This window comes from Lampris incognitus, chromosome 2 (assembly GCF_029633865.1).
Source record: "Lampris incognitus isolate fLamInc1 chromosome 2, fLamInc1.hap2, whole genome shotgun sequence".
Lineage (NCBI taxonomy): Eukaryota > Metazoa > Chordata > Actinopteri > Lampriformes > Lampridae > Lampris > Lampris incognitus.
This window is the reverse complement of record NC_079212.1, coordinates 49,429,345-49,490,756: the sequence shown is the minus strand read 5'-3', so window position 1 is coordinate 49,490,756 and position 61,412 is coordinate 49,429,345. Positions and strand designations below refer to the sequence as shown.

Here is a 61,412-nt window from a genome sequence, read left to right as displayed (position 1 = left end):
GTAGGAGCAAGACGGAATACCTATGCGTGAATGAGAGGGAGGACAGTGGAATGGTGAGGATACAAGGAGTAGAGGTGATGAAGGTGGATGAGTTTAAATACTTGGGGTCAACTGTTCAAAGTAACGAGAGGTGAAGAAGAGAAAACGTTTTCTAAACAGAGTGGGCAGAATTTGTTTGAAGGTTTGATTCATACGGAATATCTATTGCGATTCGATATTTTACAATGATTAGTTTCTGTGCTGTTTTTGGTTGTTCCAACCGTGCTGACCGAGAGCGGAACAAGTCCTACTTCCGCTTTCCAAAGATAATCAGCCATCAAGGAGAAGAAACTACAGTCACCTGAAGGAAACAGGGTTCAGGAACACCGGAAGTATTGCCCATAATCGTTTCCCCAGGGTTGATGCTAGAGCCAACGGGGTGTAGGCATGGAAGTAGGCATGATTGTTTGTTGCGTCGGCCAATAGACAGCGCGGAACCTCGAAGCGCACTGACTGCCAGACCGACAGACAGAGCAATAGTTGGGGCGAATTAAGTTAACGTTTGTTAGCTAGCGATAGCAATGGCGTTAGGGTTACAGTACGATTTGGCAATGTTAAGGTCAGTTGTAAGCTAGCTAGCTAAATGGTTCAGTGCGCATCATTTGTTTCAAGTCCGCGCGCTTCGAGGTTCCGCGCTGTCTATTGGCCGACGCAACAGCCAATCACGGCTACTTCCGTGCCTACACCCCGTTGGATCTAGCATCACCCCCCCCCCAAGGAAACTCGTGGGTAGAGAAAATTTAGTTGTTTTTTCCCCCCTGTCAATATACTGTTCCACACTTGAGTCCGATAGGTGGCGGTAATGCACCTGTAAGCTGGTTACCAACCGCCAATGAAAGTTAAAAAAAAAGGGTTAGGGTTACAGTACAATTTGGCAATGTTAAGGTCAGTTGTAAGCTAGCTAGCTAGCTAAATGGTTCAGTGCGCATCATTTGTTTCAAGTCCGTGCGCTTCGAGGTTCCGCGCTGTCTATTGGCCGACGCAACAGCCAATCACGGCTACTTCCGTGCCTACACCCCGTCGGATCTAGCATCAACCCCCCCAAGGAAACTCGTGGGTAGAGAAAATTTAGTTGTTTTTTTCCCCCCTGTCAATATACTGTTCCACACTTGAGTCCGATAGGTGGCGGTAATGCACCTGTAAGCTGGTTACCAACCGCCAACGAAGAAGAAGTAAAAAAAAAAAGAAGCAGCAGACGCTTGTCGTGAGTCAGCCTGGCGGTACGTACAGGTCACATGGTAGACGCTGATCCCACCCCCACCCCCACCCCCCCGGACTGAGACAGCTGAGAACATCCGCTGAAATAGCAGGCTGCGGGAGCGCCTTACGAGGGTGGAAGGAATATCGGCCGCGAAGAAAATGGGAGTGGAAATCGAGACGATAACGCCCGGCGACGGTAAAGTGGTTACAGGTTTTCTCTTTGCTAAAGGATTTTTCAACAGTTTCGTGTTCGGTCTTATTTCATTCACCCGCCGCCTTGTATCGTGCTTGTATACCAATCGCCTTTTTTCTCCTCCCCCCCCCCCCCCGTGCAGGGAGGACTTTCCCCAAGAAGGGGCAGACGTGCGTGGTGCATTATGTCGGTGAGTTCTGAACACAACATCGTTACAATCCCCCGTTTCCTGCCTTGGTTCTGACCCACATCAAAGGGCCGCGCGCCGATCAAGCGATTTGCAGCGATTCGGCCGCGCATAAACGGTGCTTCCCCTGCCGCCGCGCTGGCAGTGACAAATGGTGTTTCGTTTGAGCCCAAATTCTGATCGATCGGCATTCCAGGCGGATGTGAATCGATCCGCTCCCGGTCGTCCCGACGGCCGAGGCTCCGGCGACGCGGTGGGGGATTACTGAAACACTACCCGCCTCGTCTCGGCGCTGTCAGCGGGGGGGGGGGGGGATGAATGAAATTCGGGGTTGTCTCGTCTGGCGGAGGAGCGGACGAGTTCGCCGCAGGGTTCATTCACAGGCCCGGGCAGACCGACAGAGAGGGCAGGCAGACCGACAGAGAGGCCCGGGCAGACCGACAGAGAGGGCAGGCAGACCGACAGAGAGGGCAGGCAGACCGACAGAGAGGGCAGGCAGACAGACTGACAGAGAGGGCAGGCAGACAGACCGACAGAGAGGGCAGGCAGGCAGACCGACAGAGAGGGCAGGCAGACCGACAGAGAGGCCCGGGCAGACCGACAGAGAGGGCAGGCAGGGCAGACCGACAGAGAGGGCAGGCAGGGCAGACCGACAGAGAGGCCCGGGCAGACCGACAGAGAGGGCAGGCAGACCGACAGACAGACAGGCAGACTGACAGAGAGGGCAGACCGACAGAGAGGGCAGGCAGACCGACAGAGAGGCCCGGGCAGACCGACAGACAGACAGGCAGACCGACAGAGAGGGCAGGCAGGGCAGACCGACAGAGAGGGTTTAAATCCTGTCTCGGTTCCACCGCTTTTTCCTCTTTGTTGAACTTCAGGGGGATCGGTGGCGTTTGCTACGGCGGATTACGGCCATCCGAGTTGACCGGTTTCATAGGATTTCCAATTTAGACGCGTCCACCGCCCAGTAAATAGACGTAGGCGAAAACAATACGAAGTTTTTCACACCCCCCGGTGTGGGATTCGATACGACTTCCATGCTCTCGGATTGGGGGAAACGCGGGCCTGCGCGACCCAGTCCGCAACAGAAGCCTCACTGGGTTCTAAGATTATGTAACTTGAAATAATATCCGGATTCATGCCTCGGCACAGTGTGGCGTTTGTAGGCGTGAGGAGGATGACTGTTTCTGACCGCAGCCTTCACAGGATTTCCTCTCCGCTCTCCCCCTTCCTGTCGGTCTACCAAACAGCTCTGCAGACCCAAACAAGCCAAACACGAATTGATCTCGTTTTTTGGTAAATTTCAGTCCGCAGGACAATTTTGCTCAGATGCGGTTACACCGTTTCTGCTGTAAAATGGAAAAAAAAATGTAGGTAACACTTTAGTATGGGGAACATATTCTAAGTAACAAAAACTTAATTTACAGTAATTTAACACTGTGAACACTTGTAGTTTTGTGTGTTGTTATGTAAGAACAGACCATATTCATTAAGTGTTAGTAAGGGAGAATAACTCTTCTTGTGGTACTACCACCTTATAAAGTCCATACTAAGCAAAGCATATTGAGATGGTACTACTAATAAGCAATAATTCTGAGGTTATAGAGGGACAACTCATAGTTAATGGCTTACTGGTTGTATAATAAGGCCATGCAGAATAAGGCATTAATGAGTACGTAATAATGACCAATTAAGAGCCAATATGTTGCTAATTTGCATGCTAATAAGCACCTAATTAATGGTGACTACATTCCCCATACTAAAGTGTTACCAAAATGTATTTTTTTCTGCTCAATCTGCAGTTGGCTCTGACAGCTTTTAATGCCATAAAGACTGCCATCTATACACATCTAAGAAGGAACAGAACAATGTCATTCAGTTGGGCCACCCTTCCTTCTTGTCTGCATTACAAGCCCATTTCTTGACAGTTGCCCTGTGATGGCCATGTGCCCAATACCAAAGGACTGGCCAAATATTTGCTTCTGCCACATAACGTCCATCAAACCAGGTTTCACATATGCAGATACACAGGCACATCACCATACCACATAATGCATCACACTAAACCACGCCACCACAGTAGTCATACACTGACACATACACCCATGTCAGATTGATGCTAATGGCTATACTTTTGTTGTGCTTAATAGCTTTAGAGTGGCTGTCATTCTGTTGAATTTATGCTGGTCCAGAAATGGCCCCAATTCCCTGACTTTCGGTTTGCCACCCATCCCGGAGACAGCTGCAGCAGCTATTTCTGAGATCCTTGGAATCCCTTCATTTGCACTCTTAATATACAGAGCCGGGAAGACCGTTGTCACACAAGCTTCAATGGATATTTTTGTATTCCCTGAGAATTAAAAAAATATGTATTAATACTGTTCTACTGCAGCACATATGAAGCATGAGGAGACAGTGACATTTTCCAACCCTTCGAGCTGAACTCTACGTATATTTACAGTGGGGCTTTAAAGTTTGTGAACCCTTTAGAATTTTCCGCATAGATTTGATCTACATTGTGACCAGATCTTAAACCAAGTCCTAAAACTAGATAAACAGAACCCGGTTAAAGAAATAACACATTTTCACTTTTTCATTTATTTGTTAAGCAAATTTATCCAACATTAAATATCTTAGTTGGAGAAAGTATGTGAACCTTTGCCTTCAGTAACTGGTGTGACCCCCCCCCCCCCCTTGAGCAACTTCAACCGAACGTTTCCAGTAACTGTTGACCAGTCCTGCATATTTGCTCGGAGGAATTTTGCCCCATTCCTCCCTACAAACTCCTCAAGTCAGTGATGTTGGTGGGCTTCCTTGCGGTAACTGTTCTCTTCCACAACATTTCTATTGGATTTAGGTCCGGACTTTTGACTCTGCCATTCTTTTTGGATTTTCCCCCCCCTTTTTCTCCCCAATTGCACTTAGCCAATTACCCCACTCTCTGAGCCATCCCGGTCGATGCTCCACCCCCTCTGCCGATCCGGGTAGGGCTGCAGACTACCACACGCCTCTTCTGATATATGTGGAGTCGCCAGCTACTTCTTTTCACCTGACAGTGAGGTGTCTCGCCAGGGAGACATAGTGCGTGGAAGGATCACGCTATTCCCCCCAGTTCCCCCTCCCCCCTGAACAGGTGCCCTGACCGATCGACCAGTGGAGGCACTAGTGCAGCAACCAGGACACATAACCAACATCCGGCTTCCCACCTGCAGACACGGCCAATCGTGTTTGTAGGGACGCCCGACCAAGCCAGAGGTTACACGGGGATTCGAACCGGCGATCCCTGTGTTGGTAGGCAGCATAATAGACCGCTATACTACCTGGACGCCCCTGCTTTCTTTTAATTCATTGGTAGACTGACTTATGTGTTTAGAGTTGTTGTCTTGTTGCATGACCTAATTTCTATTGAGCTTCAATTCACAGATACTTTGAAACATCTTGTAGAATTTGCTAGTACAATCCAGAATTCATAGTTTCATCAATGCTAGCAAGCCATCCTGGTCCAGAAGTAGCAAAGCATCCCAAAACCATGATACTGCCACCACTGTGCTTTGTGGGTGGGATGAGGATTCTGTGTTTGAATGCAGTGTGTGGTTTTCACCAATCACTCCTTTAAACCAACTAGCCGTCTACAGAACATGGATCCTCCAATAGCCTTCTGGCTCATCCATGTGGTCTTTCGCAAACTCTAGATGGGCAGCAATGTTCTTGTAGAGCAGTGGCTTCCTCCTTGCTATCTTGCCATGCACACCATTCTTGCTCAGTGTTTGGGTGTTGGTGGACTCATAAACACTAACCTTATCCAATGCAAGAGAGGCCTCTAGATCCTTACATGTTACCCTTAGGTTCTTTGTGAATGGACAGCCATTCCTGGGGAGAGCAACAATGGTGTTGAATTTCTTCCATTTGTACACCATCTGTCTGACAGTGGATTGGTGGAGATCAAACGCTTTAGAAATAGTTTCCTTAACCTTTTCCAGCCGGGCAAGCATCAACAACTTTTTTTCTGAGGTCCTCAAAAATCTCCTTTGATCAAGGCATGGCAAACGTCTACAAAACTGTGTGGTGAAGACCAGATTTTGGTAGTGCAGACCCAAGTTTATGCTGTTTCAATAGGGCAGGGCCTGCTGAACTCACACCTGATTGTCATCCCATTTATTGAACACCTGACTCCAATTACCTCTTTAAATGAACTGATAATCCTAGGAGATCATAGTTTCTCCAACCGACATTTACTCTTGGATCATTTTGCTCAATACATAGATGAAAAAGTACAATGTTTTTTGTGGTGTTTGTTTAATTAGGTTCTTCAATTTAGTTTTAGGACTTAAATGAATATCTTAAGACATCCATCCATCCGTCCATCCATTATCCAAGCCGCTTATCCCAATCGGGGTCACGGGATGCTGGAGCCTATCCCAGCAGTCATTGGGCGGCAGGCGGGGAGACACCCTGGACAGACCGCCAGTCCATCATAGGACATCTTAAGACATTGTAGATCACATTTATGCAGAAGTACAGAAATTTCTAAGGGGTTTACAAACCTTCTAGCGCTACTGTAAATATATATAACATGAATTCTGCTCTACCTGAACTATCCGATTCAGTCACTGACAATCCCTGTAGTCTGTAATATGGCACAGATGTTAAGAAGTAGTGATCAACTTTGGCAAAAATTCAGGTGGTATTCCTCCACGTTGTTTTTTTTTTTTCACCACAAAATAAGGATAGACATTGCCTACTGTGCCACCCTTTGTTTTGGCTGTAAAGTTCCTGTCTCCTTTTTCAGGTTCCCTGACAGATGGACGCAAGTTTGATTCCTCCCGTGACAGAGACAAGCCCTTCAGGTTCAAGATTGGCAAGCAGGAGGTGATCCGAGGTTGGGAGGAGGGTGTTGTGCAGGTCGGTGTCTGACTCTCGCCTTTCACACTGGCCAAAAAATCCACAAACGTCCGCCTTTGGTGGTCAGTGTAAACGGGTACAGTCGGCAGGTCAAATGACTACAGTAGTCAAGGGTATTTATCACGCCGGCAACTGAGGAAAAACATTTATTGTTTTTGGGTACAGCGTCTTTGTTCAAGCAGCGCTCGGACATCGTTCAGGCTGCGTTGAGTTTGTTCGGTCTGAAAGAGAGACTGAAGTACAAGATATAAAAAAGTAACGTTAACCACCGTCTCTCTGGCTTCCATGCTGCTTTCTGTTTACTTCCCTGTTTTCCGGTGCATTCATGACATCACGAACATCATGACGTCAAAGATGATGCTGCAGAAGGAAAAAAAAAGAAAGAAAGGCAAACTCGTCTGCTGGCAGTCAGATCCGGGTCTGCTGGCCCTGTGAAAGGAGTCAATTGCATATTTTTAGTGGGTTTTCCACGCATTTAAAAAACCTGCTTATGCTCCCTAATTTTGGTGTAAAAAGGGTTTAAGTTAGGCCTGAAGACGGGAAGGAATACTTGCTTTACCACTGTATTCAAATGGTCTGTGTTTTATAGGTAATACAACTGGGAACTGAAATGTTAGTTTTGTGCATTGATTAGCAAATTATGTTTTGTAGGAGCGACTTGCGTTTATTTCATATGTCCATTTATCAAACAAAATAAGCTGTCTAGAAAAGTGCTATAAAAATAAAAGTTATTATTTTGGCAGTGTTGCGGCTGTAGGACCGTTTCAGTTTGCGACAGTACATTATATTCAGAGAAACTTTTAAACAGCAGTTCAAAACTTTAATGACACACATTGCATAGACGTCCTTTGCTGCTGCACTTACGCCAGTGGAAGTGTAGCCAAGTAGAAGAGAACGCATCTTCATTATACTGCAGGCCGCGGTAACAAAGGACAAAGCCCCCCTTTAGTGGCAAGCGGTAGTAATTCCAGTTATTTAGAGTACCAAAAGGTGATGTCAGCAGTGTAAAATTGGTATCACTGTGAGAACTCTGCCTATTTATTTTTTTTTGTTGAAAATTGCATTGTCATCTGGCACATAGATGCCAGTTATTGCAGAGAACCTGAATCGGATATCATGGCTGTTGAGTATTTCGCAGCCACCAAGTTGTGCATGTATTTATTATAGTTAATACTTGCAGCATTCAGAGGAAATATCACAGTATTACTTTTTGCAAGATATTGCGCAGTCCTAGGGAAAAGACATTTAGGAGAAAGCCGTTTTTACAGGCAAATTACACACCTGTGATGCCTGGCGGCCTGTCCAAGGTGTCTCCCCACCTGCCGCCCAGTGACTGCTGGGATAGGCTCCAGCATTCCCGTGACCCAGTGTAGGATAAGCAGTTTGGATAATGGATAGATTATATCATTATTATTAAAGCTGTGCTCTTGCAGAACTTTTGTATGACTTAACAGTCCCTTATGCCACCCTTGAGAGCAAGGTGCACAAAACCCCAGTTCAGACAAGTAGTATCGCTACCAATGTAACAAATAGGCTGACTGGACTGTATTTAAAAATGCCATATTGTCAGACAAAAGGTAGACATTGTTATCACTTATAAAAGCAAAGGGTGACAATATGTAAAAAAGGGGGCAATGGTGTAAATTGTGATGATGCAGAGGGAAATAAAATGAAATATAAGAAGAAATTTGTTCATTGCCTTCGTACATTCATTTCTGGACCTGACTAATTATCTTTTTTAACCAAAGTTTTCATTATTTCTGCAAGTGGCATATAGCACTGGCGTAGCTCTCAAATGAAGCATGTATGCCTTCCAGCTGAGAGACAAAAACTACGCAGTACCACATTAGGCTGTGTTTTAAATTAACATTATTTTTCTCATTAGTATTTCATTCATGTCTCCTGTCCTCTTCTCTTTCAGATGAGCGTTGGCCAGAGGGCCAAGCTGACCTGTTCACCCGACTTTGCCTATGGCAACAAGGGCCACCCAGGCATCATCCCTCCCAACGCCACCCTCATCTTCGATGTTGAGCTGCTGAGCTTGGAATGAAAAAATAAATCAATGCCTGTGGTTTGTTTTATGTAAGTTCTTTAACATTGTTGATGTTATAGTGTGCTACTGAGTCATTGACACCACAATGACCAAGATGGTCATTATGACCCTTTTTGGATTTTCAAAGTTTAATAACTTTATGGGGAAAAAAAGATAGACCTGCTGCTACCTGGATTCTCCTGGAGTTGCATATATTTGCATTAAAATGAATTTTAGATCAATCGCGCAAAAAAAAGTTACGATAAGATCTACCTAAAACAACCATGGACGGTCAACATGACCATCTCATAATTTGTGCGTCATGTCAGTATTTATGACGTGTTGGTCACGTCATTTCCTTCGTGAAGTTTGTTGCTCTGTCCTAGAAACACACTAGCGCCCTCCAATGCAGAGAAATAGTCTAAACTTGATTTGTGATTATTTCCAACATGTCTGGTTACAGACGCACCATGACTACCACCGAGGCGCTGCAGCATTTACAGGCGTTGGACAGCAGCCATTTTGAATTGTTTGAAAAATAGCATTAAAGTTATTAAAATGTTAATTTTTTGTGTCAGTCAGTTTCTTAACAGACATACTAACATATGTAATGCATTAATATCTCAATTGGTTATTTATCTTAACAGAATATAGAGTTTAAAAACCGGTGGTCATTTAGACCACCCGTGGACATTGTAGGTAGGAGTGAAATCCCGGTCATTCTAGTGTTCATTTTTTTGTTGTTGTAATTTTCATAGTTTTTGCCATCATACATATCCCGTGTCCAACACAATGAAGCTGGTGAGTAAAATGACGTCATAACTGATATGCATGACGGCAAAACTAAGAAAATAAGACCCATGTTGTAAAAAAAAAACCCCCAAAAAAACAAATTGAGGTGGATTTGAGTTTGAGGAAGCGTGCCAGACGTGTTTAACAGCAGTCTGTATACCAGTCTTACCTCCTTGTGAGTGCGACGTGCATGGATGACTAGACTCGCTAGCCCTTGGCTAACAGGTCGGACCCTTTAGTCAACTGGTTAACGTAGTCGCCTGTGGTGCAGGAGACCCAGGTTCGCGTCCCGGCTGCGGCGGTTCCGGCACTGCCCCCCGAATTCGCTACATGAGCACACTGATCCGTCCGTCATCTCATTCCTGTCTCACCCCCTGCCTGACTGTACACTGTGTATTTAAAGATAAACTTTGTTTATACTGTGTATTTACAGGTAAACTTTGTGTACACTGCAAAAAATGAAATCTTAACAAGTGAAAATATCTTGTGTTTGGTACAATAAGTCCAATACTGAGTAGAATTATCTTGAATTATCTTATTCCACTGGCAGATAATTTTGCTTATTTTAAGTTTTTTTTTTTTCCTGATTTTGGTCAATTTAATCTATTTAAAACAAGATTATTTAAAACAAGATTCAATTGATCAAAATCAGGGGGGAAAAACTTGAAATAAGCAAAATTATCTGCCAGTGGAATAAGATAATTCTACTCAATATTGGACTCATTGTGCCAAATACAAGATATTTTCTCTTGATATGATTTCCTTTTTTTGCAGCGGTAAATTTACAGGTAAACTTTGTGTATGCTGTGTATTTACAGGTAAACTTTGTGTATGCTGTGTATTTACAGGTAAACTTTGTGTATGCTGTATATTTACAGGTAAACTTTGTGTATGCTGTGTATTTACAGGTAAACTTCCAACCTGGTCGACCTGGAGACAAGCTCGGCGTGTCTGCACTTGATTCTATAAGAGGCTTGAGTCGATTGTTCCACTACTTTTCTTGTCACTGTTATTATTACTGTTATCCCACTATGAAGATTTGTGTTATTTTGTCTCGGTAACTCAGTTATTGCCTCCCCCCATTATATTCTTCTTCTTTAGCAACTATGGGCCACAACCTTACAAACCTCCATGTTCTTAATTTTCAAGTTTTTGAATTGTGCTTTACTTGCTTCTTTTGGTTTTCATTGTGTGAAGTTGGTTGTGCATGGTTATGATGAGTAATACAAACTACCGAGGAACTACTAGCGGCAACACTCATCTCATAAGAGTCAACATAGTACTTTTACAGGGCTTGTTAGAGTAATTATGAAACGGAGGGAAAAAAAATGTAAACGAAAAGCACACATTTGTACCCAACCCCCCGACTCCTGACTAAAAGAAGACGAGTTTAAACGACTTTATATTCGACAAGTAGGGCTTTGTGTTTCATCCAGCGGCGTACTTGTAGTGAAAAGTGAAGCCTTAACGGCGTAACACGGGAACATTAAGCGCCCCTTTCTAGGTAGTGATAGTGTTTATTTACCTTTGGATTTCAAAATACATTTGTTATGAGCTAGAGATGAGCAGAAACAGAGAACTAGTCACAAGTGTAGATAGTTGTGTCCCGTGTGTGTGCCTGAATATTCCTACCGGACACGTGACCTACCTGCCCCGTCTGCATGATGTAAAGGCCCGGCGGAGCCCGTGGTCTGTACGTGTTGGAAGCTTTGCTTTTGAATTGCTTTATGATTGCCTTTTCTCCAGTCAGCTATTTAAACCCCATTTAAAGCCATACAGCTGCTGTACCGTGCAGAGCATAGGAACCGCCGTTCACACGCACCAATTGGAATTTGTCATGTTTTTATTTTTTTGTTTATTTTTTTAGGAAAAGGGAAATGCTTGAAATTGACAAAAGAGGGGTGGAGGGTTCAGTTAAAACGTGACCTCCTCCCGACTGTATTTTGTCTAATAACTTGCAATCATCTATTTTTCAGATGCCAATTTTCTATTTCTGAGAACTGACAAAGCTACTGTGTAACCTGTGATAACTTGTCATTTCTTTTTTTCTTTCTTTTTATTTTATTTTTTTTTGTCAGTGTCATTGGTAGAATACCACACTGCCTAAACGAACTCTTGTTGTAGGAAGAACGCCGACACAGTCAGGCATGTGGTTTTTATCACACGTGAATAGTTTTAAATGGAGTTTAAATGAAAACCATGAATACACTGGCCAGGCCGTCAGATACCGACCATAGCTGCTGGTCTTACGTGTTGCCGAAGCAGCAGATAGTATGACAGTGGTCCACTTCTGTACTGCCTCGTAATGTGCTGCGAGTTAGACGTTGTATGAAGGCTAAACCAATGATGACATATTTAAAACGTGCCGCTGCAATAAAGTGCTCTCCACCTGCTTTTGGAAAACGTCTTCATGTTCTTTTAACATTGCACAAGTTCCACACCTGACAAATCTGCCTACCTGGTGAAATGTGCTTTGCATTTGTAGAAAGTCCTACTCGGATCTGATTGTTCAATTGTCGAACTTACCCAGCCCACATGGACTCAACCCCCCTCCCCCCCCCACACACACACACTTTTGTCACATACAAAATACCACTACCACTACTTTCAGCTGCTCCCGTTAGGGGGCGCCACAGCGGATCATCTGTTTCCATCTCTTCCTGTCCTCTGCATCTTCCTCTGTCACACCAGCCACCTGCATGTCCTCCCTCACCACATCCATAAACCTCTTTGGCCTTCTTCTTCTCCTCTTCCCTGGCAGCTCCATATTCAGCATCCTTCTCCCAATATACCCAGCATCTCTCCTCCACACATGTCCAAACCATCTCAATCTTGCCTCTCTTGCTTTGTCTCCAAACCGTCCAACCTGAGCTGTCCCTCTAATATACTCGTTCCTAGTCCTGTCCTTCATCACTCCCAATGAAAATCTTGTCCTCTTCACCTCTGCCACCTCCAGCGCCATCTCCTGTCTTTTCATCAGTGCTACCCTCTCCAAACCACATGACGATGAAGACAACCATCTTGTAAACCTTCCCTTTAGCTCTTGCTGGTACCCCTCTGTTGCAAATCACTCCTGACACTTCTCCACCCTGCCTGCACTCTCTTCTTCCCCTGTCTTCTGCACTCCCCATTACTTTGAACAGTTGACCCCAAGTATTTAAACTCATCCACCTTCATCACCTCTACTCCTTGCATCCTCACCATTCCACTGTCCTCCCTCTCATTCACGCATAGGTATTCCGTCTTGCTCCTACTGACTTTCATTCCTCTTCTCTCCAGTGAATACCTCCACCTCTCCAGGCTCTCCTCGACCTGCACCCTACTCTCGCTACAGATCACAATGTCATCTGCAAATATCATCGTCCACGGAGACTCCTGCCTGATCTTGTCCGTCAACCTGTCCATCACCGTTGTAAACAAGAAAGGTCTCCGAGCCGATCCTTGATGTAATCCCACCTCCACCTTTAACCCGTCTGTCATTCCAACCGCACACCTCACCACTGTCACACTGCCCTCATGTCCTGCACCACTCCTACATACACTGCTCAAAAAAATAAAGGGAACACCTAAAAACACAATATAGACCTCGATGAATTAAATATTTCAGCTGAAAATCTTTATTTATTAGACAGAGGAATGTGTTTAGAGCAAAATTACCTAAGAATGATCAATGGAAATCAAAATCATTAGCCCATTAAGGTCTGGATTCAGACTCATACTCAAAATCAAAGTGGAAAATGAGAACATAGGCTGATCCAACTTCTGTGGAAATTCTTCAAGACGATTCAAAATGAGGCTCAGTAGGGTGTGTGGCCTCCACGTGCCTGTATGCACTCCCAGTGCCCGTCTTACCTCCTGCCTGAAATCCACACAAGTCTTCCTTCTTCAACTTCCACCATTTGATCCTTGGCTCTGCCTTCACTTGCTTCCTCTGCTTGGTCTCCAAAGTCATCCTACAGACCACCATCCGATGATGCCTAGCTACGTTCTCCCCTGTCACCACCTTGCAGTCTCCAATCCCTTTCAGATCGCACCTCCTACATAAGATATAGTCCACCTGTGTGCACTTTCCGCCACTCCTGTACGTCAGCCTGTGTTCCTCCCTCTTCTTGGTATATGTATTCACCACAGCCATGTCCATCCTTTCTGCAAAATCCACCACCATCTGTCCTTACACACTCCTCTCCTTGACACCATACCTGCCTACCACCTCATTATATCCATCCATCCATTATCTGAACCGCTTATCCCGCTCAAAGGGTCGCGGGGCACCTCATAATAATAAACTAATAATCTCTGTTCCCTTCACCAACGTGCACATTGAAGTCCGCTCCAATCACCACTCTCTCCTCCTTGGGTACCCTCTCCACCACTTCATCCAACTCACTCCAGAATTCTTCTTTCTCTTCCATCTCACACCCAGCTTGTGGGGCATATGCACTGATAACACTCATCATCGCACCTTCAATGTCCAGCTTCATACTCATCGGTCCGACACTTTCTTCACCTCCAGCACACTCTTGGCATACTCTTCCTTCAGGAATTACCCCTATCCCATTTCTCCTCCCATTTGCACCATGTGGCAGAAGAGTTTGAACCCACCTCCGGTCGTCCTGGCCTTACTCCCCTTCCACCTGGTCTCTTGCACACACAGTGTATCTACCTTCTCTCCATCATATAAGCCAGCTCTCTCTCCCTTTACCAGTGTTGTGTATGTGGCCTATTTACACAACTACGTTATAAATAAAAACACTGGAGAAGGGAACTAAGTTTTCTGGTTCTTTACTCGTAGCCATGCAACGTAACATAACAGGACAATCTGTGCCTAATAGTGCATGCAACGTGTCACTACAACAGAAAGTAGTCCCTCGTAGGCTATACGCTACTCTCCCCTTTTATTTAACTAGTGCATCAACTTTTTTTTTCTTCTACATTTTATGGGACCCTATACTAACATAAAAAACCCAAACAAAATATTTTACCCTCAACATACAATTACCAACTTAATAATAAGACCCATTTAGAACTCAAGTCTCTGGGGAGGTCTTCTCTGCCTCCCCGGGTAACATCTCGTCCTGAGACGCTTGCTTCGGGGAATTAGTTTCTACAGGTACATCAGCTGGGTTAACAGCACTGATGACAGTTTTATCTGTAGATGAGGCTGATGTGGTCACATCAGGAGTGTGTGTTTCTATGTCAGGTGAGTCCGGGCAAGGTGGTGTTGTGTTTTTCACATGAGCATCCAGGACTTGGTCTACATGACATTTCCATATGTTCTCTCCCACCTCCACTTTATACATCAGTGGCCCGTCTATGGTGGAACTTGTACCCGGCTGCCACTTTTCAGTCCGGTAATCACATGCAAGGACTGACTGTCCCACACTGAAGCTCCGTGATGACTTAGCGTTCAAGTGTTTGAACTGTCTGTTCTCCTCATTATACCATACAGCTGGTTTGAGAAGATCAATGCGGGACCTCAGGTTCCTGTTCAGGAACATCATCGCTGGAGTCTGATTACTGGTTGCATGTACTGCATTACGACAGGCAAGGAGGAAGTTGTCTATCTTGTGTTGCAGTGGTTGATTTTCACTGTCCATAGCTTTAATGGCTTTCTCGAATGTCTGCGCAAATCTTTCTGCCAAGCCATTTGTGGATGAATGGTAAGGGGCAGATGTAAAGTGCTTAATTCCATTGTTCTTCACAAAACTTTGGAATTCTTCAGAGACAAATTGTCACCCGTTGTCTGTGCAGATTTGTTCTGATATGCCGTTCCTGGCGAACATGGGCCTTAGAACTGCAATGGTCTTTTCTGATGTGGTTGTTTTAATTTTGATGATCTCTGGCCATTTGGAATGTGCATCGATGGCAATTAAAAAGATAGAGTCCATGAATGGTCCCGCAAAGTCGATGTGCACTCATTGCCGTGGTGATGAGGGCCATTCCCATGGATGGAGAGGGGCTTGTGGTGGTGTGATCTGGATCGTTTGACATCCAGAGCAGTTCTTGGTCAAGTCCTCAATCCGTTTATCGATTCCTGGCCACCAAACATAGGCGCGGGTAAGGCTCTTCATCTTCACGGTACCCAGGTGCCCCCTGTGCAGTTCCCCCAGTACTCTGGTGCATAGCTTGGGAGGAATCACAACTCCTGAACCACACATTAGTGTTCCCAGACACACTGACAACTGCTCCTTCCTCGCTGAGAAAGCTGGAAACAGTGTGTTACCATGTGCTGGCCATCCCTTTACCGTGATGTCATACACTTTTAACAACATAGGGTCGTTGCATGTTTCTCTTGCAATGAGGCTGTTTGTCACTGGTAATTGTTCAACTATTGTTGTGTGAAATACCTCTGCTGAATCCATTTTTGTAGTTATCTCTGAAGTCAGCAGTGGTAAACGTGACAAACCATCTGCATTGCCATGTTGCTTGGTCCCCTTGTGTTCAATGTCATACATGTGACCTAAGAAAAGAGACCATCGCTGCAGCCTTTGTGCTGACATCACTGGAACGCCTTTGCTTGGGTTGAAGATTGATACGAGAGGCTGATGGTCAGTCAACAGGGTAAACTTTTTGACCATACAGGCAGTGATTGAATTTCTTGACTCCCCGGACAAGGCTTAGGGCCTCTCTGTCAATCTGTACGTAGTTGCGTTCAGCTGAAGTTAGCGTTCTTGAGGCAAACGTTATTGGTCTTTCTGAGCCGTCTGGAAACTTGTGCGACAACACAGCTCCAATGCCATGGGGAGAGGCATCACATGCCAGTTGGATTGGTAAGGATGGGTCAAAGTGCGCGACAGCGCCGGCACCCCTTCCGAAGTTATGAGTCTTTTAGTTTCTAGAAATGCCTTCTCACAGCTCTTAGTCCACTTCCATCGAGTCCCTGTCTGTAACGGTGCATTTAGTGGGTGTGAGACTGTGGATAGGTTAGGCAAGAACTTGTGGTAATAGTTCACCAGTCCAAGACATGCTCTCAGCTGAGACACATTTTTAGGTGGAGGTGCCTTAAGCACAGCTTCTATCTAGCCTTGAGACACGTGTAAGCCAGGATCGCCATCTTTGTTAAGTTAATTTAGCCCCGTTTTTCCTTGTTTTTCTTTTAGCTAGCTCCTTGCAAGTCACTGCACATTTCACTTGACTCACGTGTCCTTTTGCTGGCACAGCGAGGGCCCTCCGTCCAGATGTGTGTGTCGCTCCTTTTCCTCCCGAGTGTCGTTATCAACTGAAACACGGCGTAATGATGTAGGTCCACAATCCTCGTCGCCAACTTGTTGTGTATGTGGCCTATTTACACAACTACTTTATAAATAAAAACACTGGAGAAGGGAACTAAGTTGTCTGGTTCTTTACTCGTAGCCATGCGACGTGACAATATAACGGAACAGTCCGCGCCAAGTAGCGCAGGCAACGTGTTACTACAACAGAAAGTAGTCCCTTATTATACTGGAGGCTATATGCTACAACCAGTCATAGTGCCAACATTCAAAGTTCTGACTCTCACCTCCACACTCTTACCCTTCTTCCTCTCCTGCTGCCTCTGGACATGCCTTCCCCCTCTCCTTCTGCTCTACCCAACAGTAGCATGGCACCCTTGCTTGCCAACAGTACCGGTGGCGGTCGTTGGTAAGCCGGGCCTCGACCAATCCAGTACAGAAATCTGATTTATGATTCGCATACTTGATTTGGCAAAGTTTTTATGCCGGCTGCCCTTCCTGTTGCAACCCTCCCCATTTATCTGAGCTTGGGACCAGCACTAAGAATGCACTGGCTTATGCATCCTTGGGGGCTGGGTTGTCACATAACATAATTACATCCAATTAGAAGAGAGCTGATTTTGAGATAGGAATACTGCTTCTGGAGGTACTGCACAAAAACAAGAGCCGTATCCTATATGTTAATACTGTAATGAATGAAAGATGTTATTATTTTGAAGGTCCTGTCACGTGTTTAACTTGACCTACTCACGGGTGTACGTGCAGTGCGTGTGACGTATACAGGAAGTGAGACACTCATGTTATGAAGGTTGTATGTTGGATGAACGCTAGTAAAAGCTACACAGTTAAGAACCTACGAAGTCGGCTCATTCTTGAATTATTCTTATGTCAGTAAGACAAGGCGTCTACGGACATTACATGGTGTCAGAATAGTCTGTGTATCTGAACACGAGCGGTCATGCCGAAGTTTAATCCGCCGAGTGAATTCAAGTTTGACTGCCCCGTTCAATGGCCGGAGTGGAAACAACGGTTTTCGCGCTTCAGGCTCGTGACAAAGCTGGATAAAGACGACGGGGAGATTCAAGTGAGTTCGCTGATTTATGCAATGGGAAGCGAGGCTGAAAAGATATTCAGCTCGCTTGACTTCGCGGCGGAGGGTGATAAAGTGGACTATGATATCGTACTGAAAAAGTTCGACGACTACTTTATTCCCCGCCGTAACATCATACATGAGAGGGCGTGCTTCTATCAACATAGCCAGCAGCCAGGAGAAACAGCGGAGATGTACATCCGGACATTGTATGAGCTGTCTGAACACTGTGAGTTTGGGGACAAGAGGGATGAACATATCAGAGACCGTCTGGTAGTGGGCATAAAAGACAAAGTGCTCTCCCGTCAGTTCCAGCTCACAGCGGACCTTACTCTGGTGAAAGTCATTGAACAAGTGCGCCAGGCGGAGGCAATAACAAAGCAGCTCAGCCTCCAAGCTAACCAACCAGAGGCCCAGCTGGCCAAAGTCAATGTTGTCCGACGGCGGGATGGACACCAAAAGAAAAAGGGCGGACAGCGTCATGGTGGCAGCAGACCTGCAACCAACAAAGTAGATGAATGCGGGAGGTGCGGCAAGACGCAGCACACCGATGAGCGGAAGTGTCCTGCAACGAACAGTAAGTGCAACAAGTGTCATAAAAAGGGACATTGGGAGCGTGTATGTCACTCTAAAGCGGTGAGAGAAGTCACTGAAGAGGTTAAACAGCTGTACTTTCTGGGAGAAGTTGGCAAAGAGAGCAGTCAGGAAGATTGGACTGTTAGTTTAACAATAAGTGATGTACCAATAACCTTTAAAATTGACACGGGGGCTGACGCTACTGTTATCAACCAAGGGACAATTAAAAAGCTGAAGCCAAACATAAAACTGGGACCTCCTGACACATGCTTCATAAGCCCAGGTGGAAACATCAGCTGCATAGGACAGTTTCAAGCCACAACCAACTACAAGGAGAAACAATACTCCTTTCCAGTGTATGTGATCAAGGGGAGAGGCAGCTGTCTGCTGAGTCGTCCAGAGGCAGTGGAGATGGGTCTAGTGAAGCGGATGAATGAGGTCAGTGGAGTTTTCGGTTCAAGTGGACTGCTGAAAACAGACCCAGTGAAAATAGCTCTGGTGGAGGGTGCCCAGCCATACGCGGTGCATACAGCCAGACGGATACCGCTGCCACTTGTACCGCTGGTTAAGAAAGAACTGCAGCGCATGGAAAATGAGGGCATTATTGAAAAAGTGACTCAGCCCACAGAATGGTGCGCTGCTATCGTGCCGGTGCTGAAACCGAACAAGAAAGAGGTTCGCTGCTGCGCTGACCTCAGGAGGCTGAATCGAGCGGTGAAACGTGAGAAATACGTGCTGCCCACTATGGAGGAAATAATGCCAAGGCTCGCAGGGTCAAAGTTCTTCACAACGTTGGATGCAGCAAGTGGGTTTTACCAGATCCCCTTGCATGAAGACAGCAGGGGGCTCACCACTTTCATCACCCCATTTGGGAGGTATGCTTTCTGCCGCCTTCCATTTGGTATAACGAGTGCTCCAGAGATTTTCCAGAGAAAGATGGCGGAAACTCTGACCGGGCTAGAGGGTACAGAGGTGTACATGGATGACATCCTTATACATGGAGAGACTGAGGAAATCCATGACCGGCGCCTAGCAGAGGCGCTGGGGGTCATTGAAACAGCAGGTCTCAAACTGAACCAAGCGAAATGCAAATTCAAACAGAAACAAGTCCGCTTCCTTGGTCACATCATCGACGAGGCAGGCATCAGACCTGACCCGGAAAAAGTGGCCGGAATAGAGAACTTTCCTCAGCCCCAGAACGTGACGGAACTCAAGAGGTTCCTCGGGATGGTGAACTATTTGGCAAAATACGTCCCAGAGCTGTCCACTGTAGGTCAGCCGCTTTATGGACTGCTTAAAGCAACGACAGAGTGGCTGTGGGGACCTGCACAGAACACAGCATTCCAAGACCTTAAAGCAGCACTCGCCACCGCCCCGGTACTCACCTTTTATGACGTCACTAAGGCTACGGTGCTGTCAGCAGATGCCAGCAGCTACGGGCTGGGAGGCGTTCTGCTCCAGCAGCACGGGGAACACTGGAAGCCCGTGGCCTACTGCTCCCGACGGCTGAGTGATGCAGAGTCAAGGTACGCACAGATCGAGAAAGAGTGCTTAGCCAGTGTCTGGGCATGTGAAAGGTTCGAGAAGTACTTGTTTGGGCTTGACAATTTCAGACTTGTCACCAATCATAAACCACTAGTGCCTCTCATGAACAGCAAAGACTTGGATAATGTGCCCATTAGGTGCTAGAGACTGTTAATGAGGCTGATGCGTTTCAATGCAGTGGCTTAATACGCACCAGGCAAAACTTTAGCTGTGGCTGACGCACTCTCCAGAGGCCCAGAGCAGCGCTACGGAGATGGTGCTTCTCATGATGATGTTGCGGCACACATCGATGCCATCGTGTGCCAGGTGCCTGCCACACCTCAAAGGATGCAGGAGATAAAACAGAGCACGGATGGGGATCTGCAGCTCCAGACAGTGTTGGGCTTCATCAGACACGGCTGGCCTGAGTATGTCGATAAAGTGCCGGAGACAGTCAGAGACTTTTATCAGGTGAGAGGGGAGTTATCTGCGGTAGATGGTTTAGTCATCAGAGGCAGTCGTATCGTCATTCCCACAGAGATGAGGGAGGTGATCTTAGAGAGAATACACGACGGGCACCAGGGGATAGTTAAGTGCAGAGAGAGAGCTAGCCAGTCAGTGTGGTGGCCCAAAATGACAGAGCACATTACAACAAAGATACAGCAATGTCAATTCTGCAGAGAACACAAGAACACACAGAGAAAAGAGCCTTTAATGTCAAGTGAGCTCCCATCCAGACCATGGCAGAAAGTTGGCATAGACCTGTGTGAGTACAAAAAGCAAAACTACTTGATAGTGTCTGACTATTATTCCAGGTTTTTGGAGATCCTAAATCTACCAACAACTACTAGCAGTCAGGTTGTAGCTAGGCTGAAGGCTACATTTGCACGTTTTGGTATCCCTGAAATTGTAGTGAGCGATAATGGGCCACAGCTAGTTTCAGAAGAGATGAGGAGGTTCAGTGAGGATTATGATTTCATCCATGTGACTTCAAGCCCACACTACCCCCAGAGTAATGGACAGGCAGAGAGGGCTGTTCAGATAGCCAAAAGCATATTAAGGCAGGAAGACCCTCTCCTCGCCCTGTTGACATACAGAGCTACACCCTCTTCTTCCACTGGAGCCAGTCCAGCGGAATTGCTCATGGGTAGGAGAATCAGAACCACCTTACCCACATTGCAGCATAACCTGAAACCGGCCTGGCCTAAAGAGGAACTGATCAAAACCGCTGACGCCGCAGCCAAATCGAGGCAGGCTTTCTACTACAACCGCAGGAACGGCGTGCGGACTCTGCGCCCACTGAACTCGGGTGACGCAGTACTCACCAAACTTGATGGACAGAAAACATGGACAATGCCAGCAGTTGTTCACAGTCAGAGCTCCACTCCCAGATCCTACATAGTGGAGACAGCTCAAGGTGAACATTACAGAAGGAACAGGCGCCACCTGTTGGCCACACCCAAAACACTCACCTTTGTCAGCGGGGATCCTGACCATGTCACTCCAGGGGAGAATGGAAACACGGATGAGTCCCGAGCAGCAGAAATGCCAACTTCCACACCATATGTTACTCGCTCTGGCAGGGTGAGCAAGCCAGCAATCCGGCTGGATTTGTGAGGCATATGGACTTGTGTACTGTGGGGGATTTTTTTATTTTTTTTTGTGAAAAGGGGGGTGATATACAGGTTAGAAAATCCTCTTAGAGGGGGAGATGTAATGAATGAAAGATGTTATTATTTTGAAGGTCCTGTCACGTGTTTAACTTGACCTACTCACGGGTGTACGTGCAGTGCGTGTGACGTATACAGGAAGTGAGACACTCATGTTATGAAGGTTGTATGTTGGATGAACGCTAGTAAAAGCTACACAGTTAAGAACCTACGAAGTCGGCTCATTCTTGAATTATTCTTATGTCAGTAAGACAAGGCGTCTACGGACATTACAAATACAACACAAAGTCTGTCTATGGTTTGGGATAGCTTCAAAGCTATTCTCACTCTTCCACTTAACGTCCAACATAATTTTGGAAACTGCTAGCAAATATAGCCAGCTGATGGATAGACATGTTCACAAACAGCGAACAAGTACGCTACATTTTCCTCTTCATTTTATCAAAAGTGAATCTAAATGTGGAAGACGAATAAAAAGTAGGTTTCACTTAAGTTTTTTCGTCAGTTATTTCTTTCTTTAAAGTAATAGTTCACAACATGGGCTCCAACATGTTTAGAGTAGCTCAACACTGTCATGGAAAAAGAAGTTTAACTTTCGGCTGATGCTGTGGTTCTTAAATATACATTTTCTTTAGCCACTAAAAAAGTGCCTCAAAGCTTCCTGTGTGTGAAATGACAGTGATGTGCCAGTTTGGGCTTAATTATAGCAGACACATTTGGGCCTAATCTGGGGGTACTTATGGCTCAGTTAGGGCACTGGCAACGGTTGTGTGGGCCAGGCATGGCCCAAATGTCATGAGCCGGGCCTGACTTGGGTTACAGCAAGTGGCGTCCATCCGTCCATTATCCAAACCTCTTATCTGGCTCTCAGGGTCACGGGGGATGCTGGAGCCTATCCCAGCAGTCATTGGGCAGCAGGCGGGGAGACACCCTGGACAGGCCGCCGGTCCAGCTCAGGGAGCAAATGTTGTGTGGGCCAGTAACGAACCGGGCTTGACTTGGGTTATGGCACCAACATGTTGAGAGTAGCTCAACACTGTCATGTGAACTTGGACACTTGGAAAAAGAAGTTTAACTTTCGGCTGATGCTGCGGTTCTTAAATATACATTTTCTTTAGCCACCAAAAAAAGTGCCTCAAAGTTTCCTGTGTGTGAAATGACAGTGGTGTGCCAGTTTGGGCTTAATAAATTCAAAGATATCTTTGAATTTATAAGCAGACACGTTTGGGCCTAATCTGGGGGTACTTATGGCTCAGTTAGGGCACTGGCAACGGTTGTGTGGGCCAGGCATGGCCCAAATGTCACGAGCCGGGCCTGACTTGGGTTACAGCAAGTGTTGTCCATCCGTCCATTATCCAAACCTCATCTGGCTCTCAGGGTCACGGGGGATGCTGGAGCCTATTCCAGCAGTCACTGGGCGGCAGGCGGGGAGACACCCTGGACAGGCCGCCGGTCCAGCTCAGGGAGCAAATGTTATGTTGGCCAGTAACGAACCGGGCTTGACTTGGGTTACGGCACACACTATGTAGCCCAAATGTGGCTGAGTTGAGGCAGCCACACTCACCCTGAGTCAACGCCGTCATTCAAGGGCCAGACGTGGGCCGTAAGATAACCGCAGACGTGGGCCAAAGATTCTTCGCTACCCGACAAGACGGTCGGATGCTGAACTGCGGAAGTGACGACTGGATAATCTCCGCCGGCTACATGCAGACTCAACTAAACCCTCCTGCACCGTACCTGACTCAAGCAGCCCTCTGAGAACGGGGAGGGTGACGCATGGAAAACAGCGAGGGGGGGGGGGGCTGACTTCATTACGTCACCGGTGATTGACGGGAGTTCGTTGAGCAGGAAGCGCGCGGTGACTTCGATCCAGAGTCTGCGTCGGCGACGGGCGGTGTGTACCGGGAGCTGCGACGGCACGAGCGGGGAAAGGGAAAGATTAAGAATAACCGCGGGCCTCGTCGGAGCTGTTTTAGCCGGTTTCGCCGCCATTACAAGTAAAGGTGGGTCTTATTCCTCTCCTCACGTAACGGAGCTGTAAAGCGCCGTGCGGTAGCGAAGGCAGCGCTAGCTCGCTAACGCGGCGGCTAGCGGACGGTAGCCTATAGCTCCGGCTTCTTGCCGTGTTGACGTTTCCCGTGGGACAGGTTCTGAGAACAAAGCCGGGACCGGTTGGCGACCCGGTTCTCCGTTAAATGCCGCTGTACGCACGTCGCTATGGTAGCGGTCGATGGTTGCTAACGAGAGGTCGCGTTTGGGGGCATCTCGAAATAACTGGCCTCTCTGCGTTCGTTTGCCTAATGACTGTGGCCCTGTCAGCAGAGGTGGGAAAAACCCGGTCCAGAAAGTAAAAATCCCAACCGTGTCTTTACTCCATCCACGTATTAAACCGGCCGATTTGGGGAAACTAGTCGGCGCAATCTGACGGTTTAGAACATGGGTGGAGTAAAGACACGGTTAGGGTTTTTACTTTCTGGACCGGGTTTTTCCCACCTCTGCCTGTCAGCCAGTTTACGATAGCCTCCGTTTTATGACGTTTCCCGATACCCCACGTGACGCTCATCAAACGTGACACGGCCGCCTCGTCGTCAAGGAAAATGGCTCTTATTCCGACATTCCGCCCCGAATATCCCGAATCCCGTTATTACCCCCCCCCGTTATTACCCCCCGGGTGTGTCGTGCGTCGCCCTGCTCTGCTCTACGTGGGGGGTATGTGGCGCTTAGAAGCAGCACCGATCTCAGCGTTTCTTCACTTGTTGTCAGCCCTCGTCTTCCGGATCTCCCAGCTCCCTTCCCCAGCCATGTCAATAGACCCCCAACCCCTTGGCAATGGGGGACCACATTCTTCGTGTATCCCAGTGATTCGTTAAGGGTCACTTGAGGCGAAGCGGCGCAGCGCCGCGAGACCGGAAGGCAGGCGAGCGCTCCAAGAACGTCGTGACGCACCTCTCTCGTCCGTGTACCTGTGTACGAGCAACGTGTTGATGAGAAACCGCTCAATTCTGCATCATACGCCCCCGTTCCCCAGCCGGGTTGCTCGTGTTTGTTAATGGCGGGGTTCGCCCTTGGAATTTCAAAGAATACCCCCACCAGCTTCAGATGACCTGTGAGCTGTAAAAGCGACCGCCTAGAGCAGTGGTTCTCAACCTTTTTGGGGTCCTGGACCCCCTGCGTATTTTTGATCTACCCTGAGGACCCCTCCACCTGATCTTGGGGGAGGGGGCTTGCAATTTGATAGAAACAGTAGAAACTGCATTTTAAATTGCATTATAGTGTAACGTGTATGGATAAGTAGACACGTTGGTCCTTGACTAACGGGTCGGACCCTTTAGTCGACTGGTTAACGTTGTCGCTTGCGGTGCAGGAGATACAGGTTCGCGCCCCGGCTGTGGCGACGGTATCTTGGACTGCCCCCCGAGTTCGCCACAACAGCATCTATTCACTCTTTGGGGCAAAAATAAGAGCTTTCAGTTGTAACTTAGATATAGTTAACAAAACAGAATTCTTATGCAGTAACTTTCAGATATATGTAACAAAACAGAATATGTATTCAGTAACTTTCAGATATATGTAACAACAGAATTTTTATGCAGTAACTTTTAACAATGCAAACGGGAGCGAGATCTCTTATTAAAATACAATAAATTACACTTGTGAAACAGATGTAATTAGAGAAAAAAGTCCTGTTACCCTTTATAGTTTAGGTAGATAAAGGTCTCAGTCACATTTGAGTAAAATAATCCTATTTCTATAAATGTCATAGGATCTTTTTTTTAAAGATATTTTATTTTCACGGACCCCTTGCAATTACACCACGGACCACTAGGGGTCCGCGGACCCCCGGTTGAGAGACACTGGGTTAAGGGGCTTGTTTTAGTGTATGTCGGAGTACGTTGCCTTTTTGTGCATATTTATGAATCTGTAGGCCATGTCTTGTTTCGTCAGTCTTTCAGATCGCCGCCGTTTGCGTGGTCACATCAGCCAGCGGGTCTCTGTCGTCTTGTGTGGGATGATGGTGGCGTGGGGGGGCCTTTGACCTAATCACTGTAAAGGTAACAACAGGATCACGGTGTCAGTGACGTCACTTCCTCAGTTTCAGACGGTTCAGCGCGTCTTGTGATCATGAGTCAGTTTCCCATGCAGGGAGGGATTCGTTGTGTGAAATCTGTTTCTTCTGTTTCTGTTTTCTTTCTGTTTTCTTTCATTGCCGCTTAGCCCTTAGGTAAAAACAAAATGTATTGACTTGACAAGTATAGAATTTCACTTTTAACAGTAACAATTTTAATTTTATCTAATTTAGCTCATGAGTTTTAGGCAGGCCTCCATCATTCCTCTAGAACTCAAGGGGCGTATTGTTGATAAGTTAATTGGTCTTTCTGTGTTTGTACCTGATGTCAATTGTAGGCTTTTGTACTACGTAAAAAAGAAGAGAATCAAACTTAGAAATTGCTGCACAATATCACACAAGACACACACACTGATACAGACACACTGATACAGACAAAAGTCACACTTCAGAATTCGTCTGGTTTCGTTCCAGAGTTCCACTCGGGGCCTCACCAGTTTGGCAGTACTACTTATGCACTCACAGTGCTACTACTTATGCACTCAGTTAGCTGACTAGGTTTTATCTTAACATTTAATTTCCCCTCTCCTTCGCACAAACTCAGCATTATTTTTTCCACTCTCTGATGATTATCTCTCTTTTTCTCATTCTTTCAGATGGTTAAAGTCAGGGTGAGCTCACCAAAATGTGAAATGTTCATTAACCAAAGACGACATTTCGATGAAATGATTAAAATAACAAATATGCTAATAAATGTATGTTCATGATATGAATAACACATTATCTCTGTATACAAGTGCTGAATGAACATTGAATTAATTTAGATTACTTATTTGATAGGGCTATTAATGGAGAGTTATTAGTGGGGAGTTTGAAGTTTTTGGTAACACTCTATGAAGCTTGCATCTATAACGCCCTATACGCATCTATAACACCCTATAAGTATCTATTGCATCTATAACGCCCATAATTTCCTATAATGTGTATTACAGTGATCAACGGCGATGGCTGAAGACTGAAATAGCACTGAAGTGTCATTATGAATCTCCACAAAACTTCAACAAAACAAGTTGGCTATGATGCATTATGACATTTGACAGATAAACAGGCTAGTGATGACATATTTATGATGCATAAATCCGTTTTAAATTGACAATGTATCATAAAGGTTGTTATGAGGAGTTGTGAGGGCGTATGCATGGTTATAATGAATCTTTCAATGACATAGCTACACTTATAGGGCATTATAGATGCTTATAGGGTGTTATAGATGCAAGCTTCATAGAAAGTGTTACCATTTTTTTTATACCTATACACATATTCTCTCTGTCTCAGGTATAAATAGTGTACTTTAGTTGGTGTGACAGGAAGATGCAGAGGACAGGAAGAGATGGATCCGCTGATCCGCCATGGCGACGCCTAACGGGAGCAGCTGAAAGTATTAGTAGCAGTTAGATTTATTATTATTACTGTGTGGATGCTGGGGGCAAACAGAGACAAACAACTTTTCTGACCACCACCACGCCCGCGTGTGTCGTTTATTTCCTTTTATACACCACCCCGCCCAGCCACATGGCGCTGCGTCACCATGGCCACACCCTGAGCCCTTAAAGTGAGCATGTCAACTTCATACAAACCGTAAGCTGTGCTGAATTATGTCCATAAGTCCACTACAACAGCATTGTTGTATTTATGATGTTTTAGGTAATATATATATAGTTTATACTAAGACAAACATTTGATTAATTGACGCAAAATGTGAGCTGTACGTAACTGCTCCAACTTGCATGCAAATTCAACATATGAACAGTCTGAAAAACAACAAATTCAACATAACAACAGACTCGAAAACAACAGATTCAACATAAGAACAGACTCAAAAACAACAAATTCAACATAACAACAGACTCGAAAACAACAAATTCAACATAAGAACAGACTCGAAAACAACAAATTCAACATAGGAAAAGTTTGAAAAACAACAAATTCATCATAAGAACAGACTCAAATACAACAAATTCAACATAAGAACAGACTGAAAAACAACAAATTCAACATAAGAACAGACTGAAAAACAACAAATTCAACATAAGAACAGTCTGAAAAACAACAAATTCATCATAAGAACAGACTGAAAAACAACAGATTCAACATAAGAACAGACTCATAAACAACAAATTCAACATAACAGACTCATAAACAACAAATTCAACATAATAACAGTCTGAAAAACAACAGATTCAAGATAAGAACAGACTCAAAAACAACAAATTCAACATAAGAACAGTCTGAAAAACAACAAATTCAACATAAGAACACTCAAAAACAACAAATTCAACATAAGAACAGACTCAAAAACAACAAATTCAACATAAGAACAGTCTGAAAAACAACAGATTCAAGATAAGAACAGACTCAAAAACAACAAATTCAACATAAGAACAGTCTGAAAAACAACAAATTCAACATAAGAACAGACTCAAAAACAACAAATTCATCATAAGAACAGACTGAAAAACAACAGATTCAACATAAGAACAGACTCAAAAACAACAAATTCAACATAAGAACAGTCTCAAAAACAACAAATTCAACATAAGAACAGACTCAAAAACAACAAATTCAACGTAACAACAGACTCATAAACAACAAATTCAACATAATAACAGTCTGAAAAACCACAGATTCAAGATAAGAACAGACTCAAAAACAACAAATTCAACATAAGAACAGTCTGAAAAACAACAAATTCAACATAAGAACAGCCTCAAAAACAACAAATTCAACATAAGAACAGACTCAAAAACAACAAATTCAACATAAGAACAGACTCAAAAACAACAAATTCAACATGACAACAGACTCAAAGACAACAAATTCAACATATTAGTCTGAAAAACAACAAATTCAACGTAAGAACAGACTCAAAAACAACAAATTCAACATAACAACAAACTCAAAAACAACAAATTCAGCATAACAACAGTGTGAAAAACAACAAATTCAACATAAGAACAGTCTGAAAAACAACAAATTCAACCTAAGAACAGTCAGAAAAACAACAGATTCAATGTAAGAACAGACTCAAAAACAAATTCAACATAAGAACAGTCTCAAAAACAACAAATTCAACATAACAGTCTGAAAAACAACAGATTAAACATGACAACAGACTCAAAGACAACAAATTCAACATATTACAGTCTGAAAAACAACAAATTCAACATAAGAACAGTCTGAAAAACAACAAATTCAACATAAGAACAGACTCAAAAACAACAAATTCAACATAAGAACAGACTCAAAAACAACAAATTCAGCATAAGAACAGACTCAAAACAACTCGTTTGTAACCCTAGGAATAGCTGTAATTTCATCTAAAAATGAAATATTGTGTGTGTGTGTGTGTGTATATATATACATACATATATATATTCCGCTCCTCGTTTGTTGAGCACTTTTATCAACACCATTGATGGTTTCCGAAAAAAAACCCCAAAACGCCCCCCCCACTCTCTCTCTCTCTCTCTCTCTCTCTCTCTCTCTCTCTCTCTCTCTCTCTCTCTATGTATATATATATATATATATATATATATATATAGCGTTTTTTTTCCCTATCCATGGTGTTGATAAGAGTGGCGGCACGGTGGCGCAGTGATTAGCGCGGTCACCTCACAGCAAGAAGGTCCTGGGTTTGAGCCCCGGGGTAGTCCAACCTTGGGGGTCATCCTCTGTGTGGAGTTTGCATGTTCTCCCCATGTCTTCGTGGGTTTCCTCCAGGTGCACCGTTTTCCTCCCACAGTCCAAAGACATGTAGGTCAGGTGAATCAGCCGTACTAAATTGTCCCTAGGTCTGAATGTGTGTGTGTGTGTGTGTGTGTGTGTGTTTGTGTGTAGGCCCTGTGATGGCCTGGCAGCCTGTCCAGGGTGTCTCCCCGCCTGCCGCTCAGTAACTGCTGGGATGGGCTCCAGCATCCTCACGACCCTGGGAGTAGGATACACTTTTTTTATTGCCGCCTTTGCAATTTTAAAATTGCTATCTATTACACTGCGATGTCGGTTTGAATTCGATTAATCATTCAGCCCTAAACATATGCCAAGGGAAACACGCGATAGTGAGGCTTGGTATACTGATCCAGCAGATAGTCAAGTCAGTTTTATTGGTGTAGCATTTTATTAAAATCTGCTTTCACAGCTATGTCTGAGGACTTACCTCATACATTGTAATCGGGTACATACCTGGCACAGTCCAACATCAGGGCTGTAGTAGTCCCAGCAGCAGAGCAGGCTGTTAGGATGTAACTAGGCTTTATATCATTAGTTAGGCTAATTAATGCAAACATTACTTTCTGGGTGTAATTGCCATCGCTATATGGGAGGACAGTAAAATGACAGAAGTAGCAACAGCAGCTAAAGGTAGGTTGTTAGGGTTTGTCAGTTGTCCGAAATTCCTCATTGTGTGTCACTCACAGTAAACACACAAACATATGCACACAGTTCTCCCCAGGTTTGATGCCAATTGAGTTGTTGTTGGGCTGCAGTAACCTTCAACAGCTTATTGTTTTCAATTGCACAATTGAGTGCTAAGAATTTTTTTTCTTTTTGGATTTTATTCCCCCTTTTCTCTCCAATTGTACTTGGCCAATTATCCCACTCTTCCAAGCCGTCCCGGTCACTGCTCCACCTCCTCTGCCAATCCAGGGAGGGCTGCAGACTACCACATGCTTCCTCCAATACATGTGGAGTCGCCAGCCGCTTCTTTTCACCTGACACTGAGGAGTTTCGCCAGGGGGATGTAGCGCCTGGAAGGATCACGCTATTCCCCCCAGTTCCCCCTCCCCCCCGAACAGGCGCCCCGACCGACCAGAGGAGGCATTAGTGCAGCGACCAGGACACATACCCACATCCCACCCGCAGACACGGCCAGTTGTGTCTGTAGGGACGCCCGACCAAGTTGGAGGGAACACAGGGATTCGAACGGCGATGCCTTTGTTGATAGGCAACGGAATAGACCGCCGTGCCAACCGGACGCCCTGATTGCTAAGAAATTTTACCAGCTCCACTGTTATAGTACAGTAACTGAGAACAGTTCTGTCACAAATATACTCCTGCAGATCACATCAGACCATTTTGTTATCTTACACAATCATCCCCACCTCCCTTCTGTAATATCCTCCACCCAATGTTTCTGCTTGGTGCTTTTTTTCCCATTCAGTCACCGTTGGTGCCGGCTGGTCCCTTTACCCAAATCCAAGACTGATAAATACAGTTATTTGTTGATACATTATAAAATATTAACTATCCATTAATTCTGTTTCTCTTCTCAGGATGTCTCTGTATCCATCTCTAGAGGACCTGAAGGTCGACAAAGTCATCAAGGTAAGCGGAATGAATCAGAAGTGTTCGTTGGACCATGTGCGTGGGGAAGAGGTTGGTTCTGTGGCCGAGAACTCAGCAAGGCCCCAAAAAATTCCTATACAGTATAGTTTTTTTTCCCACGGGAAGTTCAGGGTACATTTGGACTCACAAGTTGGTCTCTAAATGCTTCGCTCAACTGGACTGAGGACGATCTCCCAGCTGCCCTTGCTAAAACTGGGTGGAAAGCAATTAGAGAGTTTAAAAAAAACCTGCGTTGCAAAACCAACCCAGAGTCTTCAGGGCGGCCCTTCATATTGGGGGCGGTGACATGCGCAAGTCGTGTTCTGGTAGTAAACACTGTCGTACCAGCAACACGTGCGTTATAGGATGGCTCAGCCGCAGTCACCAAAGAAACTCCTTCAAGGTTTTGTGATGTTTGTTGCATTCGTAGCCAAACGTAGTCATCAGTTAAAAACAAACACGGTATTTTATGAGGACATGATTCATCTGTCCGGACATACCACACATCAGCTTCAGAGAACATTACAGGATGAGTTACACTGGGGGACAGCATCGGCTGTGTTTTAGCCAACACATCTTTCTTGTCCTGGTTTAAAAGTTGTAAACAAAGTCACTGTAAATCCTTAACTACACCAATCTTTTGGACTGAGCACATATTCGATAAAATGGCATCAACTAATCTAATGTTGGGACATCAATCTTCTGTGTTTAAAAGCTCTCCCCGTGTTACAGAGTGATTCACTCTATCTCCAGGTTGTTTCACCATGGAGGAGGGTGGGGGAGAGCATCGTTTCTGCTAAGGTGTGTCCTATATTTCCAAAGGCGGAGGTTTGTTGGCGACCGTTCTCGCTGCCATTGTCCCAACTATCTTGCATGTAGAAATCCCCAGACATTGGCAGGCAGAGGTCCGCGATTGTCTGGTACTGCGAGACTCGACTACATTTAGCTCCCTGAGTCACCACACCAGGAATAAGCCAGGGCAAACAAAGCACGCTTGTTTCACTTACAGTGGAGGAATTGGGGCGATGAGGGTAAAAAAGAGAAAATGTTGCAGTTAAACAAGTGACATTATGAGGTATGCGGTACTGTACGCCGTAAATGATGGGTAGCCTAGATATTAAGAGTGATAATTTTTTGACTTCATGTGACTTTAATGCAACATATGTGGTTCAAGAGAGGAACTTATGAAGCTTGTAGGCAGTGTTCACTGGTTATTTATTTATTTATTTTTAAATTTTCCCCCTTTCCCCAACTGGCCAATCACCCCGCTCTCCCGAGCCGTCCCGGTCGCTGCTCCACCCCCTCTGCCGATCTGGGGAGGGCTGCAGACTACCTCGTGCCTCCTCCGATACATGTGGAGTCGCCAGCCGCTTCTTTTCACCTGACAGTGCGGAGTTTCGCCAGGGGGACATAGTGCATGGGAGGATCACGCTATACCCTCCCAGTTCCCCCTCGCCCCCCTGAACAGGCGCCCCGACTGACCAGAGGAGGCACTAGTGCGGCCACCCGGACACATACCCACATCCGGCTTCCCACCCGCAGACACAGCTGATTGTGTCTGTAGGGACACCCGACCAAGCTGGAGGGGATTCGGTAGGCAACGGAATCGACCACTACGTTATCCGGACGCCCCGCTTGTTACTTTTTTATTTGAGAAAACTGTTTAATGTCTAAAATTTGGAATGAAAACAGATGATTCAAAAAGTCTTGCTAAAAGACAAAAACTTAATGTACAACAATACTGGCTTAAACGAGTGAAAGAACATTCAGATACAAAATAGCTGTGCAAAAGGCAAAATACTCTACCATATACGTAATTAAATGAACAACTACATGGAAGAAAACTGGCAAAGTCTAAATCAAGCTGTAACACAAATGTCAGTCTAAATTAAACTCAAAACATTTGTCAGTCTGTCAGTCTTTTCCAAGCCGTCCCGGTTGCTGCTTCACCCCTTCTGCCAATCCGGGGAGGGCTGCAGACTACCACATGCCTCCCATACATGTGGAGTCACCAGCCGCTTCTTTTCACCTGACAGTGAGGAGTTTCGCCAGGCGGATTTAGCGCGTGGGAGGATCACGCTATTTCCCCCCAGTTCCCCCTCCCCCCCGGACAGGCGCCCCGACCAACCAGAGGAGGCGCTAGCGCAGCAACCAGTACACATACCCACATCCGGCTTCCCACCTGCAGACATGCCCAATTGTGTCTCTAGGGACGCTTGACCAAGCTGGCGGTAACACGGGGATTCGAACCGGCGATCCCCGTGTTGGCAGGCAATGAAATAGACTGACTGCCACGCTACCTGGACACCCCTGTAGCAGCTTTTATACGATACAATCTGCATTCCGAGTGAAGCTCCTTCTGACCTTCTCTGTCCAGATACCTTTCAAAAGCTTATTGTTGTGAGTTTCTGAGGAGTCTACAGTGAGTTAATTAAATAAAGATGCTGGTTGATCTGTGACACTTCTCGTGAGTATTATCTTCAACCCATCTGAGATGTTCACCACAACTAGCTCTAACCTGTGAAACTGGGAACTTGTATTTGGTACCCGAGATGATACCAAATTTGAGCACACAGTCCCAATAGAGAACCACGTGACTTAGTTATCCAAATATTTTCGCAACCAGCGAGCACAGTTAATTGTCACAGCACGCTACAGCATTGGACCGGTGGTCGAAAAGGGCCTTCTGCTTGCACTATTCAGTGAGTTCATGTGCCACTCGGCACCTCCTGCATCTCTGTCCATCCTGGAAGAGGGATCCCTCTGATGCTAGTGTTGGAGTTACTCCCATCTTTTTTCCTGGGTGGGGCACGTCTGTGGAGTTTTTCTTTATCTGAATCAACAGTCTGAGGATAGGAGGTGCCCAGCATTGTCCTCCTTTTTAAAGCCCTCTAGGACATAACCATTAACAAACATTTCCAGCTCGTTAAACAGGGCTCCGGCTGATGTTAACCAACATTTAATTCCAGGAAGTTGAAACCAAAACAAATGAGGCTGTAAATGATACAGATCTCTAAATGTTTTAGAGAGGGGGCACCTGCTTCATAATCTTATCAAGTCAGCATTTAGGAGCACATTTGCATGCAACTCTTGTTCATAAAGCTTCTGTTGTATTCTGTGGTGGAGGAGGAAGTAGTCGGCGTTCACTTATCTTTTCCTGAGCCCACAGACCTGGCACATCACCAGAATCTATCCATTTCACGTGGTTTCAGACTTAGTCTGGGAATGTTCTCATTCATCCAGGTCATGGTTAATCCAAAGGAGTTGAATCAAGTGCAACTGGACTTGGTATATATCCGTGAAGACGTTTCGCCTCTCATCCAAGAGGCTTCCTCAGTTCGTGCCTTTCTGACTAGACCAAGCTAGTCTGACTGGCTGGTGATGAGACTCAGAATTTATCCTCTTTGGAGTCGTTGTCAGAGCTATAGATGTCCATGGCTCTTTGTATCTCGATGTTTACCAACGCCCGTCGCTAACAGAGCCATAGATATGAGTGGCTCTTTTGTGTACCGATGTATGGCCGCGCCCGTCGTTATCGGAGCTATTGATATGCGTGGCTCTCCTGTGCTCCAATGTCTTGTCAGTCTGAGGTCTAGTCAGATGTCTAGTCTAGTCAGAAATGCACGAACTGAGGAAGCATCTTGGATGAGAGGCGAAACGTCTTCACGGATATATACCAAGTCCAGTTGCGCTTGATTCAACTCCTTTGGTTTCAGACTTTGTTTTGTACTTTGATTCGTGTTACCTCTCACCCTTCCCCCCCCCCCCTTCCCAGTTACCTCTCACCCTTTCCCCCCCTTCCCATGTCTTTTTCATCCTCATCACTACTTCCCTCTACATTATTCACTTTTATGTGTCTTTAAAGTACAGTCCAGATACACTACTGTTTGTTATTTGTTTCCAGGCCCAGGCCCAGTGTGCCCAGACCACCCCTACCATGCCAGCCATTGCTGAGGGAACCTACCAGCCGCAGCCTGCTACCCTTGGGATGCCAGGATCAAGTGAGTCCCCAGGCCTCATGAGCCCTCCGAGTTGAAATTGGTAGAACGTAGCACACAAAGGCCTTCACCTGTATAGGCTCTCCTTTCCTTTCTTCATTCTCTCTTTTTACTCTAACGGGCTGGACCCTTTAGTCGACTGGTTAACGTAGTCACCGGTGGTGCGGGAGACCCGGGTTCGCATCCCGGCTGCGGTGGTTCCCAGCTGTCCCCCGAATTCGCTACATTGGTGATGGAAGTGGGATGGTGAGACCTTGAGGCCATCGGAAGCGCATGCGCCCAGAAGCATGAGGGAGCTGGTATGCTGAAGCGCGGGGACACGCTTCCCGAAGGAGAGGGGTAGTGTAACGTGCATGGATAAATAGACTCGCTAGCCTTTGGCTATCGGTCGGACCCTTTAGTCGACTGGTTAACATAGTTGCCCGTGGTGAGGGGGGCCCGGGTTTGCATCCCGGCTGCGACGGTTCCCGGGCTGCCCCCCGACTTTGCTACATACTCTCTTTTGCTTGGATGTGTTTCCATATGGCTGTGTGGGGGGTCTGTCCTCCCGAGCTGGTCTAGTCGAGGGAGGAGGATGGTGGGTGGATTCCATAGCTTGCTGGTATGCAGGACAGATAAAGATGTGTAGGGCGAGAAGGGTGGAAGGGGGGTAGGCACTGTTGAATGTTTAGGACACGAGGGCAGGGAATAAACCAAACAGTATTTGTCTCTCTTTTCTCCGTTTCACTTTCTCCACCACTCTGTCTCCGCGTCTGTTGCTCTGACTCCATCTCTCCTCATCCCTGTCTTCCATCTTATTTCTAACTCGGGTATTTAAGTGTGTCGGTGTGAAAGTAGGATAGGACACTGCAGCAAACCAGTCTTTTCAGTGGTGCAAGACACACTGGTGGAGAGAAAGAAAAGGGGAGGGGGTGTAGAGACAGACAAAAGAGGCAGCCACCAGAGATTAAAAGCGGGCAAGCGATGGACAGGGGGGCCCTCAAGAAGAGCAGAAAACTATTTTCTGCTCATTTTCTCTCGCTTGCCCCTCTTTTTTTATTCTTTCTCACTTGTTCAGTTTCTCTTTCTAGTTTTGTGTATGGATGCAGAGTCCTGGGGGCCTTCAGTCTTTTGTTTTCTCCCAGCGGAGCCATGAGTCACCATAGAGACTGGCTCTGGCGGTGGTGCTTGGAAGGGGGGAGGGAAGCAGAGGAGGAGGAGTCGTGCTTGAAGAAAGGAATGGAAAGACTCTAGAAGATAGGAGTGTGATGGGTGTGTGTGAAAGGGAGGGGTTTCTCTCCCGGTGTGGAGGATAGAGACGGGAAAAGAAGTGGAAGGGAAAGCCCAACTTACATCACCACTGAACTACAGCCCGGCCAATGCTGCGAACTTTGATTTGCTGAGAATCTGGTCGACAAGGTGAACCTTTTTTCTTCCTCTCACCAGTTTAACTCCACCTGCCACCTACTTCTCCAATCAAGGAAAACCCCCACGGAAAGGAAGGGATTAGAGTGAGAACACAGCATTCTTCCAGAGCGTAGCAGAACAGATGTTTAAGGACTGTCCAACACAAAGTCTTTTGCTTAGAATGACCCCCCCCTTTTTCTCCCCAATTGTATCCGGCCTATTACCCCACTATTCCGAGCCGTCCCGGTTGCTGGTCCACCCCCTCTGCCGATACAGGAAGGGCTGCAGACTACCACATGCCTGACAGTGGTAGTCACCTGACAGTGAGGAGTTTCGCCAGGGGCACGTAGCACGTGGGAGGATCACGCTATTCCCCCCAGTTCCCCCTCCCCCCCGAACAGGCCCTTGACTGACCAGAGGAGGCACTGGTGCAGCGACCAGGACACATACCCACATCCAGCTTCCCACCCGCAGACACAGGCAATTGTAGGGACGCCCGACAAAGCTAGGGGTAACATGGGGATTCGAACCGACGATCCCGTGTTGGTAGGCAATGGAATAGACCGCCAGGCTACCCGGACGCCCACACTACTCGGACGCCCTCGCTTAGAATGATTTTTAATGTTAAAGCAAAAACAATAGTTTTTGTTCGACAGTTGCAGTCACCTTAATTTAAAGGAACATTATGCTTTTTTTTTTAACCATCAGAACAATGTAGGGCACTTATCTAGAACATACGGGCAAAATAAAAGTCTATACCGGAACAGAAGTGAAACCACCCAGTACTAATTATTAATGATTATCAGACTTCTAAAAGGCTTAATGTATGGGAGGCCTAAGAGTACACAACTTTTATGAACACATGACCGGTTATTGGCGTTCCAGTATGGAGATCCACTGGAAGTATTTATGTAGCCTGCCATCCATCCATTATCCATCCATCCATTATCCAAACCGCTTATCCTGCTCTCAGGGTTGCGCTGTGCTGGAGCCTATCCCAGCAGTCATTGGGTGGCAGGTGGTGAGACACCCTGGACAGGCCGCCAGGCCATCACAGGGCCTTCTTAACATTCAGTTTGTAATATCTGGATCTTGGCCTAATCGAAAAAAAAACTACTTAAAATATCCTCTGTCTTTTGGTATTTAAGTTTGTGAGTTTGCATAAAAGCCATTTTTGAAAGTTGAGCAGAGCTGAAATTTCTGTTTGACAAAGTCCGTTTGTTATTTTCAAACCCTCAGTAGTCATAATCCTTATTTTATTTTTCATTAAGTAGATTTATTATAGGGTTATTCATTTATAATGTTCTTAGAAACTGGTATGTGATCCTAAAAGCTATTATGAATGACTAATAAATCAAACTGATGTAGCGTGCCATGGGATTTTAATACACAGAGGTGATCTGTTTCCTGCTGTGTGGACGTGTCAGTGTTGCCCCTTCTGCCCCTGAGTCAAGTTGAGTGTAGAGATATTGGCACTCGTGTCTGCATTGCCAGCAAGGTGTGTGACCCTCCGAGGGAGTTCTGGCTGTCGTCTGTTTCTCATTGTGGCGTTCTTGTTTTCTTTCATCTGTTCAAATCTATATTAGTTGGCTACTACAGGGAAAAATAACTGTGAATGAAAAATTAACTTTGAAGAAGAAGATTTGATGTTCAATGAGCATTTAAAATGCAGTATTTGCATAAAGAACCAAGAGGATAACTAATTATTGACAGATTAAAAAGAAATTTTTTTTTGCAAATGATGGTTTATCACAACATTAAAATAATACATTTTATAATACATTTTGACTTTATGTGCAGTGGTGGTAATTATTCATCAATTTTTTTTCCCTCTTTTTTGATTTTGCTATACTGTGTTGATCCCCGAAGGGAAATTCTTCTCCGCAATCAAACCGTCCTAGCTGTGTAGCCTCTGTACAGCACCCGGGGACCGACTCCAGTTCGTCTTGCCATGCCTCGGTCAGGGGCAAGTCCAATCATTATTTTTATAAAATCATTTTTAAAATCATTTTTTACCCTCTGTGCAGTGTTGGTAATTATTCATTAAATCATTAAACAACGGGAAACGGGCTTAAAACAGTAATTTTTGTCCTCTTGTGTCCAGCCACTTTTTTTTTTTTGGATCAAAATGTTGCTGTGTGTCATTTCACCACACAGAGTACTGTGGAGTTGAGGTGTCTGCACACCTAAAAATTCTCTGAGCAGGTGTGTAACGACCACGGATGACTAGACTCGCTAGCCCTTGGCTAACGGGTCAGACCCTTTAGGCGACTGGTTAACTTAGTCGCCCGTGGAGCGGGGGACCTGGGTTTGCGTCCCGGCTGCGGTGGTTCTCGGTTCTCGGGGCAGCCGGGACGCGAACCTGGGTCTCCCGCACCACGGGCTACATTAACCAGTCGACTAAAGGGTCTGACCCGTTAGCCAAGTGCTAGCGAGTCTAGTCATCCGTGGTTGTTACAGGTGCAAAAGAAGAACAGCGCAGAGCAGTGTGCATGAAGTTCTTCTACTGCAGAGTACTAAATAACTGAAAGTGTTATTTGGCTTAAATGTCCAAATGTCATGAATATCTGGGTGAGTGTGCCCTCTGTGGACGGTAGGGTACTTTTCTCATCTATAAATAAGATAAATCTCCATTACTAGCTCAATCACACATCTGAAGTTAATGGCTTTTACAGCGTATACCTACCTGTGGGCTATAACAGTGTATTTACTGCACATGATGAATAAGTTCACAGTTTGTCAACGTCAGTATTGGCAATACTTAAAATGTATGACAATCATGCTCTTCCTACTATGTTGTCAACATTATGCAGAAAATCTTAGAAGGATAATCAGTCAAAGTGTGTAACTTGACTTTCAATGAGGCAAACGTAGCAGCTAGCTTCAGACAACAGCATGAAAATTGTTTTCTGAACATGCCTGCAGCCAAATAAACAGTCAGTGCTGCAGTATCCTGCATCATTTTCAGAGTAGAATGTTGCAGTATACCTCTCTGTCCACAAACCTGTAGTCTTCTCAGGCTAGAGAATTGTACTGAATGCAGCAGGAGAGTAGATGCAGAGTCCTGCAGGTCCCTTCGGAAAATGCGTCTCAGTTCACCATGCCTGATGACGAATGAATAGAAGGGCTTGTGTAAAACGTAGGTTCAGATTTTTTTTTACATTTTTGGACCCCCCCTTCTCCCCAATTGTACCCATCCAATAACCCCACTCCTCCGAGCTGTCCCGGTCGCTGCTCCACCCCCTCTGCTGATCCGGTGGGGAGGGCTGCAGACTACCCCATGTCTGCTTCGATACATGTGGAGTCACCAGCCGCTTCTTTTCACCTGACGGTGAGGAGTTTCACCAGGGGGACGTAGCGCGAGGGAGGATCACGCTATTCCTCCCAGTTCCCCCTCCCCCCCTGAACAGGTGCCCCGACGGACCAAAGAAGGTGCTAGTGCAGCGACCAGGACACATATCCACATCTAGCTTTCCACCTGCAGACACCGCCAATTGTGTCTGTAGGGATGCCCGACCAAGCCGGAGGTAACATGGGGATTCGAACCGGCGATCCCCGTGTTGGTAGGCAACGGAATAGACCGCTACGCTACCCGGACACCCAAAGATTTTTATGTGAAATTTTCTGGTAGAAGTGTTTCCACGGTATTCATTCAGGAGTGGTGTGCCACCACAGCAAGGGAATTTACCACCACTGCAAGAGAAATGTGAAGTTAAAATAAACACTTACCTAAAACAAAACAAAAAAACAGTCCAGTGTTTTAGAAGTAACGATTATATTATGATTAAAATCATTTTAGCACTAGAACCTCCATTTGAATCATAATTTAGGCCCAAACAGACAAAGGACAAATGTAGAATCATCACTCAAAAGCACCACAGCTGCACAAAAATGACAGTGGAAAAAGTGTACCAAGCAATTAACTCCTAGTTTGTGCTCCAGTGGATGATGAGAGTCAAACCTTAAGTAGTGATCAGTATGGGTTGGTTTGTGTTAAACATCAACAATCAAATGTTCCCATCACCAATTGTAATTTCACAGTGTAAGAAGACTAACCTGTCATGTTCCACATCCTGCCTGGTGAACTTGATGTGGTTGTCCACAGAGTTAATGTAGTTGGTGAAATGTGCTATGTCCTGAGATTTAATTTTAACCCAGGTGTCATCCACAAATCTGAACCAGTGGCTAGGTGGTGGACATCAGAGCCTCTTTTCCCCTTCCTCCATGTACAAGTTGGCCACTATAGATGAAATTGGGGAACCCATAGCACACCCATGCCTCTGCCTATAGTACTGCCCCCTCTATGTGAAGTGCGTGGACTGAATACACAGCTTCAGGAGCAGGCACACTTGGTCAGTGTTAAGGGTGGTCCCATTGCTAAGGGTGGGGTCATTTTGTAATTTCATAAGGACTACCTCCACTGTTTCATCAACAGGAATGCATGTGAAGAGAGACATGACATCATAAGAGACCATTGTTTCCTTTCCCCTCCATAATGATGTCTTTCACCTTATCCACAAACTCCACAGTGTTCTGGATGGATTCAACTTTCTGTGAAACAGGCTAAGCGGGGGAGGGGGCATTAAAAGGCCGTAAGCCAAATGAATAGCTTTTATGGGTGGCAACACTAATTGGGTTGGAATTGTGCTGAAACACAGGGTGTTAATACCGCATGCAGGAGGTTGGGATGAATCATGGTCTACAAACTACCATGTTCTTCTCTTCATCTTCAGCCAGTGTGAGAGTCTGCTCCTCTGTATGCCAGCTAATCCAGCATATCCTGCCTCTCTTTTGCCCAACCATCAGAACTGGTGGCTGTAACTGAATAACAAAAACTGTCGGCGTCTTAAGTGCCTAAATTCAATGTGTGCATGTGTGTTTCTGTGTGGGTGAGACGTAGTCTGGCTCTTTACTTTTATTGCCTGTTTGTATTTTCCTACACTTCACTTTTACTTCCTTTCCTGTGCTTTAGCCAGGTTAAATGCAGTATTCAGTGCAGTGTGGTAAGAGCAGTGCAAGATTATTGTTGCTGGGTGTCTGGGTAGCATGGCGGTCTATTCCATTGCCTACCAACACGGGCATCGGCGGTTCGAATCCCCGTGTTACCTCCGACTTGGTCGGGCGTCCCTACAGATACAGCTGGTCGTGTCTGTGGGTGGTAAGCCGGGTATGTGTCCTGGTCGCTGCACTAGTGCCTCCTCTGGTCGGTTGGGGTGCCTGTTCGGGGGGGAGGGGGAACTGGGGGGAATAGCGTGATCCTCCCACGCGCTATGTCCCCCTGGTGAAACTCCCCACTGTCAGGGAAAAGAAGCGGCTGGCGACTCTACATGTATCGGAGGAGGCATGTGGTAGTCTGCAGCCCTCCCCGGATCGGCAGCGACCAGGACGGCTCGGAAGAGGTTGTGCAGGTAGACAAGCAGCAGGATACTGCAATAACACGGCGATCCGACAGGCAGGAAAATAGAAAGATGGACGGATGAAAAATAATACAAACTTGCCAAATAGAACACATGCGGGCAGCTAGCCTACCAATAAGGGGAAACGGGGGCATTTCCACCAGAGCATGAGAACGTATGCTGATGTCAGGAAAGTTTTACTGCACTGCAACACAAGCTGTTCAGTATCAGCACTCTTCCTCTGGTGTGCTCAGCTTGGCTGCACCATGAACCTGTTGTAAGGGGCAGAGGGAAAAAAAACTGCTGGAAAAATGAGATCAGTCGCAAGGCTAGGTCTACAGACAAAAGCAGCATAGGTTCACCTTAACAGTGATGCACGCTGTTCGGGAAGTCTTCTGGTGAATCCCTCATCAGAATTTACAACCCGAAGAACTTCATGAATACTTTGCCTGTCCTTTATGTTGGAATTTAGGGTAAATGATTTAGTCCTGCGGCGGCACGGTGGTGCAGTGGTTAGCATGGTCGCCTCACAGCAAGAAGGTCCTGGGTTCAAGCCCTGGGGTAGTCCAACCTTGGGGTTCATCCTGGTTCGTCCTCTGTGTGGAGTTTGCATGTTCTCCCCATGTCTGCGTGGGTTTCCTCCGGGTGCTCCGGGTTCCTCCCACAGTCCAAAGACATGTAGGTCAGGTGAATCGGCCATACTAAATTGTCCCTAGGTGTGAATGTGTGTGTGTGTGTGTGTGTGTGTGTGTGTGTGTGTGTGTGTGTGTGTGTGTGTGTGTGTGTGTGTGTGTGTGTGTGTGTGTGTGTGTGTGTGTGTGTACACGTATGTGTATTGGCCCTGTGTCTACCCGCCTGCGCCCAGTGACTGCTGGGATAGGCTCCAGCATCCCTGCGACCTTGAGAGCAGGATAAGTGGTTCGGATAATGGATGGATGGATGGATTTAGTCCTACGAAGTTGCTGGAGAGAAGGTTGAATAGGGAAATATGTACGGTTATGGTGTTGTTCACTGCGCAACTCTCATCTCAGAAGTTTCCTGACAGTAGGCCACAACACACCCACAGATGGTGCTGTTAGCCTATTACCAACACACTGTTTTTTTTTACACAAGGATCTGGGCAAAATTTTACCTGCTGTGTGTCCGCCAGAACCCTTTACTCTGACCTTTTATCCTTCCATTCCTCTGCCTTCTCTTGATGCTAACTCTCTGCCCCTCAAACCATATGTCTCCATCTCTCTGCCCATTCCACCCATTATTCCTTCTTCCATCTGCCTCCCCCACGCCATCTTTTTGTTTGTCCTTTCCTGTCCCTCAACACACTCCTACCTCCACCTCCCTTAACATTTCCCTCCATTTTTTCCAGGCTTATACCCAAACCTTGAGGAGCTCGGAGAGTATATGGGTCTAAGCCTACACAGTGATGAAGTCCAGAGGAACTTGGCCTTGGTACCCGTTGCTGACAACGTAAGTTTGGGAGTTGGGACTATGTAGTGTGCATTGGGGTGGTGGGAAAAGTGACTATGAGAGCAAATTGATGGTTGTGGAAGGATTACAATCATAATAAACCATCCCCCAAGGTGTGTTCTTCAGGCATGCACCACAATACCGTCCATCTTTTTGTATTGGCCGAAATGGGGATCTATCCGGGGAGGGCTGCAGACTACCACATGCCTCCTCTGATACATGTGCAGTTGCCAGCTGCCGCTTTTCACCTGACAGTGAGGAGTTTCGCCAGCGGGACGTAGCGTGTGGAAGGATCATGCTGTTCCCCCTCCCCCCCGAACAGGTGCACCGACCGACCAGAGGAGGCACTAGTGCAGCGACCAGGACACATATCCACTTCCGGCTTCCCACGCTCAGACAAAGCAAATTGTGTCTGTAGGGACGCCCGACCAAGCTGGAGGCAACACGGGGATTAGAACCGGGATCCCCGTCTTGGTAGGCAATGAAATAGACTGCTACGCTACCCGGACGCCCCCAGTCAGAGGTTTTAATCCCTGTTTGATATGTTTTTGTTGGCTCTGCTAAACTCAAGCGGTTATGGTGAATTTGAGATGTAAACATTTAAAAAGCGCTGTTGAACAAGCGACGTTTCTTCAGGGCACAGTAAACCAGTAAAACAACGCAGGCCTTGGCCCTCCAGAAAAGCAGCCAGCAGTCAGGTAACCATCAAGTTATCTTTGTGTGGAGCTGTTGTCGGCAGTATATGTGAATATGGGGCTGTGTCGGTAATGCTGTGGAGGGGGATCGGGACCAGTTTAATTCTTTTCCACCCACCTCTGTCACACAGGTCCCTCCTGCCTATATAACAGGCTGTGAACAAGTTCACCTACACGAACACGTGCTCATAGTCTGCTGTGTGAGAGGCTGCATTTAATTACACAAACCAGCTACTCCGAATCGTCATCATCATCATCATCACTTCCATAACCTATGGAGGTTGTAGGAGCACAGCTGATGCCTCAGCAGGCTGGGTCATCATTGTGTGTCAGTAGGGGGAGTACCTGGCGGTCCCTATCTCCTCTCCAGGTATGGATGGCTGTTGGTTCACAGAGGAACCCATCCGCCCTTTGACAGGTTTTGTTTTTAGTCCTGCTGGGTGTCCACACAACCCTCCTCACAACAACCCAAGGGTTGAAGTGGGGGTGCCGACTTAGTCGCCGATGACCTGACGGTTGCAGTTTAACGTCGAACCCAGGACCCGAGCAGAATACTTCTCCTTAAAAACCTCCAGCTGTTAGGTATTTTAGTCTTGTTTAACTGATGAACTGATGTGAGCTGCAGAACACTGTTCTGGTTCTTGCTCTCCACAGTCCTGACTGACTCACCACAGGCCTGCAGCTATGTGTGGGAGGATGTGAGTTCTCTGGTCGAGGCATGAGCACTTCCACAGGCCCTGCATATGCCAAGGCTCCTACAGTAAACCAACGTCGCAATCGGTCTTTCAGCCACCTGTATTTTCTGCTGCTTGGTATCATTTTTATTTCTGCTCTGATTCCTTTTCTCATTAATTTCACAGCTCAGTGATATTGATAAGGCGTTGTTTTCGAAACGCAGCCCCCCAGAAGCATCCCTGCCCATATCCACAGCTTGAAAAACTGATATGAAATTGAACCTCCCACACATCACTGTGTGGAACTGCATCAGTGTTTTTTAATCTCCAGCTGAATTTTAATGCAACGTTCCACTTTGGCCCTTTGTTGCCCTTCTTTCCCCTGTCACCTCCCCCTTCCTCATATTCATTTCTTTTACTTTCTCTTTCTTTTCTCCCTTTCTTTTTTCTTTCTTACTTTTTCTGTCATTCTTTCTTTCTCTTTCGTCCCTCTCTTTCTCTCCGCAGCAGGTGGCAGTGCCCGCCAGTTCGGGAGTTGGGGGCATGGTGCGGCCCGTGACAGGGGCAGATGTTGGTATCCGGAGGGCAGAGATTCGTCCGGGTCTGCGGGAAGTCATCCTCTGTAAGGACCAGGATGGGAAAGTTGGCCTCCGGCTCAGGGCCATTGACAACGTGAGTCAGTCGAACCCTCCGAGAGGGGGTAGCTTCCGATAATTATTCAGTTTACTTTAATAATAATGATAATATTAATAATAATAAAAATAATAATAATAAATCCAAGTGGCTTTACAATAAACGGGGTGAAATAAGACAACAGATAAACACAACACAAACATACGGGGGTGGATGAGAAGGGGGGGCTACAGGGTGGCTGGGAAGTGGGGGCTACAAGAGGGAGAAGCAGCAGCCACACACGACGCCAGCAGTCCTCTCCCACTTAAACACATACAAAATGGCAAGAAAAACAAAACACAACAGCACTGTGGGCGTTGATGTTGTGTCGGGGTTTACTCCCATAGCCTCTTCCTCCCCCGGGGTATCCACTAAGCAGTGGCACTATTTAACCCAAAGATGGGGGCTGGTTCGTGGGCATCAGGGAATATCCACACACCGGTGGGTCTGCGTACCACACGTCTAGGGGCCAGACCTCCTCCGAGTCCCTTGTAGTTCAGCCAGGATCCAAGGTGTACCCAGTTACCGTGTGTCGCCATGAGGAGGCGCTACATAGGGCTTGCTGTTGGAGAGGCTGTGTGCTGGCAGGGAGAGACTCACATGCTTGGCTCTCCTGTTGGCATTTCTGCTAGCCAGCAGTGAAGGTTGAGAGTGAGACGTGACAGACACACAACACTACACCCACACACGAGACACTTCACAACAACCCGACTTCTTACACAAGAATGTCACACACACACTATTTAAGCTTGAAGCTGTGTTCACAGCTGTAGCCTGGTTCTTTGGGCCGTACCAGCTGATGAAAAAGCTACTTTGCTGCTTTTTGGTTTCAGCCCACTGAAGGTTCACATCGTCTTTTCTAACACTAGAACGACGAAGTCCGTCATCATGACTGTTCTGGACTTTAAAAGTTGAATAACTTTGTTAAAAAAAAAAAACAAAAAAAAAACAGACCTGCCGCTCCCCGAATGCTCCTAAAACTGCATATATTTGCATTAAAATTGGTTTTAGATCAATTGCACAAAAAAAAGCTATAAAATCTACCTAAAACGACCATGAGCAGTCAAAATGACTGCTCGTAATTTGCGCGTGTAATTTATGACGTGTGTTGGTTGCGTCATTTCCTTCGTGAAGTTCGTTGCTCTGTCCTAGAAACACACTAGTGTCCTCCAGTGCAGAGAAATAGTCTAAACTTGATTTCTGATTATGTCCAACATGTCTGGTTACAGACACCGTTACAGACGCACCATGACTACCACCGAGGCGTTGCAGTATTTACAGGCGTTGGACAGCGGCCATTTTAAATTGTTTAAAAATAGTATTAAAGTTGTTAAAATGTTAATTTTGGTGTCAGTCAGTTTCAATTTAGAGTTTAAAAACCGCGGTGGTCATTTTGACGGTCCATGGTCGTTGTAGGTAGGAGTGAGATCCCAGTCGTTCTAGTGTTCAAGAAAAAAACAAAGAGAAGTGTAATGGACTATCCGGTAAGTGTTTCATTGGTCAGACTTGGTGACAGTGTGTCCTGAAATATACTGTAGGAACTAAGGACAGGTGGAAAATGACTGCTACATACATTATATTACATTATACGTTGTGTTTCGTTTAACACTACAAATAGTGAGCATGTATCGTCCTTTGTGTTATACTGCACAAAATGTTGACCCTTTGTCCCTTGGCCATCCCACACAACAAGACAACTTCTCACACTTTCAAGCACAATAACAAAGTGCACCTTTCTCCATTTAAACTTTAAACCATTATTTTTATTGTTGATAACACTTAAAACCCTGGAGGCAAACTTGTAATTTGTGATGTTGGGCTACACAAATAAAACTGACTTCACTTAAAACGAAAGAAGCCATTTTGGCGACTGGGTTACAAGTATTGCAGAGTACTATCTTTATGTCTTACTTTTACTGTCTTGATGCGTGCCCAGTAATCCAGGTGAGGAGATCACAGAAGGTTGAATCAGTTTATCTGGACACAACTTTTATTGACAGAAATGTTTCATCATCATCTAAGTGACCTCTTCAGTCTCACCTGACTGCAGGTATCCCACCCGTATAAACAATACAGTGGCATAACCACCAAAACCAACGACCAGTTTCATATGCAAATTACTATGACCATTAACTAGTTTCAGTCGCCATGTGTACTATTCACGTGTGTACTATTCACAGAGGGTTGGGGAATAGTTGTAATCACGGCACTGTAAAATGGTGACAGATGGTGTTTACCGTAAACCAACACATACTGATCAGTACTTAAGGTTTGACTCTCATCATCCACTGGAGCACAAACTCGGAGTCATCAGGACACTGGACCACTGAGCTGACAACGTCCCCACCGACACAGCGACCGGGGAAGGGGAGAAATCCCACATTACACAGGCCCTGGTTAAGTGTGGTTATCCTAATTGTTTGTCAAAGACAGGAAGACACCCAAACAGTGCACCAGACGATCGAAGAGAGGAGAAGGACAACAGCTGTCTTAAGTGTAAACCGGTGGTGATTCTGGATGTGGTGGGAGTGTTGGAAAAGCTGAGACACGTATTTTTCAAACACTGTGTCTCAGTTGCTTTCAAACCCCAAAACACGCCGCGCCAGAAGTTGATCCACCCCAAGGACCGTGTCCCCCGGCACAAACAGAACAATATAATGTACAATGCTCTAACAGGTACTATTTAATGAAGATGCCAGTTGGGGACCTGTGAGGCGTCTGTTTCTCAAACTAGAGACTCTAATGTACTTATCTTCTTGCTCAGTTGTGCAACGTGGCCTCCCACTTCTTTTTCTACTCTGGTTAGAGCCTGTTTGTGCTGTCCTCTGAAGGGAGTAGTACACACCGGTGTAGGAAATCTTCAATTTCTTAGCAATTTCTCGCATGGAATAGCCTTCATTTCTAAGAACAAGAATAGACTGTCGAGTTTCAGATGAAAGTTCTCTTTTTCTGGCCATTTTGAGCGTTTAATTGACCCCACAAATGTGATGCTCCAGAAACTCAATCTGCTCAAAGAAGTGCCCATCCAACCAATCCAACTTGTGGGAGCTGCTTCTGGAAGCGTGGGGTGCAATTTCTCCAGATTACCTCAACAAATTAACAGCTAGAATGCCAAAGGTCTGCAATGCTGTAATTGCTGCAAATGGAGGATTCTTTGACGAAAGCAAAGTTTGATGTAAAAAAAATCTTATTTCAAATACAAATCATTATTTCTAACCTTGTCAATGTCTTGACTCTATTTTCTATTCATTTCACAACATATGGTGGTGAATAAGTGTGACTTTTCATGGAAAACACAAAATTGTTTGGGTGATCCCAAACTTTTGAACGGTAGTGTATGTGAAGAGGGAACGACCATCCCTGAACTGGGGGGTGGGGGGTTAGGAATACATCTGTTGCCATCTTAAAATGCTGTGATTGCAACTATTCCCCAATCCTCTGTGAATAGTACACATGGCCATTGTAACTCTAGTTAATGGTCACGGCAATTTGCATATGAAACCGATCATTGTTTTGGGTCGTTATGCCACTGTATTGTTTATAAGGGGATACCTGCAGTCAGTTGAGACTGAAGATACCCTTTTTACACCAAAGTTAGCATGTATAAGCAGGTTTTTTTAAACACGGGTAAATCTGCTAAAAATGGGCAATTGACTCCTTTCACAGTGCCAGCAGACCCGGGTCTGGCTGTCAGACCCGGGTCTTCTGTAGCGTCATCTTTGACGTCATGATATTCATGATGTCATGAACGCGCCGGAAAACAGGGAAGTAAACAGTAGAAAGCAGCATGGAAGCCAGAGAGACGGTGTTTAACGTTACTTATTTATATCTTGAACCTCAGTCTCTCTTTCAGACCTTACAAACTCAACACAGACTGAACGATGTTCGAGCGCTGCTTGAACGAAGACGGATAGACTTTGTGGTTGAGATGGCACAAAACATGGCATAAAATCGCCAGCGTGGACAATGGCGCTACACTATCGCGCAAATTAGCGCGTCCACCCGGGTGTCGCGTTTACATCAATGCCGATCGGAGGTGGAGCCGATAAATACCCGCGACTACTGCAGAGTCATGTGACACGAGAGTGAATGCCGATTGTACCCTTTCACAATGACCACCAAAGGCAGATGTTAGCGGGTGTTAGCGGGTTTTTGGCCAGTGTGAAAGGGGCTTGAGATGATTGATGAGAAGTTTCTCTTAATAAACATGTCCACATAGACTGATTCAGCTTCTGTGACTGAAGAGTATTCTACCATTCTGACAAGTCTCTGGTGAGGACACATATTCAGCTAAAGTGTTAATTGTAAAGGTTAGATGTGAAGTCTTAACAGATCCAGTCCAGAAACCTCTCTCTCAGTTCTGTTTTTTCTCTCAAGTGTTACATTCTCTTAAATTCATGTTAGTATTTTTCTGTCTGCATATTTTCTATTTTCTCCCTTCCTGACTTTATGTAGTCTCCCTAGAGAATGTCTCATCTCTCTCCTCACTTCCTTCTGTTCTTTTTCCTTTGTTTTCTCTCTCTTGTATAACTTTCTCATTTCTATCTTATCCGCTGTTTGTTGTCTTTCTTCTCCCTTCTCTCTCCTTTCATTTTATCTCATATTAAATGTGTTATCGTTCTCTCTCGCACTCCCAGGGTGTGTTTATCCAGCTGGTGCAAGCAAACTCCCCTGCAGCCCTGGCGGGCCTGCGCTTCGGGGACCAGGTTCTCCAAATCAACGGGCAAAACTGTGCCGGCTGGAGCTTGGATAAGGCCCACAAGGCCTTGAAGACGGCGTCTGAGACCCGCATTGAGCTTATTGTCCGAGACAGGTGAGGAGAGTACTGCCAACAGTGGTCACGTTGATCCTGTTAGTCAACAAGTATCCCTAAGCCAATCAAAAGCCTGTTTGTGGCGAGTGTAGTTTGTTGACTAGTATAATTCTAGTCCCCTGTTCACACCACGTTCAACTGGGTCAACAGGTCAGTGTAGGTCCGTTCTTTCTCTACTAAGCCGATCACACTGACTACTGCCATCACCTACCTTCTTGGCCAAGAAAAACTGACTCTCAGCTTTTTGCAGCATCCAACCATCAATCAATCAGGTTGTGTTTTATATAGCGCTTATCTAGCTGCAACAGCCACTGAAAGCGCATCACATAAACATATAAATCAAAATAACAATTATAAGCAATACAGCCGGCCACTCAGACAGATGCCCCCCGAGTTTTGGGTTTTTTTTTTTGTTACTCAGTCTTTCCTGCTTACTCAGACATTCTCTATACATTTTCTCTGTAACATTAAATGTGACTTATGTGAGAATTCCACAGAGCTGAATTAGTTTGTGTCCCTATCTTCAAGAAGTTGACTTCCACCATTTGTTGTCATTACCCTGTCCTGAGCCGTACTGTTTTTGGTTCTGTCTGTCAACAACTTTGGGTCAAGGTCATAAAAACATCAATCTTTTTTATTTTTTTGGCCAGAACTTTGTAAAAAAATAAGTCAAGTTACTTCAATCGATACCCAAATATTTGACTTTCTGTTTCAGAGGTATTTTCCTGTCCTTTGCGTTTTTGATTTTTCTATTTAAATTCTTTCGTCTTTTTATTTCAACGTGGCATGTTCAGTTTCAGGTTCTATTAAGGCACCCAACGAGGGCATAGACCCTCACCCGTGTCCCCAGAAACTGATCCGTTTGCCAGTAGTAAACTAGACCCTTTTAATTTGGGGTTCCCTCTGCTGGCCACATTCCCACATTGCACATTGCTATTTTGCTTTCGTAATTATCAGTGCAGGGGCTTTTCTTTTTGCTCCCTTTTGAAATACCTTATTACAACAGGTCAGAATTACTCATGTAGTTATTATATAGAAATGTCTGTGTTTTTAGAGTTGAGATTTTGCCCCCCCCCCCTTTTCTTTATTCTCTGCCATCACATCATGCTTTTTCTGTGGTAGCCTGATCACATGTATGGATATCTAGGCTTGTTAGAACTCGATGAGATATCCAGGAAGCCATAATCACAAGCATTTAAAAAAAAAAAATGTTTCCCCCTTTTCCACTTGTACGTGGCCAATTACCCCACTCTTCCGAGCCGTCCCGGTCACTGCTCCACCCTCTCTGCTGATCCGGGGAGGGCTGCAGACTACCACATGCCTCCTCCAATACATGTGGAGTCGCCAGCCGCTTCTTTTCACCTGACAGTGAGGAGTTTCGCTAGGGGGACATAGCGTGTGGTAGGATCACACTATTCCCCCTAGTTCCCCCTCCCCGCTGAACAGGCACCCTGACCGACCGGAGGAGGTTCTAGTGCAATGACCAAGACGCATACCCACATCCGGCTTCCCACCCGCAGACATGTTCAATTGTGTCTGTAGGGACGCCCAACCAAGCCAGAGGTAACACAGGGATTCGAACTGGCGATCCCCCTGTTGGTAGGCAACGGAATAGACCACCACGCCACCCGGACGTCCCTAAAAGCAACTTTTGATGCTCCACTGACTCTGATTTGTTTGAATTGTATATAGATGATCGAAAGATGGATGGACTATTTGTCGCATAAAATGCACAGTATCTTTTCCATTTGTCAGGCCAAATAAAATCTTTACTCTGTCTACTTTTAAGGCCATTCCAGCGCACCATCACCATGCATAAAGACAGCTCAGGCCACGTAGGCTTCATCTACAAGTCTGGTAAAATCACCTCGCTGGTCAAGGATGGCTCTGCTGCCCGCAACGGTCTGCTCACCGAGCATTACATCTGTGAGATCAATGGACAAAACATCATCGGACTTAAGGTAAACCGCCTGTTTCTGTACAGTGGACATGTTGCGTAGGCCAGTTCATAAACACACTATAAACTCATGACGTGAGGATGATCAGAGGCGTCGAGGTATAAGTTGGAAAGAAAAGAATCGAACAGCAAGTAATGTTTATAACTGAAAATAAATTGAATGCTAGAGCATTTCTATGATGCCAACAGAACATTTCTCCCATGAGAAAAATACAAGTCAAACTACAGAATCCTGTACATTTGTTATGAATTGGATTGTTTTAACATTAGTTTAACAGAAAATCATTGGTGGTAAATCTGTGTATGTGTGTGTTTGTGTATTTTTCCAGGATTCTCAGATCAAGGACATTCTCACCACTTCTCCCACTACAATGACCATCACCATCATGCCGAAGTTCATCTATGAACACATGATCAAAAGGCAAGTCTCGGCATTGTTTCACAGTTCCAGAATTAAAATGGCTGCTTGTTATTTTCTTATCAGAAGTACAGCCTGTAGCCTAACAGGGAAAAATGGCAGAAAAAATAACAAAAACAATCTAATTTTTTTAGAGGGGCCTATTCATGTTCTGATCTTACTTAGGCTATACTCTCCATGACAGCTTTCCATTTTCTGGAGGCAACTTTGTGTCGTGAACGACAATAGAGCCTCAGCAGTGAATGGTGGTGAAGCTACCTCATTAGCAACAAGGAAAAAACCATTTCTAATAGAAGAAGAAACAAGGTGCTTTGTTTGGAAAGAATAGTTTGGGAAACACTCGTAAGTCAGTCAAGGCTTGAAAGAAGAAGTTAACAAAGGTTTTAGTCTAACCAAGCCTCTGAGAAACTTGCCCACAGTTTGGTCTTAAATAGGGCTCAGAGGTGTTGCAGCCAGGGAGATAAACACCAACTTTTTAAAGCTCCACGCCCCACGCAGAAGTTTCTTGTGGCTTTTTTTTTTTTTAATAAACCTTGTCCAGCCTTCTCTAAAGCTATAGTCCTTTAGTACCAAGTGAAAATTAGCTGAGTAATTTTTCCAGACTTTAAACTGATAATTTTAGAGATGCAGAAAACTTTCTTCACGTGCTATGTAATACTCTTCAGTAGTTCACTGATCCTGTTGTGTAAAGTCAGGTAACTACCCCTTCTTAACTCTAGAACCACCGACCGGGATTTCACTCCGACGTAAAACGACCGCCCGCGGTTTTAAAACCCTATATTGTGTCAAGATAAACACCCAATTGAGATATTAATGCATTGCATATGTTAGTATGTCTGTTAGGAAACTAACTGACACCAAAATTAACATTTTAACAACTTTAATACTACTTTTAAACAATTTAAACTCCAGAGAGACATGGTCGAACTTGAACAGCAAAATTGAAAAAGTGAAAATATGACCTGAAAAACAAAACAGAAAACACATATTGCTAATCTAATAAGTGTAACAAGGCCTATAAAACGTGAAATGTAAAAAAAAGAACTGAAAATAAATATTGAAACAGTCCCAAACAATGACTGGAACTTAAAAACTACTAGAATGACCATGGGCGGTCAAAATGACCACCACGGTGTTTAAACTCTATATTCTGTCAAGATAAATACCCAATTGAGATATTAATGTATTACATATGTTAGTGTGTCTGTTAAGAAACTAACTGACACCAAAATTAACATTTTAACAACTTTAATACTATTTTTCAAACAATTTAAAATGGCCGCTGTCCAACGCCTGTAAATACTGCAACGCTTCGGTGGTAGTCATGGTGCGTCTGTAACCAGACATGATGGAAATAATCAAAAATCAAGTTTAGACTATTTCTCTGCACTGGAGGACGCTAGTGTGTTTCTAGGACAGACCAACGAACTTCACGAAGGAAATGACGCGACCAACACACGTCATAAATGCTGACATGACGCACACGATCACGCGCAAATTACGAGACGGTCATGTTGACCACTCATGTTTGGTATCATAACTTTTTTTGTGCGATTGATCTAAAACTAATTTTAATGCAAATATATGCAGTTTTAGGAGTATTCAGAGAGTGGCAGGTCTGTATCTCCCCCCCCCCCCCCACAAAGTTATTAAACTTTGAAAATCCAAAACAGCCACAATGACCATCTTGGTCGTTCTAGTGTTGAGTGCTGTTGGTTCAGTTAACTGTGTTGGCGTCCGTGTGGCATCCTGTCCAGGCGGTGGTGCTCTTACATTGAAGCACAGCGATGGGAGATGTGGAGGCTGATGCCAGATGTGTTGGGCTCAGAGAAAGAAGGCTTACTTGTTAACATGTTGTTATCTCTATGCATCCCTATTTAGTTAATGTAATGGAGGACAGCTCCCCTTCTGGTCAGGTTATGCATGTGCAGTGTATTGCCCCTTCTAGGCGGGAGTCTCTTGTCATGCGCAGTTGTGGTGGTGCGGATGCCGAGAACAAGTTGCTTGTCGCTTGGTATCGTGAAGAAATGGAGTGAATAAAGTCAGTTTCACTGAAGATAAACGTCGTGTTTATTCAGAACAAGTTTAGTAGTCAACATTGGTAGCAGAGGATGGTTAGCAGAAAATGGCTTCTGCTAGCTACAAAGTTCCACCGAAGTTCGATGAGTCCCGACCGTACGAGAGTTGGAAAAATGAAGTTGCTATGTGGAAGCTCGTTACTGAGCTGGATAAGAAGAAACAGGCCCTTGCTGTCGTCCTGGGGCTTGAAGGAAGGGCAAGGGATATCGCCATGGAAATACCCGCTGCAGACTTGAATACAGATGGGGGTATGGACGTTTTAATTGCAAAACTAGGTGGAATGTTTCTCAGAGAAGAGAGGGACCGCGCTTACAATGCTTATTTGTATTTTGACTGTATCAAGAAGGACAGTTCTGTGTCCATGGCGGACTATGTGATTGACTTTGAGCAGCGATACAATAGAATGAAAAAGTATGATATGACTCTTCCCGATGCCGTATTAGCTTTTAAACTTTTGGATACGGCTTGTCTGGACGAGAAAAATAGGCAAATGGTGCTGACAGCATGTACGGATCTAACGTTTGCGGCAATGAAGTCCGCGCTCAAGAGGATTTTTGGAGGGAAAATGCAAGTCGACGCGACTAATGGCATACAAGTAAAAGATGAAGTGTTCTACACAGAGCAGCGCTCGCGAGGAAGATTTAAACGAACAAGTAACGTTGTGCAGCAAGCTGGACAAGAGTCACAGACAACACAGGTTGGACAACAAAAGCCACCGTTACAAGGTACTAACCCACTGGATAGGTTCGGTAGGCGATCAAAATGTGCTGTATGTCAGAGCACATTCCATTGGGCCAAGGACTGTCCCCACAAGAATAGCGAGCCAGCAAAAGTAGAGGACACATTGTTTACCAAAGCCTCGCTGTCTGAATCAGCATCAGAGATCTTTCTGACTGAGTCGTTAGGGACAGCTATCATTGATACTGCATGTACCCGCACAGTATGCGGAGAAAAGTGGTTGGAAAATTTTGTCGCAGACCTCAGTCAAAGCCAAGTGAACCAGATAGCGCAAAGTGAAATTCCAAGCAGCAGACCATTTCGCTTTGGAGATGGGAATATAGTACATTCCTCCAAAATACTGAAACTGCCTGCAAAAATAGGACAGACAAAATGTCAAGTGGAAACTGAAGTAGTTAAAGCTGATATCCCACTGCTTCTGAGTAAGACTTCACTGAAAAGGGCAGGGACCATTTTGGATATGGAGAATGATAGTGCTGTGATGTTTAATCAAAATATCCCTCTTGAATTAACCAGCTCGGGACACTATTGTATAGATATCAGAGACAAGAGCACAGAAACAAAGCCAATAGAAACTGAAGCACTGACGGCTCCAGAGAACAGCCTGAATGAAGATGAGGTCCTCACAGTCACAGAAAATATGACCGCAAATGAGAAACACAAAGTTCTTCTGAAATTGCATAAACAGTTCGGTCACGCCTCCGCCGAGAGGCTACAGCGGCTCATCCATAGCTCTGGAAATAAAGACACAGAGTGTGACACGATTTTGCAGCACATAGTACAGGACTGTGACATTTGCCAGAGATACAGCAAGACGAAGCCAAAGCCTGCTGTGGGCTTGCCTCTTGCTTCAACGTTTAATGAAACGGTGGCAGTAGATTTGCATGAGTTGGAACCAGGGGTATGGTACCTCCACATCATTGATCAATTCACAATGTTCAGCGCAGGAAGCATTGTAAAAACCAAGAAGTCCTCAGAGATCGTCAAGTCATTTCTTCATACATGGATAGGAATCCACAGCGCCCCCCAGAGGCTCTACAGCGATAACGGAGGAGAATTCAATAATGCAGAGTTCCGTGATATGGCTGAGAACTTTAACATCGAGACGAAAACAACAGCGGGATACAGTCCCTGGAGCAATGGACTACTGGAGAGGCATAATCAGACCCTCACCGACATCATTCTGAAGGTCAGGCGAGAAAGTGGCTGTGACTGGGAAACGGTCCTGGACTGGGCTCTTATGGCTAAGAACAGTATGCATAATGTGCACGGCTACAGTCCACGTCAACTTGTGTATGGTTTGAATCCTAACCTTCCTTCTGTACTGGTTGATAAACCACCCGCACTAGAGGGTACTACTATGAGTGCTAGAGTAGGAGAGCACATTTCGGCCCTACATGCTGCTAGAAAAGCATTCACTGAAGCAGAGTGCTCAGAAAGGATAAGACGAGCACTACGTAAACAGCTCAGAGCTACAGATGAAAAATATGACATGGGTGACAAGGTGTATTACAAACGAGCTGAATGTAATGAGTGGAAAGGACCAGGAATTGTTATTGGTCAGGATGGAGCTGTTGTTTTTGTAAGGCATGGTGGAATCTTAGTGCGAGTACATCACTCTAGACTTTCCAAGGTGAACACAAGGGTTAACGAAGAACAAATGGTACAAAATGAAAATGATGCTGAAACAGTAAATGATGAACAAGGTATAAACAATGTAGCTGATGATTTAGCCAGTGAACAAAATCGAGAGAATGAGTTACCTGAAAGTAATGTTGCACAAACTGAAATGGCCCATAAGCCTAATGCACATGATAATCCTGTCCCCTCTGCAGGTATGAGTTTAAAAACAGGACAGACTGTAACATATATGAACAGAGGTGACAATACTCTACTTAGAGCAAGAGTCTTGGGGAGAGCAGGCAAAGCTACAGGGAAATATAAAACATGGTATAACATGCAACATCTAGAGAATAATGGAAGTGATGGGCAAAAGGTATCAGTTGATATCTCAGAAGTTGATAATCTCCACATAGAAACAGACAGAGAAGCTGATGTACTTATAATGAAAGACATCTCATTTGATGCAGCTAAACAGGAAGAAATAAAGAACTGGCACAATAATGTCTTCGAGGTAGTTAAAGATGCAGGTCAGAAATGTATCTACTAGATGGGTTTGTAGTCTTAAAGAAACACCTAAGGGTATTGTGCCTAAAGCACGACTGGTTGCCAGAGGTTTTGAAGAGATAAATATTCAAGAGCTACAAAAGGATTCCCCTACATGTGCTACTGATTCACTTAGACTTATGTTATCAGTGATATGTCAAAACCAGTGGGAAGTGCATTCTATGGACATCAAATCGGCATTTTTACAGGGTATGGAGCTATCCAGGGATATTTATATCCGCCCCCCTACAGAAGCAGGCTGTGAACATGTTGTATGGAAACTTAAGAAATGTGTTTATGGACTTGCAGACACATCACTATATTGGTACAACAAAGTGAAGGAAATCATGCAGACTACTGGTGGTAGAGTGTCTCAGGTGGATCCAGCAATATTTTATTGGTTGGATGAGCAATGTAAGGTCACTGGGGTGCTTGCATGTCATGTAGATGATTTTCTTTGGTCAGACACGAAAACTCAACTCGCTGACTGTCTCACAAAGAAAGGAGCATCGGCTCTTGTGCTCTTAAAGGCACTCTGTGAAGGACAATGGGACCCGGGTTAAAAGGGTGTTGGATGGACAATTGATTTTGTTCTCAAATGTTTCCATGACATGTTGATTTCTCTGGAAATGTATGTTCCATAATTCACGCTGTGAATTTCATTTTTTTGTTTTCTGTTTATTTCTTTAAAAAAGAGAATGAGATTGTTAACATGTTGTTATCTCTATGCATCCCTATTTAGTTAATGTAATGGAGGACAGCTCCCCTTCTGGTCAGGTTATGCATGTGCAGTGTATTGCCCCTTCTAGGCGGGAGTCTCTTGTCATGCGCAATTGTGGTGGTGCGGATGCCGAGAGCAAGTTGCTTGTCGCTTGGTATCGTGAAGAAATGGAGTGAATAAAGTCGGTTTCACTGAAGATAAACGTCGTGTTTATTCAGAACAAGTTTAGTAGTCAACATTACTTACCATTTCCCCCTCAGGGTTTTCTGATGTGCAACACCGCTTCCTTTCCTACAGACATCTTTTTCCTTTGTCCACCGGGTTACTTCTTTGTCTTAATTGGTGCAATGTGTGTTCTTGCCCTCCAGGATGTCCACCGGTCTCCTGAGGTCTGCCATGGACCACTCTGTCCCTGAGGTGTGAGGACAGACGGCACACGGCGTAACGTGCACACCTCATTCAGGATGTCTACAATCTCTAGAGAGATCCCTCTCTTACTCCTCTTTCCTCTTTATGTCTTCGTACCAAACTGCCCCCAGATCAGTCATTCTCATCACCGCCATTACTCCTTGTTAATATAACCTTTAAAGATGCCTTCTTTTCTATTTGTTTTCCCAGTTATCTTTTTGTGTAATCTAGTATACCCCCTTTCCCCTTTTTTATGTTTTCTCTGTTTTTATGTTTTCCCTGTCTGTCTTCACTTGCCATGACATGTACTTTTTATATGTTAATCTGATCTAATCTGAGTATTGCTATCTTGTTTTGTAGGCAGCATTGAGGGCAGTACATTCCTTTTACGTTAAGATGTTTTTTTAAGCCATGCCCATTACCTTGAGTCAAGAGCTTCCTCCTTCATCATGGAGATGGGTCACTGGCACGTGACCTTTCCTTTATTCGTGTCGGAATGCTGTAAAAGCCAATGACCGCCCGAGGTCTCCAGAGGCCTACCATATGCATTATGGCTGCTTTCTCGTTCCCTACACTTGGGTCCCAACAAGTGTGCATTAATTGTGACTGTGCTGAGGCCTGATTCATCAATATGTTGTGTGATTTCACGGAAGATTTCACTGTACTGTACTTCTGAAGGGATTATGAAAACGGTGTCATACTGTCAAGGAGGCATGCTTTGAATAATGCCAGAAATTGGCCCCAGTTTTGGCTATAGGAAAGAAAATGAACCCCCCCTCACCGCTTGTCACGTCGCGGCATGTTTAGGAAACGGCGTGTCTCCAAACAATACTTAATAGAAAAATTGAGGTTCCTGGATTCCATGTTCATGCAAGGCTTCAGGTCTTGCAAGGCAAGTTACGTCATCGAGCACCACTTTCTTCAAATGATGGTGGTCATTGTACGTCGCAGTTTAACCCCACCCATATGTACATTTCTTGATGGGGGGAGGACTTATTTCATATGTGTCATTTTTTAGGTACAGGGAACAGTGTGCACATTTCAGGGGGAAGTTTAGGGAAAAGGGCAGCAACTGCTGTTTGCTGCCCTCTGCAGCTGAGTCTTTTTAGCCCTGTCTAGGAATATTCTAGAGGCCTCCAGTGCCCCTGTGAAATTGAAAGGAAGCGGCGGGCAATAGGAACAGTTTAGCACAATTGACGTGCGTTGAATCAGTTCATCTGGACACGTTTGTTGAGAAAAATTTTTCATCACTCATCTAACGCCTCCTACAGGCTGTGTGATTTTTAGCAGTCCTATAAGATTGCAAGCCGCACTGCAATGTACGACATCAAGTGTGACGTATCTAGACTGTATGATGATAACACCTACTGATTCACAGGCTACGACGCCAAGTCCATAAAAACGTCATCAGCGTGGGTGCCGCATCAGCGTGCACAATCAATCTGCACCGCTGGTAGAGCAACATGACGCCAAACAGGAGTCGAGTCCTTTCCATAGTCGCTGCAGCTCGTTTTGTTGCTCGTGTTGCTGAATCCATCACATTTGGGTCACAGATGCAAACATTCTGTGTGGCGTTGACCAGGGCGTCACTGTGTGCTGCGTTTCTATTGGTTGGTTAGTAGACGTAGGTCGTAGCAGCAGTCACATTGTGAGACGGTCATCCTACATTTCTGACGCTGTCAGACTTTGGTCCCAGCTTATCTTCGGTCGCAAGACCGTAATATTAGCCATCTTTGAACTTGTCTCACAGTGCGACGTAGGACCACCATTTTGGAGCCACGACCAAAGATATCACCACGTTTAGTCATCTTTCATCTGGGACGGCCCACATTACACAGCCTGTAGGAGGCTTAAGTGACCTCTGAAGCGGTCACTTAAGCCTCCTACAGACTCATCTAAATGACTCACATAGATGAGTGGTGAGACGTTCCTCTCCATAAGTGTTGTGCCCAGATGAACTGGTTCTCCTTTCTTTGATTTGGTTCACCTGGATTATTGAGAATGATAAAGACGTTTAGCACAATTGGCATGTCACTGGCTGTCAAAAAGCTTGGTGAACTTTTCATTGTTATGAAAGGCTGACGCCTTGTGCTCTCAGACCTGCTCATGTCTTTGTGGGGATTAATTGTAAGTACGGTCGATTTTTTTTTTTTGGACAAAGTCTTTGCTGGGTGGACCCACTAAGTGCACTTTCCACTACCTTTTAAGAGGTTCTTTCCTGTATCCATTTCAGCAATTTAGTTTTTATTTTGTTTGTGGTGCCTCATGTTGAAAATGTGTACTTTGTATGTTAACCTTAGAAGATTGCTTAAATGTACTGTTAAATTCAGTCCACTCAAATTCAAGGTGTTTCCTGCCGCGTCACAGCTCCAGCAGGTGTATGTTCTCCTATGCTTGGCGTTGCTACGGTATATCCCTCAACTCTACCCTCCCTAACTGGTGAGCACAGTGATACTGAGCTACTCACGGCCAAGTGAACTCCCACTTATGCTGTACTCTCCCTCTTTTTTTAATCATATTCATTTGTTGATGCATGTAATCTGTTATTTTCTAGAAATGTAATCTGATAATTGATAATCTGTCATCATTCTGTAAAGAAAAAAAATAGAAGAATCTAAAAGTTTATATACGAATGTAACCAAGATAATTATTGTAAAACAAATAAACAGTCTTTCTGTTGACATTTGCTTGTCTGTGTCATCAGCAGTCTTCGCATACCAGGTTGAGTTGCATTCATCACGCTCAGCTGTTTATGAAATCAGGGAGATATTTTTCACACAAATGCAACGGCTCCGAGCCCTTTCTTGTTTGCAGTGGTGATGGACAGGTTGATGGACGAGATCAGGCAGGAGTCTCCATGGACTATGATGTTCGCGGATGACATTGTGATCTGTAGCGAGAGTAGGGAGCAGGTGGAGGAGAGCCTGGAGAGGTGGAGGTATGCACTGGAGAGAAGAGGA

The 61,412-nt window shown here is 45.3% G+C and overlaps 2 protein-coding genes across 4 annotated transcripts; both read left to right on the top strand.

The window, feature by feature from the left end:
- Positions 1 to 1,323: 1,323 nt before the first annotated feature.
- Positions 1,324 to 11,751, top strand: fkbp1ab (FKBP prolyl isomerase 1Ab). Its single transcript, XM_056273149.1, has 5 exons — positions 1,324 to 1,435; positions 1,575 to 1,622; positions 6,412 to 6,524; positions 8,446 to 8,606; positions 10,257 to 11,751. Exons 1-4 carry the CDS (start codon positions 1,399 to 1,401, stop codon positions 8,572 to 8,574), a joined length of 327 nt encoding a protein of 108 aa, XP_056129124.1. The 5' UTR covers positions 1,324 to 1,398; the 3' UTR covers positions 8,575 to 8,606; positions 10,257 to 11,751.
- Positions 11,752 to 23,253: 11,502 nt separating this feature from the next.
- Positions 23,254 to 61,133, top strand: sdcbp2 (syndecan binding protein (syntenin) 2). Of its 3 annotated transcripts, XM_056272907.1 has the most exons (10): positions 23,254 to 23,422; positions 25,365 to 25,471; positions 30,813 to 30,864; positions 34,769 to 34,865; positions 43,011 to 43,111; positions 44,988 to 45,152; positions 49,790 to 49,965; positions 51,755 to 51,926; positions 52,252 to 52,343; positions 58,413 to 61,133. In XM_056272907.1, exons 3-10 carry the CDS (start codon positions 30,814 to 30,816, stop codon positions 58,465 to 58,467), a joined length of 909 nt encoding a protein of 302 aa, XP_056128882.1. In that variant the 5' UTR covers positions 23,254 to 23,422; positions 25,365 to 25,471; position 30,813; the 3' UTR covers positions 58,468 to 61,133. The 3 variants fall into 3 exon arrangements, with proteins under 3 accessions (XP_056128882.1, XP_056128883.1, XP_056128881.1); XM_056272908.1 differs by lacking the exon at positions 25,365 to 25,471 and having other exon boundaries at positions 44,991 to 45,152; XM_056272906.1 differs by lacking the exon at positions 25,365 to 25,471.
- The last annotated feature ends 279 nt before the right edge of the window (positions 61,134 to 61,412 follow it).

Excerpts from the sequence above, each read along its gene's own strand:
- fkbp1ab (XM_056273149.1), top strand. The coding sequence starts at position 1,399 with ATGGGAGTGGAAATCGAGACGATAACGCCCGGCGACG. Across the intron at positions 1,623-6,411 it reads GTGCGTGGTGCATTATGTCG|GTTCCCTGACAGATGGACGC; the intron begins GTGAGTTCTGAA and ends CTCCTTTTTCAG. Across the intron at positions 6,525-8,445 it reads GGGAGGAGGGTGTTGTGCAG|ATGAGCGTTGGCCAGAGGGC; the intron begins GTCGGTGTCTGA and ends CTTCTCTTTCAG.
- sdcbp2 (XM_056272906.1), top strand. The coding sequence starts at position 30,814 with ATGTCTCTGTATCCATCTCTAGAGGACCTGAAGGTCGACAAAGTCATC. Across the intron at positions 49,966-51,754 it reads GAGCTTATTGTCCGAGACAG|GCCATTCCAGCGCACCATCA; the intron begins GTGAGGAGAGTA and ends TCTACTTTTAAG. Across the intron at positions 51,927-52,251 it reads AAAACATCATCGGACTTAAG|GATTCTCAGATCAAGGACAT; the intron begins GTAAACCGCCTG and ends GTATTTTTCCAG.